This window comes from Castanea sativa, chromosome 9 (genome assembly GCF_040712315.1).
Source record: "Castanea sativa cultivar Marrone di Chiusa Pesio chromosome 9, ASM4071231v1".
In the NCBI taxonomy this organism is placed as follows: Eukaryota; Viridiplantae; Streptophyta; class Magnoliopsida; order Fagales; family Fagaceae; genus Castanea; species Castanea sativa.
Genome location: NC_134021.1, coordinates 39,261,287 through 39,333,375, shown reverse-complemented (window position 1 = coordinate 39,333,375; position 72,089 = coordinate 39,261,287). Strand labels below are relative to the sequence as shown.

General features: G+C 35.7%; 2 protein-coding genes across 5 annotated transcripts; one reads left to right on the top strand and one right to left on the bottom strand.

The window, feature by feature from the left end:
• Positions 1-35,713: 35,713 nt before the first annotated feature.
• Positions 35,714-49,032, top strand: LOC142609660 (cystathionine beta-lyase, chloroplastic-like). Of its 3 annotated transcripts, XM_075781314.1 has the most exons (14): positions 36,317-36,371; positions 36,493-36,561; positions 36,750-36,867; positions 36,983-37,095; positions 41,638-41,708; positions 41,827-41,918; positions 42,228-42,315; positions 42,393-42,504; positions 44,945-45,041; positions 45,139-45,220; positions 46,787-46,904; positions 47,194-47,301; positions 47,390-47,492; positions 48,296-49,032. In XM_075781314.1, the coding sequence occupies exons 3-14, from the start codon at positions 36,819-36,821 to the stop codon at positions 48,469-48,471; spliced, it is 1,209 nt and encodes a 402-aa protein (XP_075637429.1). In that variant the 5' UTR covers positions 36,317-36,371; positions 36,493-36,561; positions 36,750-36,818; the 3' UTR covers positions 48,472-49,032. The 3 variants fall into 3 exon arrangements, with proteins under 3 accessions (XP_075637430.1, XP_075637429.1, XP_075637431.1); XM_075781315.1 differs by lacking the exon at positions 36,493-36,561 and having other exon boundaries at positions 35,714-36,371; XM_075781316.1 differs by lacking the exon at positions 36,317-36,371 and having other exon boundaries at positions 36,520-36,575.
• Positions 49,033-57,191: 8,159 nt separating this feature from the next.
• On the bottom strand, positions 57,192-64,363 carry LOC142609337 (uncharacterized). Of its 2 annotated transcripts, XM_075780908.1 has the most exons (8): positions 64,242-64,363; positions 63,824-63,988; positions 62,746-62,851; positions 61,602-61,784; positions 58,854-59,369; positions 57,970-58,053; positions 57,797-57,892; positions 57,192-57,626 (listed from the first exon to the last, which is right to left on the bottom strand). In XM_075780908.1, exons 2-7 carry the CDS (start codon positions 63,869-63,871, stop codon positions 57,831-57,833), a joined length of 999 nt encoding a protein of 332 aa, XP_075637023.1. In that variant the 5' UTR covers positions 63,872-63,988; positions 64,242-64,363; the 3' UTR covers positions 57,192-57,626; positions 57,797-57,830. The 2 variants fall into 2 exon arrangements, with proteins under 2 accessions (XP_075637023.1, XP_075637024.1); XM_075780909.1 differs by lacking the exon at positions 57,797-57,892.
• Positions 64,364-72,089: the final 7,726 nt, after the last annotated feature.

Below are 72,089 nucleotides of genomic sequence, written 5' to 3'. Positions count from 1 at the left end.
TCCAATTGTGGCGTACCTTAAGGACGGCAAGCTGCCAGACAGTAAGGTAGACGCAAGGACATTGAAGGTTAGGGCTGCCCAATTCATACTGATTAAAGTCATCCTCTACAAAAGAGGATTCTCCCGACCATATCTAAGATGCCTGGGCCGTGATGAAGCAGACTACGTGATGAGGGAAGTTCATGAAGGAATTTGTGGAAACCACTCGGGATCAAGGTCTCTGGTACACAAGCTACTCCGAGCAGGGTATTACTGGCCGACAATGCAGAAGGATGCCCATATGTACGTTAGAGCCTGCGATAAGTGTCAACGGTTTGGCAATCTTATTAGACAACCAACGGAGGAACTCACACCCATGACGGCCCCATGGCCGTTCGCGCAATGGGGGTTAGACATCATGGGTCCATTTCCAATAGCGGCAAGACAACTGAAGTTCTTGGTAGTTGGTATCGACTACTTCACCAAGTGGGTGGAAGCAGAAGCTCTTGCTACTATCACGGAGAAAAACATTCGCAACTTTGTATGGAGAAGTTTTATTTGCCGATATGGGATCCCGAGAGTGCTCGTTTCGAATAATGGGAAGCAATTCGACAACGATGCGTTCCGAGACTTTTGTTCTCAGCTGGGAATCAAGAATCACTACTCGTCGCCCGCTCATCCACAAGCCAATGGATAAGTTGAAGTCACGAACCGGTCCTTGTTAAAGATCATCAAGACCCGGCTCGAGGGGGCAAAAGGCATATGGCTAGACGAACTACCAAGTGTGCTATGGGCGTACAGAACAATGGCAAGAACACCAACAAGAGAGACACCTTTTCGATTGGCGTTCGGTACTGAGGCCCTCATACCGGCAGAAATAGGATTGACGAGCTACCGCGTGGAAAACTATGACGAGAGCAAGAATGTTGAAGCATTACGTCTAGAGCTTGACCTTGTAGATGAAGTCAGGGCAACAGCAGCCCAGAGACTGGCGCGGTACCAAGACATGATGGCAAAACATTACAACTCCAAGGTTCGGCACCGGGACTTTAAGGTTGGAGATCTAGTGTTACGAAAAGTGCTTGGCGCTACGAAGGATGCATCCTTGGGAAAGCTGGGTCCTAACTGGGAAGGCCCGTACAGAATCATCTCATGGCGCAGGAAAGGAACGTACTACTTGGAGACATTAGACGGAAGGAAGTTGGGCCATCCCTGGAACACGGAGCACCTGAAAAAGTACTACCAGTAGTGCAGCAGTCACAAGACGATACTGCCTTATTTTCAGTTTAAATTTAGACAGTCATAGCTTTTACTTTTTAGAACTCAAGTTTTCTTTTACATTGACAATTTGGTTTGTTGAGCTTATGAGAGGAATTTTTATTTAGAAAATACGAAATGCATGCTGTTGAAAAACCTACTAATCCACAAAGTGGACGGATCATCCCAAAGGGATGACAAACCTACAAGTCCACAAAGTGGACGGATCATCCAAATGATGAGAATCTACAGGTCCACAAAGTGGACGGATCACCCAAAAGGTGAAGAGTCTACGAAGTCCACAAAGTGGACGGATCATCCAAAGGATGAAAAACCTACAAGTCCACAAAGTGGACGGATCATCCAAAGGATGAGAATCTACAAGTCCACAAAGTGGACGGATCACCCAAATGGTGAAAAATCTACAAGTCCACAAAGTGGACGGATCACCTAAATGGTGAAAAATCTACAAGTCCACAAAGTGGACGGATCATCCCAGAGATGAAAACCTAAGTCCACAAAGTGGACGGATCATCCCAAGGATGAAATTCTACTAGTCCACATGGTAGACGGATCATCTGAAGGATGAAAATTTTACAACTCCATAAAGTAGACGGACCGTACAAAAGATTAGAAAACCTATTTCACAAAGTGGACGGGTAGCAAAAATACATCTGAAAGTCCAAACAAAGGACGGACGTCTAAAACTTTTCACTGGAGACAGGTTACCAAAATAAGATAAACATGCGACGGATAATAATCAAAGCAAACAAGCGATAAAAGATTCCATAAGTTAAAATGTAAAATTACAAACGACGGTTCAACAAGTTTGTTTACAACGGCAAGAATTTTTTATAAAAATTTTTACAAGTACTATGCATTCTTTTGCGAGTTATCAATTTGACCGTCGTCTGGCTGACTTGGAGGATGGGCTTGACCTTCATCAACTGGAGCCGTGACGGCAAACACTTCATCGGTACTCTCTGACCTGACGAATTGTGCAAGTGTTTGCCCTTGAGCATCGATTGAAATATGGGAAACGTCCAAATCAGGATACGACGACTTCACCTGACGGATGGCGTCGTCGAATCCGTTAGCGAAAGAACACCCAAGCTCTGACAGGAGGAGGTCGGAGTCACGATACTCCTGGACGGCTATCTCTTTCGCGTTATTGAATTTAGACTTTGTCTCCGTCAACTCCTTCTCTTTGTCCTTCAAAATCTCGCGCAAGTGTTCATTCTCCTTTTCCACCTCCCCTCTGACTTGCTCCGAGTATTTGAGCTTTCTGTCCACATTGATCTTGTAGGTCTTCAGCTCTTGCAGCTCATCCTCCACTGTCTGGTTCTTCTTTCTCAGACGGTCCATGGTTGTCTCATGATTGAGACAACGGCCAAATAAGCCTTTCATCATCAACATGGCCTGGAAGCAAAATACAACGTTATGGTTATAACGGGTGAAAAAGAACTTAGCAAAACTAGTAGACGGATTCAAAGTTACCTGTGCAAGGGTGAAAAGGCCCGTCTCACCCATCGCCTCCATTGTGTGGTTGCCAAGGTCCGCGTAATCGTCAGCTGTCCACATGGACGATATCTTTTCAAGGGCATAGCTGGAGTCTTCCCGAAAGAGAATGAGTGGTTTCTCCACAGTAGGGACGGGACCCTTCATCAAGCCTTTGCCCTTTCCATGCTTGACGGGTGTTTTCTCGGCTCCCAGTGCCACGACGGGCTCTGGTGTGGTCTTTTGCTTCTTTGGAGGACGGTCTGTTTTTTCATGTTGAGTTCTTTTTGACGGTACAGGTGGGACCGTCCCCTTTGTTTGACCTCCCTCCTGTTTCTTCTTCGCTGCCTGTTGTTTAATGAAGGCTCTCCTCTTAGCGGCGTCCATCTCTGCAAATCAAAGACGGATGAGGAAGGCCAGGTAAAAAAAAAAGAAGAAGAAAGACGGATAGAGTTTCAACGAACTTACGTTTTCTAACTCTTGTATCGTAACGACGGGCGGAAGGTGAAGGATCAGGACCGTCACAATACCAGTGTAGAGTATCAAGTGTGACGAGTTGAGCCCAAGTCCTCTCTTGCAGTTTTGTCTTGTTAAAATTTTTTTCCAGAAAACTCCACTGCTCCAAGTTAACTTGTGGACGGTCCCGAGCTGCAATCAAAGACGGTTAGACCTTAAAAAAGGAATCAACTTCGAAGGTTGACTGGACGAAAACAAAAGGGATACATACTCGACGGAGGCATTATGCCCCATGTTGTGTCGACGGGCATGTAAGTTTTATCTCCTGGACGACACATCCATTCGTCCCCTTCCAAAAAGAAATAACGACTCTTCCAGTCTCTGTTTGAGTCTGGAGTATCACTGCCAAGCCTCAATAATGGGCTTCTAGCCGCAAAACTATACATCCCCTTGGACTTGACAATCTCTGTTGGATGATAGCAATGGAAGAATTCTTCCACCGTCAACCTTCGGGCACCGTCAGACATTGCCCCATACAAAACTTCAACCCCAATGAACACCCTCCAGGCGTTTGGGGAGATTTGGGTGACGGACAGGCCGAGGTACTGAAGAAGGTGACGGTGAAGAGAACTTAATGAAAATCTGAGCCCCGCCTTTAAAGCTTGCTCGTAGATCCCAACACCGTCTACCCCCCTATAGTAACATTTTTCGGATTTTTCGGGAAGACGTAGACGGATGTTTTCTGGTATTTGGTACTTGGTCCTAAGTGTGTTGAGTTGAGATTCAGTCATAGATGACCTAAAATCATTTACCGTCCAAAGAGGCAGCATGACAAACTCTCTAAGGCCATCTGGGCCGATTATTGACTGGACGGGGGGATCCACACCGTCCAAGCTACTACTGGACGACTCTGAACTCTCCGTCTCCAAACCACCATCAAGGGAAGAAGAGGTACTAGACGGATTCCTCTCTTCACTTGAAGTGTCAGGATCTCTTGGACCTGACGAAAACTTTTCATCGTAGCCCGCCCCCTCGCGGACAAACAACTGGTTACTTGACGCACTAGACATTACCTACATTTATGACGGTATAACCTAAGACACCGACGGATCTAAAGAAAGCGCATATATGTGAAACAATGAAATTAAAAGAAAGACGGAGAAAGATTTGGAATACATACCGGATCGAGATGGTTTTTGACGAGGAACGACGGACGGATCTGCTGAACGACTGGAAGGCACGATAGCTGTGACGGTTGCGCTCTGCTCACAAATTTTTGATAAGAAAAGAAAATGAAGGGAGAAATGTCTGGCTTTTTATAGAACAAAGGGCACGGGATACGAAGCGACGCCTCGATTTGGGGAAATAGCCAATCCACAAGGACCACGTGTTCTTCGTCAGAAATGCAGGCCACGTGTCATCCGTTATGGTATACTAAGACCGTCCCCTCTCAATACATTGATTTTAATCATTCCATGAATCCGTCAGGTTTCAAAGACGGATCCAAGGACTGAAGGGGGCAACTGAAGGGGATAAAAATAGAAGACGGGTATTCCCATAGAATTCGAAGGGACGGAGAGCATGTAGACGGATAGACACCATAGGTGACGCCACTATGACGGTTAAGTTTAACTGAGTATCCGTCATGTACGAATTAATTGAAGATTCTAGGTTGTGTGTCATTTGATATGTTTTAAATCAACCTTTGCTTTATCCACACAAGCGTGCATATTTGGACTTCTTGCGACATACGTTTGAGAAGACTCCTATATGGAAAGGATCTTGAGGGGGAAGTTGTATCCTAAAAGAAATACAATTCTACCCAATATAAATACCCCAGAAACCTTAGATATGAAGGTACGCACAATATTCTTAACTCTGGCATTCTAGGGTTAAAGAAACAAGATTCTAACTTGACCTTCAGAGGGTTTTTGGCCGGCACCACACCGGTGCTCTCTTTTGGGTCCTTTATTTTCTTTTTGCAGGTATTGCTTTAGTTTGAGGAGTGCTTGCAACTCTTTGGTGGTATTTTCGGCATCATCAAGGGATAAGTGGACAAAGCGCCTATTGGCCGACACTGAGAACAGTATACCTTTCATCCCTTCATTATCACACCATAATATGGGGTCCCGCGCATCAATGTTGATATTCGCAATAATAAAGGCGTGGCTAATCTATTGTTCATCTGCAAAATGTTACTAAAAGGCATGGATGTTTTAGTCTTAGACCATGTGCATTAGTCAGGATTGAGATCCGTGCAATACTTAGGGTCTAATATCAGCGTTTGATTTAATCTAATGGTTGTAAAGGGTTTCCACATCATCGATCCGTGTCTCACTAATTTTTTTTCTCCACTTTCTCCCACTTCACTTCCTTTCTCTTTTAGATTCACCAAATTTCAAAAAATTTCTCTCTTTGTTGTACGTGGGACACCAACATCGAATCTCCATGATCATGGCTACAAATGGAAGCTTCTGAGGCCCATATGACCACCACCAGCGGTGTTTGCCGGCTTGACTTCCTCTGTTAACGTATCTTTGTTTTCTCGTTCTCTCAAGTCCAAATGTGGCCAAGCTTCTGCTTGCCCCTTCTCTGGCGGTGCTTCTCAGTAGCGTCATCAGCGCTAGTGGCCGTCAGAAAAAGACCAATAGAAGATAATAGAACTCTATAAAAGAAAATAAACAAGTATGCACATATCCAACAGAAATATGAATATCTAATAAACAAATGAAGTAATATCTAATAAACAAACGAAGCCACATTATTAGAATAGTAAATCTCATCCCTTTTACCCCAAATCGGTAAGCAAACAAGAGGAAAAAAAATCCACATACCAAAACAATAGAAATTGACAAAAACCCCCAATTATTTTTATCATCAATGAGCTTAACATTACTTCAAAGTTTCTAATAGACATTTTCACAAACATCTTTTGTGCATTTCCAAGATCAACATTTAAATAAAATATAACATTGAGGTACTGCCAATTGAACATTCTGCCATACCCAAAAAATCCAATATCAAACTAATAAAAAAAAAAAAAAAACCGTGAGTTTCAATCATGTCTTAAAAGCAAACATAAAGAGAAAAAAAATAGAAGAGGAAATAAATTAAGGAGAAAGAGAAGATCTGACGACCACTAATCAAAACTTAACATGCATCAAGAAAACCTAATATCAAACTAATCAAAACTATAAATAAATAAAAAAAAGGTGTCAATCATATCTTAAAAGCAAACATAAAGAGGAAAAAAAAAATAGAAGAGAAAATAAATTAAGCAGAAAGTGAGGACCTGATGGCCACCAACGCTGGTGATGCCGCTGAGAAGCACTGCCAGAGAAAGGGCAAGCAGAAACTTGGCCACAGCTGGACTTGAGAGAACGAGAAAACAGAGAGACATTGCAAAAGGAGAAGGTTAGGCCGGCAAGCACCGCTGGTGGTGGTTGTTTCCATTTGTAGCCATGATCATGGCGATTCAATGCTTGTGTCCCACGTATGGCAAAGTTTGGTGAAAGAGAGAAATTTTTTGAAACTTGGTGAATGTGAAAGAGAAAGGGAAGTGAAGTGGAGAAAGTGAAGAAAAAAAATTAGTGAGATATGGATCGATGATGTGGCAACCTTTTACAACCATTGGATTAAATAAATGGCTGATATTAGAACTATTGCACCCCGTGCAATACCCTAGGTATTGCACGGGATCTCAATCCCATTAGCCACTCCATAAAGCTGCTCAAGTGGGTTGTGTGGGAGCTAGGCCAGACCAATTATTGTTTCAAAAAAAATCTTATTACACACTTCTTATTATATATAGCACATTCTGTACATACTTCATTTTAAAATTGTGTTCTTTTTAATAAGTATTTTCAGTTAAAATTATAAAATTGTGTGAAGTATTGTTTTAAAAACACGATTTCATGAGTAACGTGGTAGTGTGTGTATAGTGAATGACTTATCATCATCAACTTATTGTTTTACATCTCTATGTTGATCAACAGTCTTCCTTTTAATGATTCCTATGATCTTATATACTTTCAACTTTAATAATCAGTGCGCTTATCATATTTCTACTATCTACAGTAACAATTGGTGAGCAAATCTCACCGTTGTCTTTTTTTTTTTTTTCAGCCATGCCTTTCGGTTTGCCTTTTTTTTTTTTTTTATAATATTTATGAGTTGTCATATATATTGTTATATTGACACAACAAATTTCATAATATTTTCATAATTATTTAGGTGTCAATTTCTTATAAGTTGAAATCTATATATAAAAAGTCCCAATGTGCAAACAGTGCCGCTTTGTTTTGTTCAAGTGGCACTGTAGCTACATTTTTTTTTTCCTTCTAGTCATGGGTTCTGTTTGTGTTTTATTTATTTATAATATTTATATCAACTTACATATATATTGTTATACTGATACAACAACTTTTATAATATTTTCACAATTATTGAGGTGTCAACTTCTTATAGGTCAAAATAAAATAATAACATATGAGACTATGACCAGCCACAATTGAAAATAAATGTTTTGTGAAAATATTGTAAAACTTGTTGTTAACACAATATTTTCACAATTGTTGAGATCTCAGTTTCTTATAGATCAAATAAAAAAAAAGTCAAATTCACGACATTTTCACATTAATTTCACAACAAATCATAATTAAGCTACTATTGATGGATAAAACAACAACGTCAATCGTGGGTCCATTTTGAAATCAGTAATAACTTGCCATTGAACGACACTGCCACTGTATATACATAAACAATAAAAGGCAAAAACAATGGGGAAAGTGTTTCCCTGAGTTATATGATAGTTGTGTTGTATGTGAAAGCAATGGCCCTTGTTTTGACAGTTGTATATGAAAGCAACTGTATATGAAAGTTCCAGTTCTCTTTCATCAGTCTTCTTTTTTTTTTTTTTTTTTCAAAAGATGCAAACATTTCTCTCCTCAACCTAACACTGAAAATTGAGTGGTTCAGACATGCCAGAATTCTACAGATGACAGATCTTTATGTCAAAAACTTGGAGCTATCAGAAGCTTCCCCTCTCACATGGGTCTTATTTACTTATGCAACCCGCGTTGGGGGACCATCACCTGAAGGAGAGAAGTCTATCTAGCAAACAAACCTAATAATTTTGTTGTGTTTGTAAACTTTGTCAGTTTTCCATGTTGGAGTGGTCTCTTACACTATGTTCGAGGTGGAACGGAGGAAAGAGAAAAGAAAGGCGAAACACAACAACGATAGGAGCCAACAGCCAAGGGGTGACAAATTGGGTAATAACTCCTGCACACACTCTTATCACACACATTATACACACACATTGTTTTTTTTATATACTAAAATCTTGATTTCAAGTCATGATTTCAACACCACAGTCCTTTCAGGCGAGTTTGTACCTGGAATCCTAAGTGATCTGTTGCTCGGGGTTCAATCCCCCGCACTTACCTAGCCAAAAAAAAAGAAAAAAAGTCATGATTTCACCCCAAAAAAAGAGAGTATATAATTGGACTTGAATACTTAATTTGACTAACCAAAAACCCCGAATTTTACACTGGTAATCAATAACAACTTGACCCCAACAATCACTATGAATTCGATCATTCAATTGTAAAACAAACGAGTTCATCTTTTGACTTTTTAAATTCCGTCCTGCCCATAAAAGAAAGATTAAAAACAAAAATAAAAACACTTAGGTGAGAGATGAGTACTTTCTTTTGTTATTTTCAGAGAACTTTTACATAGAGAAAAATAATAAAGTTGAGAAATTGATATAACAAAATTAGATTTAAATCCATAAACTTTTAAATTAAATAGTGTCCAAATATGTTATATTAAGGCCCCAAGATGTCATCCAACACATCCATGATCGAGATATTTGCAATAGTTTATACTTTATATAAGCAAGGCCATAGCATTTTAAAAACATATGGTTGTACAAATTACAAGTGCCATTATTTTGGGTAAAAATTGAGAAATATATTGTTGTAATAATATATTTTATCATATATTATTTTTTAATAATAATTATTTATATTGGCATTGTTTTGAAACTATATAAGAATATAAATCTCATTTAAAACATGATTTTTTTTAGAACAATTTAAAACATGATTTTTAGTGTTGAAATCATGTTCCTAAAAGAAGATTAAAAAGAAAAAGAAGAACTATTGGTTAGATCCCCAAATAACTTTTAAAAATGTCAATTTAAATAATTGAATTAGAAAGATATTGTTTTCCAAATCTTGCCCTGTATTCAGGATACATGATTAAGTAAACTTGTTGGCTTGTGCATTTCTCTTTTCGACAAATGCCTGTATATAAATATGTAACCTGCTTGTTTTATATAAATATATGGATAAAATTTAGTTACAAAATTAGTAGGCTACAACCTTACCCAATAAAAAATTATTACATAATTTGAAAATTTAACTGTTGAACTGCATGTTCTTTACGCCCTCGATACACATGTCAAATTTTGTATCAATTGGATATTATTTATTATATGTTGTTCCTTAGAACAATATTTGGTAAATAAATAATATTCAAATTATCATTAAATAATCACATATCACATAAATTATAATTTACTATAAAATTAGAGAACAATAGAGAGATATTACCTCGATGATGCTTCAAAATTGAACTCATAACATTAGAAGCAAATTACCATAAATTCATATATGTTTTTAGATGGAGGGGTTGAGGTGTGGACCATATCATTGTCTTAAGATGATACACGCGTTTACAGAGTTTTTAGTGTAGGAGACTAAACATTACGCGTTTCGCCCCTGGGATACAACAACCTAGTCACTTTCGTTGATTATCTTTCAAGCTTACACCGTTTGTAGGATAAGAAACTCTCAATAATACATTCTTTTACCCAGAAATAGTGTAACAGGGATATATATTTTTTTCGAGGGAAGAAAACAGACAAATAAAATTCTATCATAGTTTTTTCTATTACATGAAAAATATATCTTAGGATAAAAAGCTGTTCTCATATATATATATATATATGTATATATATATACATATATATATATATATATATATATATATATATATATATATATATATATGAGAACAACTTTTTATCCTAAGATATATAGTACGCATTTATGGTACTCCGGGAGTACCTAATAATTTTCTCTTTTCTGTATATACAACCCTCTATATATATAAAGGGTGGTATATACAAAAAATAGAAAATTATAATGTACTCTCGGAGTACCATAAATGCGTACTATATATATATAGAGTTGTATATACAGAAAAGAGAAAATTATTAGGTACTCCCAGAGAATCATAAATGCGTACTCCCTCGTCTCACATGAATGATGGGTTCCATCATAAATTTAATTAGTAGGACCCACTATTCATATGAGAGAGGGAGTATGTATTTATGGTACTTCAGGAGTACACAATAATTTCCCACAGAAAAGAAAAGTGCCATTAGTTGTTACAAACCATGTTTAATGGCGTTAACATTAGACATAACTTCTTTCCTTATATTATTTGACTCATCAAATCAATGATATAATACTAACGTTGATGTGCTTTGACCATCCTATAAATGGATAGTAAACGGCAATTAAATTGAATTAAATACACATAATATATATCAACGGTAACAAAATAGCTGTTCACCTTACAAAAACGTTTGACATTAACAAGCCAATTAAGGCAATGGTTAAAACCAATTAATTAAAATGAATAAATATTAAATCACATAATAAAAATACTGTAATTTTTAAAAGTATTCCAACGCTATATAATCTACAAGCTTATATTTTATCCATAATTTTAAACTACAAACATTTGCAATATAAATAATTTATTGATGACATAAATATTGATATTTAATTTTCTAGAAATTTTGTAAGCATGAAGAATATAAGAAGAAAATGTAATCCAATCGTAAATTTGTCAAAATTCATCTCCAATAAAAAAATATTGAGTAAGGTTGTAACCATAGACTATAACTAATTTTGTAGCTAAACTAAACTTTGTCCTCTATATATATAGTGCGATAAATTTTAGCTACGAAATTGATTGTAGCCTAAAACTATGATCTTACTCAATATCTTTTTATTGAAGGTGAATTTTGAAAAAACCACCATTAGATTATATCTTCTTCTTATATCTTCTATGCTTGCAAAATTTCTAAAAAAATTAAATATCAATAGCTATGTTATTAATAAATTGTTTAAATTGCAAGTTTTTGTAGTTTAAAATTATGAATAAAATATAAGCTTATAAATGATATAGTAAATAATATCCGATTGATACAAAATTTTACATGTGTATTAAGAGCATAAAGAACATACAATTCAATAGTTAGATTTTCAAAATATATAGTAATATTTATTTTATTGAGTAAGGTTGTAGTCTTAAGTTACAATTAATTTTGTAGTTAAATTTTGTCTTATACAGTATTGTATCTCCACACATGTGTAAGCTAATTGTCACGTTTATTGTGCGTAATAAAGTCATCCGTGCGGGTACTCATTCCAACTACTCGGAACAGTGTTTTAATTTACATTTAATTTGTAGGTGGTTCTAAAAAAGAAAACATTTAATTTGTAGGTGACCTGTGACCATCATTCATTTACTTGTAAGAGTTGATCTGCCCAATGGCCCCAAGCCATGTGATCCGCACAGTATGCATTTTGTATTGAAAATGACAAAATTTGGCACTTTCATTATCTTGATTTGTAAAGAAGAATCCTATCAAAGTTAGTGTTTTTAAGAGCACTTTCATTACATTGATTTTTAAAATAAAAAATAATTGTGAGAATAGTATGGATAACTTCAAACTATAAAAGAAGAGGAAAATATGTACATTTTATTCGTGTATTTGTTAATTTTATTTTCTAATGAAGATAAATTTCAGAAGAGTTCTTCTAGAACCAAAATTGTTCCTACAATTCAGATGTGGCAAATTATAACTAGTTATTTATCACTTTTATATGAATTCCTCACTTTTTCTCTACTATTTAGAGAATCAACCCTACCAGGTTTATGAAAAAGGTTGTGGTATAAGAGTTGTGTCTACAAATAACTCTAGGAATACATTCAATCACACACTTGATTTCATAACAGTAGATATGTACGATTGTAAATGGACACTTTCAACCCACTCTTGTTTACATGAATTCACTATTTTTAATTGGGACAAAACTTAGGTACAGTACTTAGGTGCTGTTCTTTAGGTTCTCTTTTAAAGATTTTGCAATGTGGATTTTTCCTCATGGGATGGAATTGTATTTTTTAATTAAATAGTCATATGACTAAATCTCAAGAAGAGAACTTAAGGGACAACATCTAAGGTATTGTACCTAAATTTTGTCATTTTAGTTGATCACTCACAATCGAACAAATCAATAAATTGTAAAAGCATTAGTACCCAGTCTAAAAATAAATAATTTTTTAACACAAAAAATTCATTTTTGCTATTTTAGCACATCATTTAATAATACACCATACATTACATATGTTATTTTAGCATAGCACCCGTTAGAACAATTAAATAATTTAAACTGTTTTCACACTCAAAATTATAAACCTTAAACAAACTCACAACCTAGAACCACCGCCACAACCCAAAGTAGACCATAATAAAACTCACCAATAAAAAAAACTCATAGCTAGAAAACCACAACAATTTGATGTGGATTGGGCAGAAACCTGAGCAAATTGATGAGGTTTCAACAACCCAAATCTGCGTGCAATGGCCTAAGAGAAGAGAGAGACTGTGAAAGAGTAAGAGAGTAAGAGAGAGGAGAGTGTTTTCTATGACTTCTATCATGAGAGAGAGAGAGAGAGAGTTCAAAAAAAAGTAGTATTTTTGTAATTATTTTTAAATACAACACTTTAATAATATTCTATGATGGTGAACTAGGAATTAACATTTTTCCAAGCTTGTCCATGAAAGTCGTCCATGATAAGAAGAGCTCGTCCATGAGAGTTGTCCATGTAAGAAAGCCCGAACGAATTTCCTTTTATAAATCCGGTCATCCATGCACCTAGGGCTCATCCATTAGGAAAATGTTTGGACAACCCCAGACACTTAGGAAATTCCAAGTCTCTTCATGAGAGTTGATGAGTTGGATCACACGTTACCATGCCCAAGTGTGAGTAAAAATCGAGGTTCATTGCCACAACTTCTTACCAAGTACTTAACTTCCAAGTAACGGTTTTGGAAGATAAGATCAAATAGTCTAACTTCCATAGCGGTTGAGGAAGTTAACTTAGAACCTTTGGGCTTCCTCAAAAACAGGGGAAGTTACTAGACAAGTAACCACCTCAATTGTACACTATATAAATGCTCATTTACATCAAATGAAGGTAAGTACAAAGCCCCTCCTGAAAAGTTGGAATTTTAGAATAAAAGAAAGAAACTAACTTTGGTATCAGAGGATTCTGGGCCGGTCCACCCCCGGTCACCTTTGATCGTGTGTTCTTTTTTCAGGCCTTCCAAGCAGTCACTAGTCCTTTGAAGCCCGAAACATCCAGCCTACTGATTTTTTTTGCATCATCATTCTATATCTTTCTGAAAGATAAAATCTATGTACACAACAAAAATATTATGGACATCCATTTTTCACATCTAATTTTAGAGCATTAGTATTGAGTGTTCTAAAACTCTTAAAATGCTATTTTAGCACACCCTCCATCTTGTGTGCGAGCTACTTTTTTTAATTGAATGCTATAAAAGAAGTGTGTTGACTGTATTGTTAAATGGTATATTAGAATAACAAAAATAATTTTTTTGAGTGCTAAAATATTTTTTTAACACATAATATGCTAATGGGTTTACTCTTGCCAATTTTTTTTTAATTTTCAATAATAATTAAAAAAATGCACACTGAGCATTGCCCCATTATTTTCAATTGTCAATTGTCAATTGTCAAATCACATAGTTTTGGGCCTCTGGAAAATGATAAAATTAAAAAATATTATGTTTCTTGTGCATACGTACACTCAGCTTCTCACAATACATAGAATCCACAAACTTGGGAGCTACTTGTGTGTGTGAGAGACCGCGCCTCTAGTCCGTTCTATAGAGTGTTGGGCCAAACCCACGTGAATGGGTAGAGTTGTGTTATTGCCTCTTAAAATGGAGGTTCGATTAGTTATATTTTCCTCTTTAGATTAAGGGTTTTACAATAGAGTCTCCACTTATTTAATTATTGAAAAAATAAGAAAACCAAAATTGAAAAATTCCTCATTTTATTAATTTTCAATTGAATTTACATTGATCATAGGAAAATTACACGGCTTTGGTCCTAGATACAATCTAAGATAAAGTACATGACTTTGTTTCCTAGTTACAATCTAAAAATCGAAAATTACATGGATAAGCATTTGATCTGCTAACCATTGATCTAAGTTCGAAGGCTATGTTACAAGGTGAGAATGCTATGTTCGGAGACTATGGTGGCCAACATTAATATCACATCATCCAATATGTTATCAAACATTCATATTAAGAATTTGAAAGAATTATGAAAAAAACATGTTTTTCATATTTTTTATGTGGATTTAAGATCAAAACTAGTTTTATGCATGAGCATGTGATGAACAACCAAGAACATGTGAAGAACATATAAGAACAATTAAGAACATTCAAACATATTCAAAGGAATTTAAATGATTATTATCATACTTTAATCTTAAACTCTCATCATGGCAACACAAAAAAACAATTAGGGAAAGGGATTATACATTCATGCAAGATCCATATGGTGGATGAGGAGACTCTTGAGGGAGGTCCTAAGGGTGGAGCAAAAGAAGAGTTAGGAGAGGAAGAGTGAGTCTCACTCAACACCTTGAGTTTCAAGAAGACCAAGATATGACAAGACTACTCAATTTCCTAGAACTTAAGAGAGGAGAAGAGAGGGGGTTTCTGTGTCTTGGAATGAAGGAGAGGAGTGGGGGTTTATATAGTAGTGGTGGAGGAAATATGAATAGAAGGCCATTAATGAGGGTTGACAACGAATTATAAACCTAGACCTTATTTTAGCCTTGGGGGAAATCTAGAGTATTAAATAAAGAAATTTGTAGGAGTGAGGAGCAAGCTAAAATTCGATTTTCCCGTAGCTGCTGTAACAGTCTGTAGAGTCAATTTCAAAAAATCATATTTGACTCAATTCTGATTGGAATTGTCTCGTTCTTTTGCTCAAATTGAAGCCCCGGATGTCTAGGTTCTGGTAAAATTAACCTCATTCACAAATTCAAAATATTCTGAGAGATATTGATGAAATAGTGAGCAGAGGTCATTTGTTAGAAAATGGTTTCAGCACAATTAACATTAATAGGTCCCAAATTAGCTCCCAATTAACATTAAATGGCTCTAATCACTCCCATCTCAGACTTAATTGATTCAAAATTTACTCTATTTAAAATATAATTGCACAAATTACTCATTGAATAATTAATGTTTAATTATCTAGTTAATTAGGTGTGTGCAACCCTACCATAAATGTAGTCCTAACCAAACAAATTATGACACATCATTGATCTCAAATTGATTATACATATAACCAATTGAAATCAATTGTTCATAATCACATATGGTCGGATTCAATTTGTGATAGTGTATCTCAGTCATTAAAACTTGATTTGATGAGAACTTTCAATCTGGCGATTCGATTAGGGTTTATGACCAGTTAATTTAATCGTTACAACATCAAAATTATTTTGGTGAAATGAGATTAAGGATTTAATAACTAGAATCAAGATGCATATTTTCAAGGAAAAATTACCCTTTTACTTTTTAGGTGAGGTTATGCGGGTCGCAAAATGAGGTGTCAACAGAATGCCCCTCATTGGCAAAGCTTGAAAAGCGAATGTCAATGTATGAAAGAGACACCTAACTTTGCAATCGGTATTTAACCATGGTGAATGTATGAGGCATGTAGATAAAAATGCAGACGGTCATGTTGTGGATCAAAATGCAGATTGAATCTCGAAGGAGATTGCCTACGTACCTCTTAGTGGGAGGATCAGGTCTAAACGTAGTTCATGCAATCATTTTTTTTTTTTTTTTATAAGTAGAAGACATGCTTACCTAAGGTCAAGAAAATATGGAGATTCTAGTCATGTGTTTCAAAGGACCAAAAGTTTTGGATCCTGGCTCATATTTTCAGAGGAGCTAGGATTTTTTGGGCTTTAGGCTCATGTTTTCAGAGGACCAAAGGTTATGGATCCTGGCTTATGTTTCAGAGGACCTAGGATTCTTGGATCTTGGCTCATGTTTTCAGAGGACCAAGGTATTTTTGGGCTTTGGGCTCATGTTTTCAGAGGACCAAAGGTTGTGGATCCTGACTTTTGTTTTCAGAGGACCTAGGATTCTTGGATCTTGGCTCATGTTTTCAGAGGACCAAGGGTTTTTTAGGCTTTGGGCTCATCTTTTCAGAGGACCAAAGTTTGTGGATCCTGGCTCATGTTTTCAGAGGAGCTAAGATTCTTGGATCTTGGCTCATGTTTTCAGAGGACCAAGGGTTTTTTGGGCTTTGAGCTCATGTTTGCAGAGGACCAAAGGTTGTGGATCCTGGCTCATGTTTTTAGAGGACCTAGGATTCTTGGATCTTGGCTCATGTTTTCAAAGAACCAAGGGTTTTTTGGACTTTGGCTCATGTTTTCAAAGGACCAAAGGTTGTGAATCCTGGCTCATGTTTTTAGAGGACTTAGGATTCTTGGATCTTGGCTCAGATTTTCAGAGGACCAAGGGTTTTTTGGGCTTTGGGCTCATGTTTTTAGAGGACCAAAGGTTGTGGATCTTGACTCATGTTTTTAGAGGACCTAAGATTCTTGGATCTTGGCTTATGTTTTCAGAGGACCAAGGGTTTTTTGGGCTCTGGGCCTATGTTTTCAAAGGACCAAAGGTTGTGGATCCTGGCTCATGTTTTCAGAGGACCTAGGATTCTTGGATCTTGGCTCATGTTTTCAGAGGACCAAGGGTTTCTGTGGCTTTGACTCATGTTTTCAGAGGATTTAGGATTCTTGGATCTTGGCTCATGTTTTCAGAGGTCTAAGGGTTTTTTGGGCTTTGGGCTCATGTTTTCAGAAGACCAAAGGTTGTAGATCTTGGCTCATGTTTTCAAAGGACCTAGGATTCTTAGATCTTGACTCATGTTTTCAGAGGACCAAGGGTTTTTTGGGCTTTGGGCTCATGTTTTTAGAGAACCAAGGGTTGTGGATCCTGGCTCATGTTTTCAAAGGACATAGGATTCTTGGATCTTGGCTCATGTTTTTAGTGGACCAAAGATTGTGGATCCTAGCTCATGTTTTTAGAGGACCAAGGGTTTTTTGGGCTTTGGGCTTATGTTTTCAGAGGACTAAAGGTTGTGGATTCTGGCTCATGTTTTCAGACGACCTAGGATTCTTGGATCTAGGATTCTTGGATATTGGCTCATGTTTTCAGAGGTCCAAGGGTTTTTTGGGCTTTGGGCTCATGTTTTCAGAGGACCAAATGTTGTAGATCTTGACTCATGTTTTTAGAGGACTTAGGATTCTTGGATCTTGGCTCATGTGTGTGGGCCTTTTACCTAAGTACCTGCAAAATAGATATTTCCAATTGGTAACAAAGTTATTCATTGAAAAGAATTCGACATACCTGGCGAATGCCTTTAGTTTGGGACATATTCCATGCTTCGATGAATGTTGAGGATGGACAGTTGACTTGATGTTGCACCATTGGAGAATATGGAAGAGGATCATAGTTTTCTGTTCCTGAAGAAGAATATAATGAAGTTCTCTTCTGGGACTTTTGATTTTTTTTTTTTTTGAAAAATTTTGAAGTCTTGAATTTTTTGATGGAATTAGAAAATTTCTTTTTTTTCGAAAGATTTGGAAATCTTGAAATTTTTTTTGAAGGAATTGAAAATTTTGATTGATTTATTTATTGTTATTATTATTATTTTCCGAAAAATTCCTCTTTTTTTTTTTGAAAAATTTGGGAATCTTGATTTTTTTTTTTTTAAGGAATTGAAAATTTTGATTGATGAATCCTTTTTTTTTTTTTGGAAAGCAACCTGAAAAGTATGAGCCCAATGCCTCTAGTCCCAAGGCTTTTTTTTTGTTGAAAATTTCTTCTTTTTGTTTTTTGAAAAATTTAGAAAGAATTGAATTTTTTTTTTGAAAATTTTGTCTTTTGTCTTTTTTTTTGAAATATTTAGAAAGAATTGATTATTATTATTATTTTTTTTGAAAATTGTCTTTTGTCTTTTTTTTTTTTTTTGAAATATGAAGATTTGCTTATTATCAAAAATTGAAGAAGATGAAGATGGAGTAAAAGTGATGAAGATTTATTCATAATGATTTTTTTTTGGTTGAAAAACCTATCCTTTGAATGATAATAATTTTGGCTGGAAGTTGATGCGGATTGTTGGATAAGTCCTTGCTTAATTCCTGCAAAAAGATAATTTCAATTAACAATGGATTTATTCATTGAAATGAATTAGAAGTACTTAGCCAATGCCCCTAGCTTGGGGCATATTCCATGCTTAGATCGAAATTGAGTTCATTTGATGTTACGACCATTGGGGAACATGAAAGAAGATCACGGTCTACCATCATTGGTTCCTACAAAATGACTTTCTTTCTCTAACTTGTTAGAAACCAGTTATCATGAAAATTTTTTGGCCAATGCCCCTAATATGGACATGCTTACAAAAAAAATGGATTGATGCCTCAAATGAAAACATGCTTTCATGCAAGAAGGACATATCCGCATACAACCCAAGTTTGAGCATGCTTGATGCAACATAAATGGGCTTAGCCTAACTTGCACCCAAACAATTTTGTCACATTGTTTTGACTTTTCTCCCTAAGGTTGTTTGGATGATTAGGACCGGGCCTTTGAAAGGCTACCTACATACCTCTTTGTAGAGGATCAAGACAAGACGTAGTTCAAGAGAACTGGATTTTGAAAAAGAATGATTTTTTTTTTTTGGTGTGGAAATGAGATTTCTCTTTCTTCTTCTCTCTTTTTTATTTTATTTTTTTTATTTTTTTTTATGAACAGGAGGTGATCCTTTGAACAACCATTTTAGCAAATCAAAATGTTTAAGGATCAAACGAATCTCTTTGATTAGGAAGGATCAAGATCATTAAACTCATGTAATAAAATTTGCTCCATCCTTTTGAACATCGTTAGATTAAGTCTCAAAAGGAAATCAAGAAATGAAGTGTGATAATATTTAGGAGTCACATTATTGGGTGCAAACAAGAAGAGTGCACCAAGTTTGAAAGTTCTTTTGAGCCATTTGGGGATTTGAGAAGTTTTGTCCTTCAACATATCATCCAGTGGGGTTTGACAATTTTAAGTATTTTTCCTTTTTAATTCAAGAGAAAAATATTATTAAAGTTTAAGACGTGCCTACAATTAGCAAAACTTCAAGGAGGTCGTTACTCATAGGTTGTAATGTAGGCCGGGTTGGGATTATGAAATGAAAGATATAAAAGGCTCAAAATTCCCTATGATGTTTCCCCCAAGTATGCATTACTCAAAAGCAAGTATTGGAGGAGTTTCTACATTCCTTCTTTGTCATCTTCTCACTTGTCTTCATTGGTCACTTGTATCAACATTTGTTTTTATACTCATTCCTCTTGAATCATAACTCTAGACTTTCATCTTGTAAAAATCTTCCCTTTTTAGGTTGCATCCTCAAATTTTCAACTTGGTAGGATTTTCCAATTTTTTCTTTTCTTCTTCTTCTTCTTCTTCTTTTCTTTGGTCCTAACTTTTGCCTAGACCGTCCTTTTAGGTTTTCAGCCTAAAGGGCTCTTTTTTTTTTTTTTTTTTTTTTGTCTTTCATCTCTTGATTGAATGAACTTTTGGGGACCTTTTGCCTTCTTTTTCTCAATTCATTGATTTTTGGTCATTTTGATGCCCTTTCTAGACTTCTTTCTTCCTCAATACACTTGCACTTTTTTTGTGCTTGATGAATTTTTTTCTTTTTTTGATGAACTCTCTTTTGGATGAACCTTGTATTCCTCTTGGCATAATGAATTCTAGGCTTCTCATTTTTCTTTGGTGATCTCTTGTCTTTAGTTTAATGAATCCTCTACTTGTCTTTCATGTCTTCTAGGAGAGCCTTATCAATTAGCTTCAAAACTACCAGGTTGAGTCCTTTTCAACACGAGATTTAAGTATGCATATCTTGATTTTTTCCACCCCAAGTTTAGATTTTAGTGGGTTCATGCAAAAAAAAAGGTTAAATGTTTGAAGGCTCAAATGGACTAGCAATGGATAATGAACATTCTAGGTAAGAGGAAATAATTTGGTTTAAACCAAAGATGGCCTCCTATCCCTAGTAATGCTTGCTTGTAAGCACAGTGACTTAAGCTTCTTTTAATAAATTCATCTTAAAAGAAAAAGTATGAATGCTCTAATGTTGTGAAACAAAAGACCTTTGAAAATTGGATCGAGTACATGGATTCTTGGAATTTTCTGATGGATGGATTCTTTTTGATTGCCTTTTAAGACCATTTCTTCTTATATTCTAAGTCAAGTAGCAAAAGTCTTTACATGGATCAAATGAAATAATCATTCCTTTTTACAAGTTGATTGCTCAAACCTTTAAACAACAAGATTTAGAAAATGTTTTGTCCAAGGGATCCTCATGTACCATTTTGAAAATGGGACTTTTATTTATTTTTTTAATCTTGAAATCCTTGAAAGAAAAAAGGCCTTTTTGAAAAAGTCACTAAGAAGTTCAATGCCCCTAGTTCAAAGTTTTTTTTTTTTATATATATATTTTTTATTTTTATAAATGACTTAAGGGCTCAATGCCCCTAGTTCAAAGACTTTTTTCATTTGAAAATTTTTCTCTTTTTTTTTTTGGGAAAGATTTGGAAATCTTGAAAAAAAAAAATTTTTGATTTTTTTTTGTTTAAAAAAAAAATATATATTTACGAACAAAGCTCATTAAATTCTACATGAAAATTTTGAATTCAAAGAAACATAGAAACATGGAATAAACAAAAATTTTTTAAGTTTAACCATGATGTTGCAAACCAAATGTGGAATGAGGCAAAGTTTGGCCACTTGCTTCTTCTCAGTCCATTTAGGATGCTTGTGGCTTGGTGTGCTTGAACCTTGATTATGATGAAATAGCTTGACCTTCACTTGGAAGACATGAATGTGTGTGTATGGTGATATCCTAGATTTTCAAGAATTTGAAAGAATTATGAAAAAAAACATGTTTTTCATATTTTTTATGTGGATTTAAGATCAAAACTAGTGTTTATGCATAAGCATGTGATGAACAACCAAGAACATGTGAAGAATATATAAGAACAATTAAGAACATTCAAACATATTCAAAGGAATTTAAATGATTATTATCGTGCTTTAATCTTAAACTCTCATCATGGCAACACAAAAAAACAATTAGGGAAATGGATTATACCTTCATGCAAGATCCATATGGTGGATGAGTAGACTCTTGAAGGAGGTCCTAAGGGTGGAGGAAAAGAAGAGTTAGGAGGGGAAGAGTGAGTCTCACTCAATACCTTGAGTCTCAAGAAGACCAAGATATAACAAGACTACTCAACTTCCTAGAACTCAAGAGAGGAGAAGAGAGGGGGTTTTTGTGTCTTGGAATGAAGGAGAGGGGGGGTTTATATAGTAGTGGTGGAGGAAATATGAATAGAATGCCATTAATGAGGGTTGACAAAGAATCATGAACCTAGACCTTATTTTAGCCTTGGGGGAAATCTGGAGTATTAAATGTAGAGATTTGTAGGAGTGAGGAGCAAGCCAAAATTCGGTGTTCCCGTAGCTGCTGTAACAGTCTGTAGAGCTAATTTCAAAAAATCATATCTAACTCAATTCTAATCGTAATTATCTCGTTCTTGTGCTCAAATTGAAGCCCCAGAAGTCTAGTTTCTGAGAAAATTAACCTCATTTACAGATTCAAAATATTCTGAGAGATATAAATGAAATAGTGAGCAAAGGTCATTTGTTAGAAAATGGTTTTAGCACAATTAACATTAATAGGTCCCAAATTAGCTCTCAATTAACATTAAATGGCTCCAATCACTCCCATTTCAGAATTAATTGATTCCAAATTTACTCTAATTAAAAGATAATTGCACAAATTACTCATTGAATAATTAATGTTTAATTATCTAGTTAATTAGGTGTGTGCAACGCTACCATAAAATGTAGTCCTAACTAATCAAATTATGATACATCATTGATCTCAAATTGATTATACATATAACCAATTGACATCAATTTTTCATAATCACATATGGTTGGACTCAATTTGTGATAGTGCATCTCAGTCATTAAAACTTGATTTGATGATAACTTTCAATTTGACGATCTAATTAGGGCTTATGACCAGTCGATTTGATTGTTACAATATCAAGATCATTTTGGTGAAATGAGATTAAGGATCTAATGACTAGAATCAAAATGCATATTTCCAAGGCAAAATTACCCTTTTACCTTCCAAGTGAGGTTAAATGCGGGTTGCAAAATGAGATGTCAATAGTGTGCGAGCTACTTTTTTTTTTAAAAAAATTGAATGCTATAAAAGAAGTGTGTTGACTGTATTGTTAAATGGTATATTAAAATAACAAAAATAATTTTTTTGAGTGCTAAAATATTTTTTTAACACATAATATGCTAATGGGTTTACTCTTGCCAAATGTTTTCATTTTCAATAATAACAAAAAAAAAATGCACACTGTGCGTTGCCCCATTATTTTCAATTGTCAGTTAGAAAATCAAATCGACATAGAAAATAGAAAATATTATGTTTCTTGTGCATACGTAATACATAGTGATGATGCCGAAAAAATCACCAGTAAGCTGCAAGCACTCCCAAATCGAAATAACACCTGCAAAAAGAAAAGAGAAGACCTAATAGAGAGCACCGATGTGGTGCCGGCCAAAAACCCTCCGAAGGTCAAGTTAGAGTCTTTCTACAACCCTAGAGTGCCAGAGTCGAGTTAATTATGCGTACCTTGATGCGAGGGTTTTTGGGGTATTTATATTGGTGTAGGGTTATCACTCATGCCTTGGCCAGGAAACCCTTTCCTTTTAGGATAACACTTCTTTCGATTCTACATTCCTTATAGAGTTTTTTTCCATATAGGAGTCTTTTTATTATAGTCAAAGGTGTAACGCAAGAACTCCCTGTATTCACGCTTGTGTGGAGATCAAGCAAAGCCATATCAAACATATTGAGTGATGTAGGTTGATTCCCATTAGGAATCTATGACGCCTAATCAGTACCCGACGAAGACTCAATGTTACCACCGTCCACTACGTGTCCTTGTAGAATTGATCCATCGACCCACCTCATGTCAACACCACTCCATCGTGCTTTACGAGAAGAGATCCGTCTCATACTTTTATCCTCTTCAATTGCCCCTTCACTCCTTGAGTCCGTTGCTATGAACTAGACGGACTCATGGAGTGACAGTCTTTATGGCAACCTATTGAGACTTGACAGACTAGGCTTATTTATGACGAAGGACACGTGGCCTTCATTGATTCGCTGTTCCCCCTAAGCGAGGTGTCCCTTCATATTCTGTGCCCTTCGTTCTATAAAAGCTTGCCTTTTCTTCCTTCATTCTCACCTTCTTATAAAAAATTTGCAATCAGAGTGCCACCGTCGTTTATATTGCGTATTTGTATCGTCCTGCTAATATATCTGTTATATCGTATTGCTTAACCTTGATCCGGTATGTGGTTTGAACTTCTTTTTTTTATTTTTTAATTTTAATTTTTAATTTTATTCACTTTCTATAGATCAGTTAGTGTCTTAGGTTTTACCGTCATATGTAGGTAATGTCTAGTGCGTCGAGTAATCAATCGTTTGTCCGCTACGAGGTGGGCTACGATGAGGGATTCTCTTCAAGTCAAAGAGATCCTGACACTTCAAGTGAAGAAAGGAATCCGTCCGCTACCTCTCCTTCCCTAGACGACAAAGGTTTGGAGTCGGATAGTTCAGAGGAGTCTTCAAGCGATAGCTTAGACGGCGTCGATCACTCTGTTCAATTTGTGATCGGTTCGGACGGTCTTAGGGAGTTCGTCATGCTACCCTTATGGACGGCCAATGATTTTAGGTCCACAGTCACAGAATCCCATTTCAAAACAATTAGGGCCAAGTACCAAATTCCTGACAACGTCTGTCTCTGTCTTCCCCACAAGTCCGAGAAATGTTACTACAGGGGGGTCGACGGTGTTGGGATCTATGAGCAAGCACTGAAGGCAGGGCTCAGATTTCCTTTAAGCTCTCTCCACTGTCGACTACTTCAGTACCTTGGTCTATCCGTCACACAAATCTCCCCAAACGCCTGGAGGGTTTTCATAGGCGTGGAGGTCTTGTACGGGGCCATGTCAGACGGTTCGCGAAGGCTGATAGTGGAAGAATTTTTCCATTGTTACCGTCCCACTGAGATCATAAAATCCAAGGGTATGTATAGTTCTGTGGCTAGGAGCCCGTTGTTGAGGCTCGTCTATGAAACACCCGACTCAAATAGGGATTGGAAGAGTAGGTATTTTTTCATGGAAGGGGACGAGTGGATGTGTCGTCCCGGGGATAACAAATATATGCCCGTCAACACAACATGGGGCGTAATGCCTCCGTTGGGTATGCAATTACTTTTAGTTCCCGTGTGTTCAAACCCTTTATTTTCTGTAAGTTACTCTAATCGTCTTCTTTTGCAGCTCGAGACCGTTCGCAAGTTACTTTGGAGCAGTAGAGCTTCTTGTAGAGGATTTTCAATAAGAAGAAGCTCGAAGAGAGGACGTGGACACAATTAGTCACCCTTGACACACTCCACTGGTATTGTGAAGGCCCTGAACCAACTTCTGCCGCCCGTTGTTACGATAGTAGAGTTCGTAAATGTAAGCCCGTCATTAAACACTTATTATATTTTTTTTACTCATTCTTTTCCAATGCTGCATATCCATCTTTTTCTTTGCAGAAATGGACGCTGCCAAAAGAAGAGCCTTCATTAAGCAACAAGCAACAAAGAAGAAACAAGAGGCCAATCAACAAGCTAAGGGGACGGGTTCATCAGCTCCGTCCAAATGGAAGCAACCAGAGAAAATGGACCGTCAACCAAAGAAGCAGAAGACCACCCCTGAGCCCGTCGTAGCGTTGGAGGCCGAGACCAAGAGGACGGTCACTCCCGTAGGGCATGAAAAAGGTAAGGGTTTAATGAAGGGTCCAGCTCCTACTGGTGAGAAACCACCCGTACTCCTTCGAGAAGACTCAGAATATGCCTTGGAAAAACTCTCATCTATCATTACCACTGATGATTATGAGGACCTTGGCAACCACGCTACGGAGGCGATGGGAGAGACGGGCCTCTTCACTATTGCTCAGGTATTTTAAACCCGTCCTTAAACTTGATGATGAAGGGGTTGATGGGTCGTTGTCTGAATCATGAGACAACTTTGGACCGTCTTAGGAAGAAGAATAAGATGATAGAGGACGAGCTTCATGATCTAAAGACTTGGAAGATCAACATGGAGAGAAAACTCAACTGCTCGGAGTAGGTTAGAGTAGAGCTGGAGAAGCAGACGGAGCAGCTGACACAAATTCTAAAGGACAAGGAAAAGGAGGTGATGGATGCTAGGAATCAGCTTCGTGATGCCAAAGAAGAGGCGATCTGGGAGTATCGTGACTCCGACCTTCTTTTGACAGAGCTTGGGAGCTCCTTTGCTGACGGATTTAATGATGCCCTCCATCAGGTCAAGGCATCATATCCTGATTTGGACGTATCCCATGTCTCTATAGACGCCCAAGGGCAAACACTGGCTCACTCTGTCCATTTAGAGAGCACAGAAGATGTGTTTGCCGTCACTGCTCCTCTTGTGGACGAAGGCCAGACTCTTGATCAACCAGACGACAACCAGAAACTTGAAAGTACTCCCCCCAAGCATCAGCAGTAGTAGTAGTTTTTTTATGTCAAGGACAAAATTTTAACTGTTGTAATTTATTTTGTTGAACCGTCACAATTTATTTGTGGACATCTCTTGTAAAATTTAACTAGCTTATTCGCTTGCTTTTATCCGTCGTGCATTTTTAATTTCTTGCTCGTACAATAGATAATCTAATCATGTCGCATAGGTCCGTCCACTGTATATTTTATCCTTATTGGATTATCTGTCCACTATGTGGATTACATATATTCTCATTGGATTATCCGTCCACCATGTGGACTATTTTTCATCCTTGTAGGATGATTCGTCCACTTGTGCGGACACGTCTTCATCCTTTTTGGATGATCCGTCCACTGTAAGGACTTTCATCCGTTTTGGATGAACCGTCCTCTATGTAGACAACATATTTTCATCCTTTTTGGATGATTCGTCCACTATGTGGACATATTTTCATTCTTTTTGGATAATCCGTCCATTGTGTGGACTTAACATATTTTCATTTTTTGAATGATCCGTCCACTATGTGGACAACATATTTTCATCCTTTTGGATGATCCGTCCACTATGTGGACATATTTTCATCCTTTTGGAGGATCCGTCCATCGTGTGGGCTTAACATATTTTCATCATTTTTGGATAATCCGTCTACTATGTGGACATATTTTCATCCCTTTTGGATGATCCGCCCATCATGTGGACTTAACATATTTTCATTTTTAAATGATCCATCCACTATGTGGACAACATATTTTCATCCTTTTTGGATGATCCGTCCATTGAGTGGACTTTATATATTTTCATCCTTTTTGGATGATCCGTCCACTATGTGGACATATTTTCGTCATTTTGGAGGATCCGTCCATCGTGTGGACTTAGTAGATTTTCGTCCATTTTGGTTGATCCGTCCACTATGTGGACTTGGTAGATTTTGAGCAAAACACATTCCATACATTTTAAATAAAACTCCTCTTATTATGACAGACTGGTAGACTATATTGTTCATGGAAAATAAAAAAAATTTGGCTGTAATAAGTAAAAATTATGAATGTTTTAAAAATAAACTGGAAATGAGGAGGTAGATGTTGCTGTTGTCTTTGCCCTTTGTCTATTGGTAGTATTTCTTCAGGTGTTCTGCGTTCCATGGATGGCTTAGCTTTCTTCCGTCTAGTGTTTCTAATAGTATGTTCCTTTCCTATACCATGAAATGATTCTGTATGGTCCTTCCCAGTTGGGACCCAGTTTTCCTTGGGAGGCATCCTTTGTAGCGTCGAGTACTTTTCGTAAGACCAGATCTCCCACTTGGAAATCCCTGTGCCTAACCTTGGAGTTGTAATGCTTTGCCATCATGTCTTGGTATTGCGCTAGTCTCTGTGCAGCTGCTGCCCTGACTTCGTCTACAAGGTCGAGTTGTAAACGCAAAGCTTCTTCATTCTTGCTCTCATCGTAGCTTTCCACACGGTAGCTTGTTAATCCTATCTCTGCCGGTATGAGGGCCTCACTACCATATGCTAATCGAAACGGTGTTTCCCCTGTCGGTGTTCTCGCCGTTGTCCTGTATGCCCATAAAACACTTGGTAATTCGTCCGGCCATATGCTCTTTGCCCCCTCGAGTTGGGTCTTGATAATCTTTAGCAAGGACCGGTTCGCGACTTTAACTTGTCCGTTGGCCTGTGGGTGGGCGGGCGATGAGTAGTGATTTTTGATCCCAAGTTGAGAACAAAAGTCTCTGAATATGTTGTTGTCAAATTGTTTCCCGTTGTCTGAAACGAGCACCCTCGAAATTCCATACCTGCAAATAATACTTCTCCACACAAAACTACGGATGTTCTTCTCCGTGATAGTAGCTAGAGCCTCTACTTCCACCCATTTAGTGAAGTAGTCAATACCAACCACCAAGAACTTCAGCTATCTCACCGCTGTTGGGAATGGACCTATGATGTCTAACCCCCATTGTGCAAACGGCCATGAGGTCGTCATAGGTGTAAGTTCTTCCATTGGTTGTCTTATGAAATTGCCAAATCGTTGACACTTGTCACAAGCTCTAACATATATGTGGGCATCCTTCTGCAATGTTGGCTAGTAGTATCCTGCTCGGAGTAGCTTGTGCACTAGAGACCTTGATCCAGAATGGTTTCCGCAAACTCCTTCATGGACCTCCCTCATCACGTAGTCCGCTTCCTCACGGCCAAGACACCTTAGATATGGTCGAGAGAATCCTCTTTTGTATAGGACGTTTTTAATCAAAACGAATCGGGCAGCTTTAACCTTTAACTTCCTTGCACCTTCTTTGTCATCGGGTACCTTGCCTTCCTTGAGATATGCCACTATTGGAGCTGTCCAACAACTCTCATTGCTTACCTCCTGCATGTTAACGTCGTCTAATAATGATGAGAGCTAGACGAAGGACAATACCTGTTTAGAGATGATCATGGGTTCGGTCGAAGCTGCCCTTGCGAGACGGTCGGCTTCTTGATTCTTCTCCCTTGGGATTTGAATCACCTTGATTTGGAGGTTATTCATTCGACCCTTCACTTCCTCAAGATACCTTTTCATCCTTTCATTCTTGCAGTAATAGCTCCTGTTAACCTGACTGGTCACGACTTGAGAATCGGAGTAGACGACCACATTCTTAGCTCCTGCCGCTATTGCAAGGTCCAGTCCTGCTACCAAGGCCTCTTATTCCGCCTCGTTATTGGTAGTAGGGAAGTCCAGACAAATCATGCATTTGATTTTGTCTCCTTCTGGGGTGTGGAGCACAATTTCAACACCTCCAGCATGCTTATTGGAAGATCCGTCTGTATGAACTCTCCATATGGGCGTCTCCTTTGCCCTTTGATCCTTTGTGGCAGTGAATTCAACGACGAAGTCTGACAATATCTGTCCTTTCACTACTGCCCGTGGTTGATATCGGATATCGAACTCACTCAGCTCGATTGCCCATAGCGCCATCCGTCTAGCAGCTTTGGGATTACTCATTGCTTTCTGTAAGGGTCTATCTGTTAGTACGTTTATGGTATGCACTTGAAAGTATGGTTTGAGCTTCCGAGCTGCGGTCACGAGAGCAAATGTGAGTTTTTCCATCTGAGGGTACCTCTCTTCTGCTCTTCTTAGTGCCCGACTTATAAAGTACACAGGCTTTTGTACCTTTCCTTCTTCTCTAATGAGAGCTGCACTGACAGCGACTGAGGAGACTGCAAGATACATGAACAATTCTTCCCCCGGCATAGATGGGCTGAGCAATGGCAAAGTGAAGAGATACATCTTTAACTCTTCAAATGCCTTTTGGCACTCGTCTGTCCATTTGAATGCTTTCTTCAGTGTGTGGAAGAACGGGAGGCATTTTTCCGTCACTCTTGATACAAACCTGTTCAAAGCTGCTATCTTCTTGGTCAAGCTTTGTACTTCCTTTACCGTCCTTGGAGGAGATAGTTCCATGATCGCCTTTACCTTTTCTGGGTTGACTTCAATGCCCCTCTATGATACCATAAATCCTAGGAATTTTCCTGCGGTTACTCCGAACGCAAATTTGTTCGAATTTAGCTTCATTTTGTATGACTGAAGAGTATTGAAGGTCTCTTGGAGGTCCTTCAAGTGATTAGATACTCGCACGCTTTTTACCAACATATCATCTACATAAACCTGCACGTTTCTGCCAAGTTGGTGCGCGAACATCTTGTTCATCAGTCTCTGACATGTGGCTCCTACATTTTTAAGCCCGAAGGGCATTACCTTGTAGCAAAAAATCCCCTGACTCGTGACGAATGAGGTTTTCTCTTGATCAGCCTTATCCAATTTGATTTGGTTGTAGCCGGAGAAGGCATCCATGAAGCTCAAAAGTTCATGCCTTGCGGTGGAGTCTACCAAGGTGTCAATACACGGGAATGGGTAACTATCCTTAGGGCGGGAATGGGTAACTATCCTTAGGGCAGGCCCTATTCAGATCTGTGAAGTCGACACACATTCTCCACTTCTTGTTGGCCTTCTTGACCATTACTACATTTGCCAACCAATCAGGGTAGTATACTTCGCGTATGAAGTCTGCTTCTTGTAGCTTCCGTACTTCCTCTGCTATGGCTCGGTCTCGTTCGGGGGCGAACACTCGTTTCTTTTGTCGGATAGGAGAGAAAGAGGGTGACACGTTCAAACTGTGAACTATGACCATTGGGTCTATCCCCGGCATATCCTCGTGACTCCATGCAAAAACATCTTGGTTTTCTTTGAGGAATAATGCGAGCGCTTGTTGGACTGTGTGGTTGGCTAAGGTGCCGATTCTCATGGTTCGGTCGGGCCTGGAATCATCCAATTGTACTTCTTCTAATTCTTCCACCGGTTCTGCCACCGCCCTCTGTTCCTCGATGCTCATTGCTTGTAGGTGGTCATCCATTTCCATCATGGCGATGTAACATTCCCGTGCAGCCACCTGATTTCCACGCAGCTCTCCAACTCTGTGTTCGGTGGGGAATTTGACCATTAGATGGTAGGTAGAGGTAACAGCCTTCCATGCATTAAGAGTTGGCCGTCCTAGGATGGCGTTATAAGTAGAAGAGCAATCGACCACAAGAAAAGCTACATCCTTGGTTATTTGCTGTGGGTAATCCCCCACCGTCACATACAATGTGATGACACCCAAAGGGTAGACTCTTGTCCCCCCGAAGCCAACAAGGGGTGCATTTGCTGGGACTAGTCGTTCTCTACCAATTCCCATTTGCTGGAACGCGGGGTAGTAGAGGATATCCGCTGAACTTCCATTGTCCACCAAGACTCGATGCATGTTGTAGTCCCCTGCCCATATGCTGACGACGAGCGCGTCGTCATGTGGGTGGTGAAGGCGTTGTGCATCTTCTTCCGAAAACCCGATGCTGGGGTTATCTCGTTGCGACACTTTCAGTGAGGAAGCTGTCGACTAGACGCTTTGAACCATCCACAAGTATGTCTTTCTGGCCTTTTTGGACGACTTTGCAGAAGTAGTGCCCCTACAATCATCCGTATATCCCCTACAGGTGGTCTGGGACGCTCATTCCCCCGTCAGGGATTTTGTTCCTGGAGTTAATCTGTTCTCTCCTTCCTCACAAACCTTTGCAACCTTCTTTGCCTAATGAGGGCTTCAATTTGTTGTTTTAAGTCATAACAGTCCATCGTATCGTGGCCATGATCGCCATGAAAACGGCAGTATCTGTCTGTTGGCCTTTTGTTCGGATCTCCCTTCAGCTTGCTAGGAAACGTCAGGGTTCCTTCATCTTTGATTTGCATTAACACTTGGTCGATTGGGGCTGTGAGGGGGTGAAGTTCGTGAAACTTCCCGTAGGCGGTTTGGGTCGTCGATCTTCCCGTCGTTCTCTGGTTCTAGCCATTTTTCGTCCTTTGTCTGGTTGTGTATCTTCCTACCTTTCCCTTTTTTTAGGTTTTTCCTCTCGAGCCAGCAAGGCATCCTCCGCGTTCATATACTTCGTTGCTCTGTAAAACACTTCGGACATGGTCTTTGGATCATTCTTGTACAAAGAAAACAGGAACTTACCCTTTCGCAGCCCGTTCGTGAACGCTGCTACTAGTATCTTGTCATCTGCCTCGTCTATCGAGAGGGCTTCCTTGTTAAAGCGGGCTATGTATGATCTTAAAGTCTAGTCTTCTCGTTGCCTAATGTTCATCAGACACGAAGTAGACTTCTTATGCTGGTGACTCTCGATAAAGTGTGATACGAATTGTGCGCCTAATTCCTTAAAAGTGCTAATGGAATTAGGTGTCAGCCTACTATACCAGTCCCTTGCAGGCTCTTTCAACGTGGTGGGAAAAGCCCTACACATGATCTCATCTGGTACGCCCTGTAGATGCATTAAGGTCTTGAAGGACTCCAAGTGATCCAATGAGTCCTTGGATCCGTCGTAATTCTCCACCTGAGGCATGCGAAACTTTGGAGGAAGGGGACATGAACTCACAAGCACTGTGAAAGGTGAGTCTGTTCTATGGACTAGGTTGTCCAGGTCGCTAGAGATTCGTCCTTTGAGGGCATTCATCATCACATCCATATGTTCCCTCATCTCCTGCATCTCAGCTACTATGTGAGTTGGTAATGTGTCTGATATGGACGGCCGGTTGGTCCCCTGCCGCTCCGGTCTAGTCGGAGCGTTGCTACCCTTAGGCCCTTTCGCGTTCCTCCCCTCCGGACTAGCACCTTCCTGGTCTTCCTGTGGTGCGCTTGGGTGTGCATTCCTTTGCCGCAGTTGCTCTTCCAAATCATGATTCTGCTTGGTTAGGCGCTTAACCGCCGCCGTGAGTGTTTGGACTTGCCTTTCTAAAGCTGTGGCGTGCAGTTCGTCACCTTAATTGTTGGTTGTTGCCATCGATCGAGTGAGTACCATGCAACTTTTTGTCTCAGGAATAGAGCAAAGGCTAAATAATCTATTTCCCATAGATGGCGCCAATTGATGATGCCGAAAAAATAACCAGTAAGTTGCAAGCACTCCCAAATCGAAATAACACCTCCAAAATGAAAAGAGAAGACCTAACAAAGAGACCAGTGTGGTGCCGGCCAAAAACCCTCCGAAAGTCAAGTTAGAGTCTTTTTACAACCCTAGAGTGCTAGAGTTGAGTTAATTATGCGTACCTTGATGCGAGAGTTTTTGGGGTATTTATATTGGTGTAGGGTTATCACTCATGCCTTGGCCAGGAAACCCTTTCCTTTTAGGATAACACTTCTTTCGATTCTACATTCCTTATAGAGTTCTTTTCTATATAGGAGTCTTTTTATTATGATCAAACGTGTAACGCAAGAACTCCATATATTCACGCTTGTGTGGAGATCAAGCAAAGCCATATCAAACATATCGCGTGATGTAGGTTGATTCCCATTAGGAATCTATGACGCCTAATCAGTACCCGACGGAGACCCAATGTTGCCACCGTCCACTACGTGTCCTTGTAGAATTGATTCGTCGACCCACCTCATGTCAACACCACTCCGTCGTGCTTTACGAGGAGAGATCTGTCTCATACTTTTATCCTCTTCACATAGAATCCACAAACTTGGGAGATCAACTTTCTTCTCATCCTCATCCACTTGTGGAATCTGAACTTTTCCATATTAATAACTTGTTGCTTACAATTCCAAGAGGTTAGTTAAATGGTTTATAAGGTCTCGTGAGATTTTGCGTTTGAAATCACTTGCTAGTATTATGGAGTCACCTTTAAAAAATTCCTTATTGTAATAACCTAGTGTGTGTGAGAGAGACTTGGGACAACATATTCCCAATGAAATAATCAGATATTCGAATAGGTCTGAATACACTTATTTATAATAAAAAAAAATTATTGCTTACCAAATGACTAAAATAATATAATACTACCACTTTTCCTTTTGAGTGGCTTGTAATTTAATATGAGAAAAGTTAATTGATGTCTTAAGAGTATTGGTTTAAAAAATATTTTAAAAAATTTTGATGAAGAAAAAAGTAACTAATTTTTTGCATAACTTTTTATATTTTGTATAAAAGTAGTTTAAAAACTTTCTTAAAGTAGCCATCAAATGTCCTAAGAGTGCTTGTTAACTGGATTAAATATTAATAGCTATGAAGTATGACTATTAGGTACAAGTTTTTTTTTTTGTGGAGAGGAGGTACAAGTAAATTGAGTGATGGTCATAGGTCACCTACAAGAATCTGGCTTTTGTTCAATAGACAGTGCCACTAAACACGTGTCTATATCCTGATGGGTCTAATGACCACTAGCCACTGAACAGAAACTAAACCCTACCTACAAATTAAATGTAAATTAAAATACTGTCCTGAGTTGCTGGATCCCGGAACTGCAAATTTAAGAATGTAAATTAAAAGTTATCTGTGCGGGTCCAACAACTCCGGACAGTGTTTTAATTTACATTTAATTTGTAGGACCATCACTCATTTACTTGAACCTGATACCATAATTAAAACCCACTCAAAAGGACAAGTTATTAATGTGGTGAATTTCAGATTGTAAAGGGATGAGGCCCAAAGGCCCCAAACCCAATGTGATCTGCACAGTATGCGTTTTGTATTGAAAATGAAAAAAAAAATGGCAGTGGGAAAACCCACTACGCTTTACGGGATATCTTGTAATTGTTTTAATTAATACCAACACTTAATAATATTTTATCACTTTTTTTTAAAAAGAAAATCTATGTACACAACAACAATATTATGGATATCTATTTTTTTCACACCAATTTGTTGATTTGCATGGCTGTAAGTGATTAATTAAAAGTGGTGAATTCATGTAAATAAAAATGAGCTGAGAATGTCCACTACTTATTACTTACAGTTGCACACGTCATATTATAAAATTGGTTATAAAACTAAATGTGTTCCTAGAATTATTTGTTAACACAATTCTTGTGCCATTACTTCTTTCATAACTTGGATATATAAACTTTGGATTTTTATATATCATTTACCCAAAAAAAAAGTATGTATATATTCGGACATGCACTAATATCCTAGTATTAATTTAAATATACCAATATACCCCATTCCCTTTAGGTACAAGTATAATTAACAACAATAACAATAAGTTTTAAAATTTAGAATCAGATATAAATTCTGAAGGGATACTATATTTTCTTAAAGCATACTGGTCAATATTTAAATTTTACATTAAATTAATTTAGTTCTTTCCCTTCTCTCTAGGCTTGGAAGCCTAACAATTCATTCGGGTGGAAAATAAATGAAATAATTACAAATCTCATCTGTAAATTATTTTACGCACATACATACACACAAATATTGTCAGAGGTGGCACTGGTTTACAATGATCAGATGCAGGATCCACTTGAATAATGTCAAGAAATTAAATAAATTATAAAAGTTCTGGGTTCAATATGTAACTCTCTACAAAACTATAAGATTTAATTTGAAACCTCCAATAAGCTATAAGGTTTTTAATTTTTTTTTGATAAAAAAAATAATTTTCATGGTCCCATCCAACACCTTATCCCGGCCAATTATTATGCATTATTTAAAGCTAACGACTATTGAACATAAGAATCACATACCATTAAAAAAAAAAAAAACATAAAGAATCACATGCATAGTAAGATATGCATGTGTCCACTTAGTCGAATATATCAAAGAGCATCAGTATTGATTTATTTCAATTCTATCATATTTTACCATCTAAAAACTCACTTTACCAATTACACAACACCATTTTTCAATACACCCAACATCCCAACTTTTATTTTTCTATTCTACTCATTAAAATAATATATCTTCACAATAAAATATATTTTTTCATTTTTTGTTTTTTCTCAATTTTATCCTCCACGTGTGTACCTTCCAGAATCCACCATTCCTTTACTTTTGACCTTCTTCCAAACTACTCCTCCTCCATCATCCAAATCAACCTAACTCCTCCATCATCCATATCAACCTAGATTGACGAAACTAAAAAAAAAAAAACCATCATGCCGTCCCAACAAACCCATTTGAACAAATCAAAATAAAAAATCCAAATCCAAATCCAAAAAAAAAAAAAAACCATCATGCCGACCCAGCAAACCCATTGGAACAAATCAAAATCAAAAATCAAAATCCAAATAAATAAATAAAAACCATCATGTGACCCAGCAAACCCATTCAGCCAAATCAAAATCCATCATCAAACCTAGCAAACCCATCGGAACAAATCCCCCAAACACCAACCCAAATGCCAAACGTCAACCCAAATCCGATCCAAACGCCAACCCCAACGCCACCAAAACATCACCTAAATCCGACCCAAACGTTGGAAACCCATGAACAAACCCACGCCGAAAACCCATGAACAAACTCATGACCTCCACGCCTCCACCACAGAAACTGATCGAGCCTCCATGCCGTTGAAGAAGAGACAGCAGGAAGAAGAGAGAGTAGAAAGAAAGATAATGTGATTTAATTGCAAAGAAAGGAGAGAGAAGACTAAACGATTAAAAAAATATTTTTTTGTTTTTACCATTGAGCTACAGTGCGATTCTAAGAATCGCACTGTAGCTCAGTTGTATTTTTTTTTGCAATAGTTGTATTTTACAACTTTTAATGGAGATCTGTTTTGGGCCTAAATTGTAAACTAAAATGGGATTTGGCCTACATTTGAGATTTGGCCCATTCAATGCTGATGCTCAGGCACTAACTGCACCTGCTGATAAAATCCACTTGTTGAAATTATATTATATATATGTGATGCTTTACCATCAAACGTAAGACTTCTGAAAGAACTCTCGATTTCCTTCTTCCAGCATCTGTCAATCTGAAAGGCAAGCAAGCGACCAATTCTCTATGCTTACAGTATTTTATCCTTTGGCTGCATGATAGACTCAATACTATATGGCTGCATGCATGGAACCCATTTCTCATATTTGATTCATGAATGAACAGTTAACAATATCGAAGCCTTGTCTTGCTTGGTCTTAATTTTGAAGAAATTTGCTTGAGCGGCTGCAAGTGGTGGAGAAAACTTTGTATTTTTATTTTAAGCGCGTGTGTGTGTGTGTGTGTGTGTGTGTGTGTGTGTTTGTTGAAAAAACTACACAATATAGAAAAAGGACTTTAAAGTTGTTGTTGCTGTTTTCTTTTCAAGTTGTTTTCCCTGATATTGTAAGCCATTAACCAGAGGTTTTGATTGTTGTGTTTAGGGGTTAACGGCTAGGAACTTCTGAATAAGTTTTGGATTCATTAAGTTGAATTGCTAGCTTGACAGAGAAATGGGCAGCAACTCCGATTTGCTTGATGGTGTTGAAGAGCGCTTAAATAGTATGTGTGGTTGTCACATTGATGATATACTAATGGTTTTGGTTTCGTTGATTCTATTGGAATAGTTGGTTTTTCATCAATTTTGTGGTTGGTAACTGTCGGGTTTTGGTTGCAGAAATAGAAGTAAAGGACCCAAGTATTTCAACCATGATTCAACATTTTGAGAACAAGTTTGATCCTTGCAATGCAACAAGTACACCACTTTACCAAACGGCTACCTTTAAGCAGGTAATACTAGACATCTCAGATCAGAAGTGATGTTTTTGTCTGAAGGACTGGACTATAATATTGGATCAACTTACATAATTTAATAACTTTTTGATTGAATGCATTTTTAGGCAAATCCATTGTTAGATTGCATTCTCTCCCTTGTGTGTGTGTGCATGTTTGTTTCTCCAAAAAAGTTTACATGCAATATCTCCTTATATGCAGGGCCGGCCCTAGGCCTAGGCCACTTAGGCCACCGCCTAGGGCCCCTACCAAAGGAAGGCCCTAAATTTTGGGGAAAAAATTGATATATATTTTTTAAACAAATAGAGATATAGGGAAAAAAAAAAGTTTTATAATTTTTCTCTACTTTTAAAAGGTCCTAAAGTATTGAGTAATGCTAGAGACAACTTTAAATATATGAATCTTACAAATAGAGTAATGCTATAGTTTTACAAACTATTTTACAACATTTTTGCAAATTGTTACCGTGACCAACTTCTTACTGGTTCTCATCCTGGGCCCAATGATAACATCATTTTATTTATTTATCTCTAATCTTTCACCACATCATCAGTTTGTAAAATTTTTTGTAAAAAAATTTATATCTCTAGCATTTTTCCTTACGAATATATGTGTCACTAATCGCAAGAAATAATTTAGATAGATGCTAGAAATATTATTAATTTTACTTGAAAACTTTACAAATTGATGTAACAATTAATATGATATGTGGACGTTAATAAATTATTTAATGCATTTTTGAATTATTTGTTGTGATTAATGATACATCTTTGTAAGCTTTATGTTCTAAAATTTATAATATCCCTAACACTATTCATTCAAATACTTGTTTATTATCTTCTTGAAGTGTCACTAATCGTATTCATTTCTACATTGTTAAAAAGTTTTTTTTACTAAAATTTGTTATATCTTTAACATTTTTCCAAAAAAAAAGCATATTACAAAATAAAAGGAATAGATTTTTGTTATAAAGAAATTATGATATTAAATACTAGTTAAATATTATTTAAATATTATTTAAGTGATAACAAAAATGCCCTATTTAAATATATTGCCTTAGGCCTCCAAATTTGTTGGGCCGCCTCTGCTTATATGTACCCTAGGGCCTACATGCACATACAGATGCAAGATCAAAAAACAATAATTATTTCGTCTATAAAATGTTCAAATCTCAAGTTTTTTGAACTTTAAAATTGTAAACAAAACATAAGTTTATAAATAAAAATAAATAAATTATATTTGATTGATATGAAATTTGGTGTTTGTGTTAAGAAGATATAATTTAATGTTGGAATTTTCAAACCATTACTCTTATAAAAAGTTATGGAGTGGTAAAATATTAAGCTGCAGTTTTACAAAATAGAAAATGATTCTAAACCCCCCACCACACACGCTTATATGTATATGTAGACATGTATTTGCTTGAAAAGAATAAGAAACGGTTATTTATTCAATTCACTTCTGGCTTGTTAATGGCATAGCTTTTAATTAAAGAATTTTCTTATATCTCATATTAGTCGGTAACTTATGCATGCATGCGAAAGTTTAACAAAATATGATTTTTTCCTCTCTATTATTTTTATGTCTAAATTAAAAATTAAAAATTATGGTAGTTATTATTACTTTTTATTTTTATTTTTTATATAGGATAGAAATTCTACTCTAACCTAATCTAAGCGTATATATGTGTGAAACTTGCTCCTGTAGACTTGAATTTCAGCTCTTGCACCTATACCTTATAGGCACTTAAACTTATGAAGTGACCTTGATGCCAAGGGTGCGCGGTGGGATCATTACTTATTAATAAGCATGTATTATGATTGTATTTGCATATGAAACTATATATTCTATGATTTTAAGAAAATATGATATGCCTAGCTTCTAACCCATGTTTGGTTGGAGTCCCTTACCAAACAAGCCCTCAAGGTTAGGTGTTCAAAATTTAATTTTAGAGGTAAAAAAATAAAAACATTTTATGAATTTTTTTGGGCCAGGTCTGGTCTAAATGTAAAGCCGCCCCTGCTCCTTCTGATTCCTTTGCTTAACTATGTTTCTGAAGGCCATTGTCCATTGGGTTAGGAACAATAAAATTTGCAAATCCATTTCAAGAGTCCAGCCACAAGCACATTTTGGGTGAAATGTCAGGTCCTGAGCAGTTGGATTTTTGGAGTTTGAAGCTGACCCAGATCATGCTGGATCTGGGTAAGGGAACTTTTTGAATATGAAGCTGACCCAGATCAATTTATTCTCCAAAAAACTCAAGAGAGGGTATTAGGATCTTCTAGAGTTTTTAACTCTACATTGAGTTTTAAAATCCTATGCATTTATTTTAAAATGAATGGATTTGCTCATGAAAGATTTGATCTTATGACTTCCGTTTCATGATGATAATCTTTTACTATCAAATTAAAATACTAATGACTTTATTTTAATTTTTATTTGTGCGTGTAGGTGGGATTTTATTTTAGAGCATTAACATTGGCTAGGGGTGTGCATGGGTCGGGTTAAGGAGATTTTTTGACCCAACCCACCATGGTGAGTTAAAAAAATTCAACCAAATCCAATCTATCACATAAGTCCAACTCAACCCAACTCGGGTTGGGTCGGGTTGAGCCCATGGGTTAGACATTTTTTTTATTACTATGACTATTAAATTGAGAAAAAAAATATCATACCTGCCACTTGAGTTGATAAACAAAATATGCATTAATATATAAACTAATATTCCAACTCAGTTATACATTAATATATGAACTAATATACATTAATATTGGCTTTTAAATAGGATAGGGGGAAGAGCTAGTTATTTTAAAATTTTATTAATTATATAATATATTTTAAATATATATTAAATATATGGGTGGGTCGGGTCGGATTTGATGGGTTTGAAATTTTATGACTCGAACCCAACTTGACCAGTTATCAAAAAAAATTTTGTAACCCAACTCAACCCACCAAGCCCTAAAAATAGACCAAACCCGGCAGGTTGGGTTGGGTCGGTTTTGGCAGGTTGGTTGCACAACCTCAAATTTAGCATCAAAGCATTGAAAGTGGGCATTAGCCGGAAATGTAGTTGTAAAAATATTTACAATCAAGCTACATTACCATCCTATATCTAAGACAGTACTGTAACAAGATTGTATAATAAAAAATTGTTTTTTCCCTTGGACATAAATGAGTGTGATGTAATTAGAGAGAGAAGAGAGGTGTTTTATATTATTTTATTTTATAATTTATATTATTTTAATGTGTTGTATGTTAAAATAAAAGTTAAGATATTGGGTGTATTATAAAATAGTATAGTATAATATATTAAGTAGTTCTTAAGATGGTAAGATGAGATTTTTTTTAGAAGTCTAGATGCTGATGCTCTTAGGTTAGTTGAGTTAATTGAGACACACGAACCAAATTAAGAATTGATAGAAACTGATTTGCATGTCAGCTAATATTTCTTGGGCAATAGAGAGCATTTAACCTGGATTAATATGGGCTTGGGGTTATTATGAAGGACAATGAATGTTTCTAATATGAGCATTATTCAAGCCGTTGCAATTTTTTTTTTGGTAGCTGTTAGGGAAAATGAGTGCTTTATTGAAGGGTTTGAACTTTGAAGGAATCAAAAGGAAGCTGGTATCTACTTCAATTAGTTAAAAAGGAAACTGTTGATTTCATTAATTGGATTAACTAATTACCTTGCATTTGCAACCTCTCTAATCTGTGATGGGTGTATTTATTGTCCATTTTGATTCTTGGAGGAGGTTTTTTTTCCCTTCTTATGCAGTTTCTTTTCTTCTTTTAGTTAGAGCTTCATTTTATAGGAGGAGGGGGGGGGGGGGTGGGGAAAGATTGATGTATTTAAGGTTCTAAAAAGTACGAATTTTTAACCCTTTTTTTTTAATATCTATATCACATTTTCATTACTTATTTGTCAACACCTTTTAATTTTAGAAGATTAAGGATTTTATTAATTGGACATAATTCAATTGCTGTTTAATTTTTTTTTTCAAATTTTATAGATCTCTTTTTCCCACCCTTTATACTAGAGAGTAGAGAGTTGAAAGTTAAAGCCCGTTTGGTACGTGTGTTTAAACAACAATTTTCAATTTTTTTGAAAATATATGTGGATGAAAAAGTGTGTGTAAAAATACGTGTAATATTGTTTAAAAATTGAAAACATGTGTTTAAACACATGTACCAAACATGCCCAAAATCACTAAAACATCTGTTTACTTTTGTTAGATGGACTGAACAAAGACTGGTGTGATAATCACCAAGTTCACTAGTGTTGGCAGGCAGTAACCACAACCACAACAAACTCACACACACACACACACAAGTACACAAGGATTGTGCCTGTAAAAGGGTATTAAGCATAAATTTTGATTTTGAATTTAATTGGACTTTGGATGTTTGTACTCTATATGTCACATGAGAAATGTGCTTTTTTTTTTTTTTTCTTTTAATAAATAATATCTTGCTCTCCCTATATTCTAAATTTTTTGTTCCGACTTAAACTGTGTCTTTAACACTGTTATGCAGCCTTGTGCAATGGGAAACGGCCCTTATGATTATACAAGAAGGGAGAATCCTACGCGGGATACACTAGAACAGTGAGTCTTTTCGCTTGTTTTACATGTGCAGATGCAGTTAAATCAGTTTTTTCTCAATATATTTTTTTCTTTTTCTGTTTTATTTTTGATAATTCTTAAACTCACTCTGCCTTCTCAGCCTTCTAGCCAAGCTTGATAAAGCAGATAGAGCATTTTGCTTCACTAGTGGAACAGCTGCTTTGGTTGCTGTTTCTCATCTTGTTGGACCTGGTGCTTCTCAATATCATTAATTTCAAGTATTTAAGTTTCATGTAGTTATCACAAATAACATTTCATATGCATTTATTGGATTCTCAAAGGAATATGCAGTCATATAAGCTGGATTGGAGTCCATTGGGGTTGTAAAACCCTTATTGCATGCAGATTTTTTTATTGTTTGTGAGACTCTTTTATGCATTAACTCAATAAAGAAAGAATGAAAAAAACTCTTGATTTGAATTTTCTGTTGGTTGCTGATTGAAAATTGTTGAAGTAATCTAAAAATTTTCACTTTATTAATTACTAAAAGTGCCATTTTAGGTATGGAAATTGTTGCCGGAAATGACCTGTATGGAGGTTCTTATCAGTTGCTGACAAAAGTATTTCCAGAAAGAGGAATAGTGGTGACGTTAGTATTACCTTCTCTTTCCTTCATATTAATTAACTCCAATTGGTATTTAACATTATAATGCTTACAATGTGCAGGCAAGTGAATACAAGTGATTTGGAAGAAGTTGCGTCTGCCATCCGATCCCAGACAAAGCTTGTGTGGCTGGAGAGTTCAACCAACCCTCTACAGAAAATATCTGATATTAGGGTATGATCTCTTGGTTCTAAATTTAAGAAATTAGGTTATTTACTACCTTTTTTGGTAATTTATTTTTGAGTCAAAGATCATAAGCAATGAAGAGAATTATATTATATAGCTATTAATCCACCAAGATTCTATGTATAATAGCTTATATCTTATGTTGGAGTAAGTCCTTTTCTGGTAATGCTGCTTGAGAAGGTGGTGAAGGTACTGAGGGACGTTGTCATGGGTGGAAATTGTCTTTGGATGGGGCCTTTATTAGAAATTTAAGGCCGCTTGACTGGTTGTGAATCTTGTGATAACACTAAGTATGCTGGATTCCTCCATTCTATTTTTTTCTTTTGATCGTTTACCAAGTTCGTTCTGTAAATCAATTTTATCATTTAATATTAAGTTCAGAAACAAAAACTTATATGTCATATAAGCAACAAGCTTGTTTGAAGCCCCTATCAAACCCCAGCATATTTTGATTCAGAAGTATGTATTTTGAATTTTAGACCCATATGATATGAGGCTTAAGTTCTCCGCTAGCTTCTTTGCATTTTTTGAGAGCAAAACATAAAAACTGCACTCCAACTGAGCCAACAAAACCTTTTAAACTCAAATGAGTTGAACTCTTTGTTCTGAGTAATATTAGAAAAAATTAACAGAAATTCAATGAGCTATTCTATTTTCCTGTCCTCCATTTTCGTGACCAATAAACATGGCTTAGCAGTATACAGTTAGGTTATGATTTTCATTTAAAATTAATTGTGCTATTCTAATTCCCTGCCCTATACTAAATTTTATGCTAAGGAATAAAGTAACAATATAAGGGTAGCATAGTCACATTCATACTGTTGATCAAAATCTACTTGTAGTCATTATGCGGTGACTTTTCTTATTCTAAGGAGTAATCATAAGCTAGTTTGTTAATGATCATTTCATTTTAATGAAAAATGTTTTGCATTCAAAAGCTCATAAAACTACCATCGTGCACGCTTGGTGTGGTGGTCACTCCAAAAATATAAATGCTTGTAGAGTGTGGGAGGCAAGGGTCAGGGTTCAAGTCTCCAAGATGGAGTTTCACACACATTTACACTTAGATTAAACTAGAGTAGAAATTATATCTTGTATATAAAAAATAAAAATAAAAACTCATAAAACTGGAATATCAGTTGTGAATTTAGTAGTTTACTTCATGATTTTGCTCTAGCTGCTAATTGACTAACCTTGACTGTTTGAAGTGCCAATAACATCACTAATGCCTGTTAGAGCATTCTCATCAAGGATCTCAAAAATTTTAGTATTTAGCATTTCAAAAACCCACTTTATTTATTTTAACAACTCACTTTATAATACATCCAACATCAAAGATTTTATATTTTTTACTTCATTATTTAAAGATAGTGAGACGTACAGAAATCCGGTGAGCTACAGTGGACTGTCATAGATAGCAGTCCACTGTAGCTCAGATGCTAAAAATTTTAACACTAACACTTGTTGTAGTGTGCTTTTTTGGAATGAGATGCTAAAAAATAGCATTTCTAGTTTTTGAGAGCTTTAATGCGAATGCTCTTAGGAATTTCAAGTTTGATGATTGGATTGTGTCTTCATCATTTGACAGATGTGGAAATGGCTGAGGGAAATCAAGGCGTGAGTTCCTAAATGATTTTAATTATAAGAATAAATATATATAATGTGTGAAATATTTCAATGGTCAAGGACAAAACATCAGTGATACTTTTTTCTTTTTCTCTATAAATTTGCCTTTTATCAGTTTATGTTCATTTTTTAATACAAAAAAGATTTAAAATATAAACTTCCTCAGGGCGAGACCAAGGTTTCCCTCAAAATTATTTATGGCAAATGTTAACAAGTACCGTGTGGTGCTTGTTAATGTTGGACTAATGTAGGTCACACTAAATAAAAAAATTGAATAAATAAAAGAAAAAACATAAAATTAGCCCCACAACTTATATTAATATCTTTTTTCTGTCTATAAAACTAGCCCCACATTTTATAAAGCTGCAAAAAAATGACATAAAACTATAAAAGAAATGACAAAAAGCTGCTGTTAATGGGCACCTTATGGTGCCCGTTAACACCGCCCATTATTTATTATTAGTTGTTCCTGGCTGAATATTCATTAGATTTTATTAATGTTTACTATATTAGGCTCTGGTATTGCATTTCACATTGAACATTGTTGCTGATAATGTGAAGAAATGTGTCTGTAGCGAGATAATCTGTTACAATTTACAACACCTCTTTTTTTGGTGACCGTGAAAAGTGTCAATCGTTGTCCCTGATTGGTATAATTGGATTTCCTCATGTTTATATGATAAGAACTTTCAGTATCGTATTATCTGTTAGTTTTTTTTTTTTTTTGTGTGTGGATAAAAATCATATAGGATGGTTCTACTTTCTAATGGAAAAAATTCTTTTTGTGTTGATCCCATTTCAGAAAATAGCAGAGATGGCTCATGCACATGGTGCTCTTCTGTTGGTGGATAATAGTATAATGTCACCTGTATTGTCACAACCGCTGACACTTGGAGCAGGTTATGAACATTCTGCTTGAAAAGTAAAGTTGGGTTTTACCAATTCTAAAATTCTGCCTTAAAATCTAGTGTTTTAACAGTCCCTTCTCTCTTTTAGACATTGTTATGCACTCAGCTACAAAATTTATTGCTGGACATAGTGATGTCCTGGCGGGCGTGCTTGCTGTAAGAGGGGAAAGGTAATACCTCTTTCTTTCTTTTTTCCTGAATGTAATTTGTTTCGACTGTACCATTTTAACTTCCATTTCATTTCGCCTTCTCCCAAAAAAAAAAAAAAAAAAAAACCATGTAGTCTTTGGAAAATTATGAACCCAATTGGAAGTTAATAACCTTGCTGCTGACCAAAATGGCATGCATGTATTGAAAGGATTGAAAACCTTGAAAAGATAGTTTGGTTGTTCAAGCTAGTAGAAGGTCTTCAAGATGGTGGTTGTTCCACCTGGTCAGCTAGTACTAAACTCCATGATAAAAAATAGCTTAAGAATTCTTTGCTATTTTTTTAAAAAAAATTTTAATTTTGAGTTTTCTATGAATAATATTGTCTATCATGGCCTTTTCCTGTTCCTCTGGTGGGAGTTATTGTGTCTACATCTATGGCTATTGCATAATTCTGGTTTAATTAGTCCTTGAGACTTAAGTTTGGGATAAAATTAAAGTAGTGGCTATTGATTGATAACTTATTTCTTTTTCTTGTAATTGTTTTCCTAAAAATTGTCTGGTTGGCATTTTACCCTGCCTTGGTTGTTAGTGTAAGTTATCAATTGCCGATTTGTGGTCCTATTTATGCATGTTCTTATGTTTTCATTTTTTTTTTTGGTTGATAGGATTGACTTTAGACATATTTAAGTGATGATAAATGAAAATCCTAGTTATGTGTGTGTGTATTGATGATTTAAATGGCAACGAGTTTGAGATCTATATTTTTTAATAAATTCCCATTTAGAATATACTCTCAGCTCAAACATGTCTTTTCTCATTCGTAAGTGCATCAAAATGGATCGAAATAAACCGAAGTGGATCGAAATGAATCGAAGTGGACCGAATAGATTGAAGTGGACTGAAGAGGACCTAAGTGAACCGAATGGACGACATTGGACGGAAAGGACCAACATGGACTGAATTGGAGTAAATGGACTGAAGTGGACCAAAATTGACTGGACCAAGTGGACCAGAATGGATCAAACTTGGCCGAATGAACTGAAGTGAACTGAAATTGACCAAAATACTACGTTGACGTGGTCTAACAAAAGTGTAACAATAATAAATAATAACACTTCAACTTTTAAATATTATATTTGGCAAAGTACAAAATGTCATGTAATATGTGGGGATTAGACTTTTTAATTTACAAGCAAATTGGGGTTTAGTGGTAAAATATACACTTTTCTCCCAGCAGGGCTTGATCCCAATTGCATTTCTTATTATAGTATTACACACCTAGAATTATTAACAATCATTACGCTTGCTACTTAAGTTGTTAGGAACCATGTTTTGTATGTAAGCAAACTTGCGTCCTAAAGGAAAAATTATCTCATGCAATAGGTGTATACAACACTACTCTCTCACATGTATGTGGGATTCACACATGTGCACCCCATATGCATATGAGAGTAATGTTGCATCTATTTATAGTATCTTGTGTAATATTACACAAGATACTACCTTGTTCTAGAGAGACTGTTCACCTTAGGTTCATGTTATTGCGTTTCTTTATATAACCTCACCACTGTTCTCATATTATCCAGCTTGGCAAAAGATTTGTATTTCCTACAAAATGCAGAAGGCTCTGGTTTAGCTCCATTTGACTGTTGGATCTGTTTACGAGGAATTAAGACAATGGCCTTACGAGTTGAGAAGCAGCAGGTGTTATTTCAAACCTTCTTTCAGAGCCTAGAATTAGTAAATTTTATCTTATAGATGGCAATAGAGATAGCTTTGTTGAGACTTCTTGATTATAAAGAGTAGACAGGGGTCCTACTGACTCCTTTGCTTCTTGTCTATGGTATGATGTCTAATCTGGAATCATTCTCGAAAAGCAGATAATATATTTCAATTCTGTCTTTGTTATTCTTCTGCCTCTTGTTCTATTATAATGATAAAATATGCTCGTGGATTCTCCTATTGAGAACGGATGTTTTCAAATCGTTGGCAGGAGAATGCCCAGAAGATTGCTGAGTTTCTTGTGTGCCATCCACGAGTGAAGAAAGTTAACTATGCTGGTCTTCCTGATCATCCTGGCCATGACTTGCATTATTCTCAGGTACTGTCATAGGATAGTTCTCTGAGATTGATACTGCAGTGGTAATGCCCACCGCTTCTACAAATATTTATCGGTTTAACTCTTGCAGGCAAAAGGAGCGGGGTCTTTGCTTAGCTTTTTGACGGGCTCAATGGCACTCGCAAAGCATGTTGTGGAGACTACTAAGTACTTCAGCATAACTGTTAGTTTTGGTAATTTTCTCCCACCTAAAGTTCATTCAATTTAAAAAAAAAAATTCAGTGATGACTTTGTCCACGTTATCACATGGCTGAGAAATTGACACATAAAAATGTTTCCATCCATCTTGATTATTATATTATGCAAGAACCCATTTTTGTCTACCCTTATCGATTTTTTTGGAAAATAACCATGCAGGCTCCAATTTGAAATCTACCCATGTACCCTCTCTCTCAACTGTTGCTTGGTGTAGAGTCCTATGTGCTTTGCATTGCACTTGTCTTATGTCTAGTATGTTCTCTTTCATGGGACAGTCATATTACAAAAGTTCATTAACATGTATCTCCTTTTAAATTTGAAATTTTGTTACATAATGTTATCTGTAGCAGTGAAAAAACTTAATAAATTCAAAGTCAAGGAGTTTGTCAATGCCTCACTCTGAATTAAAAAAAAAAATCATGTGCTTCTTCGCCTTTCTAGTTGAACACTAATTTCTTTTTATCTTGAAGTACACAGCTAAAAGAGTAGTAGGTGATTCCCTATAAAACTGACTTAAAAAGTCAATTTATGCACATTTTGATGCGCAGTAGTGTTGTATCATGTTGAGTAAATTCTGATACGATCAAATTCTGATTTACATCCTTTCTAAGATCTCTGGTAGTGAATCCTTCGTGTCAACGTTCTCTTTGGTGGAAATCAATTTTAAATTAGCATTTTCGATAAGACTAATGTTGTTTGACAAGTCATGAAGTCTGGTATAGATTTTCAGAAAAATTCTTTGTTTTTGTAATTGTTTTTATCTTTTTATGATTCATAGGGAGTGTGAAGTCCCTCATAAGCATGCCCTGCTTTATGTCACATGCAAGCATACCAGCCGCATTGCGCGAGGCCAGAGGCTTAACTGAAGATCTTGTTCGTATATCAGTGGGGATTGAGGATGTGAACGATTTAATTGCTGATTTAGACAATGCTCTTAGAACTGGGCCTCTATAGGTGCTTTTAGATATCCAACCTTAAGCACTTGATAGGGATAATGAACTGAATCTGTTTCAAATTGTTGACACAATGATACAAATCAAATGATTCGTGCTTAATATTTATGTGGTGTTAGATTTGGGTGCAGCATTCTCTATCTTTCTGTCAAAAAAGATTTGGGTGCAGCATTATTCTGAGGTACTTTCAATGTATTCGGATTTGAAAGAGACATCCATTTTTGCCAAATCAGCCCTTTTGTTTGTAAAGGCTGTAAATGGGCATTTTTATATGTTGGTAATAGCAATCTTTGAAGTAGACTATAACTAGCCGACGTCCGATGTGGATACTACAGGCTCAGGCTCATGAAGAAATATTTTGTAAAAAATTATCGTTATGCCACATATATAATGCTTACTACGTGGAACGATATTTGAGGAATTAGCTTCAATTATACTCGTCTCTTAGCACATGCATTATGTGCAGAGAGACTCGTCTGTTTTTTTCATTCATCATAATTATAGGTTGATGCAATTTTCTTAGCTCAATTGGTATTTCTAAATGAAACATCTGGCATTCTAATCTCCTCTCCCATTAATTGTAACTAGTAAGTTTCCCGTGCGATGCACGGATACTGTTGTAATATTTTATGTAAATTTATTTTTGAAAAATATTAGACATGTATTATAGCATATTTATTATAAAATTTTGTTGGTAATGAGTTCATTATAAAAAGTAACAATTATAAATTGCTTACATATATCTATTATAATTATTTTGTTCAAGTAATGAGCAATAATTAAAACCATTTTTTTTAGAGAGTTTCAACTTATGGCGTCCGCTCTTGATGATAGCTTTTTTATCATCAGACTAAGATACCAATCAGTTTTTGGTGTAGGCAAGGATTGAACCACAGATCTCTAATACAACCATCAAAGATTTTACCAGTTGAGCTAACTGAAACCCACTATAATTAAAACCACTTGGAGTAATATTATATAATAAAAGTTGATAAAAGTATATTAATTCATTCTATATTATTGATTTTTATTATATGATGTAATAAAAAGCTTCATTACAAAATATTTTTTTTTGTTTTTGTTTCTTCAATCTTTGTTATTAAGGTATGGTGATGCTTGTTATCATCATCAGTTTTTCTATCTTCAATGTTTGAAGTTTAGTCCATCCATATTTGTTCAATTTTTGAGCTTTCATCATTTTTTTTCCTTTTGTTGCATCATTTGTGTTAATCACTAATGAATTGGCATCGAGAGATTCTTAATTGGATCTTATAAAGTTTGGACTTTGTCGCTAAGATTTTTCATAGTATTTGCATTTATATTAAATTTCAATGATGTTACAGTTTTTTGTAAATATTTTTATTTTTTATTTTTGTTAATTTTGAAATAGTGCAGCAAAAAGAATTAATATAGCATATTGAATTGTGTATTTTTTTTCTTCCATACCTTTTTATCATTTGAAGGTGTATCAAAAATCTTAGCAACTATGTAATTTTCAAAGCCACCCTTTAGATTGAATTTACGTAAATGAAGTAGAGAAATCTATTTTTTTCCTAATTTTTTTTTTCAAATCATGTGGAATTCGTTCTCCAATATCAATATTTTTACAATAATTTAAATTAGTTGTACCTCAATTTATTTTTCAGCATAATATCTTGTAGATTCAATTAGGATTTTCTCGACATCTCAATCAAATATCACAAAATTTGTTTTGATAGTTATATCAAAAACTTCAATTTGAAGTAGTTTGCAATTGTATATATATAGGAGTTATAGTGAGATAAATATATTATAAATATTTGAAGAGTATGTAGTTAATGTGAGTGCCTCTAACTTTGGGATAGAAAGATTTATTTTTTGTTTCACATTTTGCACACCAAATGATTTTGCTTATGATTTGACATTACTTTCATAAAGTACGCACAAAATGTAATACCAACCTATTGTTGTATCAATGTTACTTATTATTGCAATACCCTAGCAGTTTACATCTTGCAATGAACTTTGAAATTAATATGTATTAATATGATGTATGATTATTGTTTTACGTAAATGATGAGTATAAATTGAAATGATTAACAAACCTATTTCGTAGGATCTCATTCAATGCATTTTATCTTTACTATTGTCTTCATAATATTTAAAGATAAATCCTTCTATGAAAATTTTTTTGCATGTATTTTTGGTATTTCTTATATAGGATCATGTTTTTTACCATTCCTATCATTGAATTTTTTTAAAGAAAATATTAAGTTAATGGCATTTTGTGAGATAGTATATGATATTTATTAGACTTTTTTGTTATTATAAATTTTAAAAATATGCACTTGTCAATTATTTTAGCAACCTCAAGGATCTTAAGATTTATATATATTTTTGTTGCACTGGTTGATGACAGAGAATTTGTTTGCATAAATTGCATAGAACATTATTAATAGACAAACGCATATTGAGTTGAAATTGGGGAAAAATGAAGACATGATTTCATGAAGATGAGATTTTCTAGAAGTATCACCTATACGTGGGGAGAAATAAGAGAGTTTGTAAGAGAGTAAGAGTTTTCGCTTTGATTTACACGTGGGAATGGTCAAACTTGGGTCATAATATGTAAGGTAAGAACTGACTTGAGTTTTTTATAAGGTTTGGTCTACTTTTAAAAGGTAGTTTATTTTATAGTGAATTAATTTTGGTCTAATGGGTCTAATTGTCAAGAATAGCCCATATTTTATATAATGGTTGATGAGGAATGAAGAAAAATAAAGTACTCCAGACTGTCCATGGTTATCCACACCAGCAGTCGTCCAAAAGAAAGCACCAGGACGAGGCTAACGTCCATGGTCGTCCATAGACGAAAACATACCTGCAGTCAAATTAGGCACAACCGCATCTACTCGTCCTAGGAAAGCTATCAACCCCGTCTTGAAGGGGTTCGTCCATAAGAGGAAAAACCTCCTTTAGAAGCAAGGTATATACAACAAGAGGACCCTTGGACAAGCCCTTTACACTTCGGAATCCTTGAGTACATGTCACCACTCTGTAACATGCGCATAACTTCCGGTGACCGTTATATGAGAAAATATAACTCCTAAACGGTTGTGGAAGTTATCATTGAACCCTCACACCTCCTCAAATCCAGGGGAGGTTACAAGCCCAATAACTGTTCCTTGGACACTATATAAACACCCATTCAGACCAGAAAAAGATACGCTTTATATTTCCCAAAAAGTTGGAACTCCGAAAATATAGAGAGAAAACTAACTTTGCCATCGGGGGGTTTTTAGCCGACAACCCCGGTCACCTTTGATCGATTTTCTTTCTTTTCCAAGTCATCGAAAGAGCAAGTAGTCTTTTTAAGTCCGAAGCATCCAGCCTACTGATTTTTTTCGCATCATCAATAGTAAAAAAAAGTTATTATAATCTATTGGGTAACAATTAAAAAAACTTAATAAAAAGAGGTAAAAAATGCTAAATTTATATAATAGTAAAAATAAGTTACTATGATCTATTGGGTAATGGTTAAAAAAACTTAATGAAAAAAATGTAAAAAATGTTAAATACAATATTAGAATGCCATGTGGTAGGACAATAAAAAGAAGTTACTATGATCTATTAGGTAACAGTAAAAAAAACATAGTAAAAAGAGGTAAAAAAAGCTTATATAATAGTAAAAATGAGTTACTATGATCTATTGGGTAACGGTTAAAAAAACTAAATGAAAAAAGGAAAAAATGTTAAATGTAATATTAGAGTGCTACGTGGTAGGACCTTATGCACTTTCACATGAGGTCTCTGCTTTTATATATATATATATATATATATATATATATATATATATATATATATATATATATATATATATATATATATATATATATATTAATATTGATGATTGACTATTAAATTTTTTAAAAAAATGAAGTCATTATTTTGTGTGATTGGTCTATTTATTTTTTTATGTTAGGTTGCATCACAAATCAATGAGTAACAAAGCATAAATGTAATCAGATAAATACATAAATATCAAATTGGGGGGAATGAAAACTTTGACATTTAAAAAAAGGCCTATTGACATTTAATCTATCATTTCAACTCGTAAAGAAATCAAAAAATGGGTCAGTTAACACTGATTGATTATTGATTTAAATAATAATTATTCCTGAAACTATTTACCCGAACTATTTCAATTTTTCCATATATTTTTCATGATTCTCAGGAACCATGAATTGCATAAAAAAAAAGTGAATGAACAAAAGTGAATATGAAATTATGAAGAAAAAATGGTAAAGCAATGAGGTCAGCAATTGAACAAAAGTTAAATGCTAGGATAAAAAATGAAATGTAAAAAGTGGGGGGAAAATGACCATACCTTTATCTGGTGCGTGTTTGAATCAAATTTTGTTTTGGATTTTTTTCCTACTTCAAATTGTAGATCCAATATGAAATAAATTTTTGGTCTAGAACTCCCGAAACTTCAACAAAAAGGGTAAAGGAAAGAGATAAACAAGAGAAATGATATGTCCACAACATTTTTACAACAAATCTTAAGTGGCAGGTTGTTACTGGTTGTTATTGTTGGGGCAAAAAAGTAATCTTAGTGTTAAGTTCAAATTTGAACCAATAATAACTAACCACCTATGATTTGTTGTAAAAATATTGTAAAAATGTTGTGGACATAGCACCTCTCGACAAGCAATATTCAAAATTAAATGATAGAATGACAATAATTAAAAAAGGTAAAATATGCTCATTATTTTTTTCAAATAAAAAAAATCGAATACTTATGCACTTTCAAAAGGTAAATATGAATGAAAATTAATTTGGGCTGATAAAAGACATCTAATCAAGTAAGAAACCATTATCAATCAACATGAAAAATATAGAAAAACCCACCTAGCATCAGGATCATAGGCACAAAATGAAGGAATTGGAGATATAGTGCAATGAAGAGGGAAAATATTGTGTGCTGGGTGTGGTAGTTTTCTTATTTTAAAAATGACCATATCTTATCCAATTTTGAAAGAACGTGGAGTTTTTTTAAAATAAAGTTTTATACGTGATTTTAACTTTTGAATTTGGCATGAGAAAAAAAAAAAAAAAAGTGAGAGGGATGGAGATTAGTGATAATTGTTAAATAGATGAGAAACTGAATTAAAATTCAAATATATGCGAAGTTTCAAACCGTTTTTGAAGTAAATATCCCCAAAAATTTAGTTGTGATAAACTAAAGAGATTTGAATTTTTGTAATGGGAGATTAGAAGTTTATCTAAACTGAAGGATTTTAAAAATTTGTAATATGACTTTTTTTCCCTTAATAATCACAATTTGTTAACTTTTTAACTCTTACGTTTGTTTGTAAGGGTAATTTAGTTTGTAAGTAGTATAGATTAGTGGTATAGATTTGTTTGAGATTAAAATTAAAAAAAAAAAAAAGGAATAAAAAACGTGCTTGATTTTTTTTTTTTGGATAGAACCATTCTTCTTCTTTTTTTTTTTTGCTGCTGTTGTTGATAGGAATTGGATAGAACCATTCTTGATAAGAGAGTTTGCATATTTTTTTCTTTAAAGCAACCAAGAGTTTTTTTTTTTTTTAAGGATAACTCAGAGTAATTGAATTCAAATAGGAAACAAACTTATCAAATAGAGAACAGATGGATTTGAATTCTAACATGTAGTGAGATGAATGTGATTCTAGAGTCTTGGATGGTTTGAATAATGTCAAATTACGCTTTTAACCTTTTGTTGTCTTTTATAGCAAATAAAATTAAACTAAAGGCTATATTATTTTTTAGAATTTGTATGAGGATATTTTGATACGCCGGACGAAACAGAAGAATCCTCTTATTAGTAGTATAGATTATATGCTGTTAGAAAAATGAGGAAATGTAAATTTTTAGTATTAATAATATAATTAAGAATATGAAAATATTTCTTGAATGTGTTGAAAAATATTTGATTATTTCCACTATATTACTCTCACAATTATTTTTATATATTCTTAATTGCTTCTTAAGGGGTAAATTTGCTTTTGTATTTTGTTGAATTTTGTTTAACAGTTGCTTAGCAACTGAATTTGAGTAAAAAGACCTTATTTCAAACCAACTGTTTCTAATATAAATTTTAGGAAAAAACACCATAAAAATACCTTTTTTTATAAATAATTGAGAAATTTTATTTCTACAACACTTTCACAAAAAATCCTAAATAGCAAGCTATTACTAGTTGTTATTGGTATATTCAAATTAGAACTAGTAACATCTTTACCATCTAAAATTTGTTTGTGAAAGTATTGTGAAAATATTACAGATATAACACTTTAAATGAAAATTTTAAGTATGAATCTTGTCTACATCATAAATCGATTGGTATCTTAGAACAGTGATAAAGAACAATTATTATGGATTAGACATTGTAAATTGAAATTCTATTATATCAATCAAAAAAGAAAAAAAGAAAAGAAAAGGAAAAGTTGGAATTTTTGTTTTTCTTTCTATTTTTTTATGGAAGATAAGCTAGGATTTCTAAATAAAAACAATAAGACAATTTGAGAATATCCAAAAAAAGGATGAACCTGATATTTTACTTAAAAAAAAAAAAAAAAGATTTCCATCTTTTAATAATTATATATATATACAAAAGATAACTCAGAATCTTAAAAAAAAAAAAAGTTATAGTGAGAGATAAAAAACATTAAAAAAAAAAAAAGGCGAGAAGATAAAAAAAATAGTGATAATTGTTTCAAGTTTATCTCAAAGAAGTTGTATTATTTCAATATTTGATTTTTTTTTCTTTTTTAATTTGAATTTGACTATATAAAAATGGAGGATACGCTGTTTAAAAATTTGATGGGTTTTTTCCTTTCAAAAAAATAAAATAAAATTTGGGGTTTAAAATTTTTTATTTAGCTTATTTATTCGTTAAGTTAACTGATTGCTGGTACTACAGGAAATTCAAAAAATTGAGTTCAAAACAGAGAATCATTTATGGTATATGGTGTAAGGATTATGTTAACGGATGTTCTTAAAACAAATTTTAATAAATCATAATAAAAAAGTTTTGATATTACTTTCATGAAAATATAGAAAGTTTCTAACAACATTTATTATTTTATTATTCTCCCAATAAAATGGTTCTAAAAATAGCTCATAAACTAATGCCCTTAGCGCATTGGGTAACATTTTTTATGATGTAATAGATAGGGGTTGAATGCCAGATTAGTGGTTTCCACTCCTATATAAGAGGTTGACTACATAATCCAAATAATACACTATAATACAATAGCTAGCTCTCTCTCATCTCACTGGCAGATCATAGTATCATATACAGCGTGAAAATCGAGTCGAGATCAGAGCAACACAACTGCATTGAACTTTTACAGCGAAAATTGATTAGGATTGAATTGCACTAAAAATACAAATTTGTGAATGGTTAGAGCCATGTTCAGAACAGTCCAAACTAGCTCGAGTCGATGTTAGATTCCGATTGTCCCAATCTGTGTACAAACTAGAGACCATATCAGCTATAGCTCTAAAGTGACAATTGAATGAAAGAGTTACTGTTTTGAGTTTGAAGGGTGTGGAAAGTGAGCTAGTGAGAAGATGAAGAGAGTGGTTTTGCCAATGGAAGTCTCGGTTAATTTTTACTTGTATTATTGGAAAAGTATCAATTTCCTACCATTCAAATTTGTCAACCTAATTCTATAAACAAATATTCATTGATAAAACTGTTACCATCAATTTTTTTTTTGGCTATGGAAATAGGAAAACTACTATTTGCCAGAGAGACAGAAGACCCCATGTTCCCACGGATTGAGATCAGGTGTAATATTTAGGATATTGCACTTGATGCAATAGCATTGAAAGGTGGAGATTAAGAGTTACAAAAAGTAACTTTCAATCTTAACCATTAAATAAAAAAATATTAAAAAGATGTAAAAAGTTAAAGTTAAAGTTAAAAGTTAAAAATGTAAAAAGATTTGTGAAAGAAGTAATATAATTGCTAAAGCAATTGCACCTGATGTCAATCCATGATACCACTCAGCTTCTTGTCCATATTGACAGCTTAAAAGCGTGATGTATGACTGGAATCCCACAAACTGGGAAGAGTAAGCACAAAAAAACAATTTATTTAATTGTTTTCATTTCATTAATGTTTCTACATTTTAGTCCAACTTCTCGTCCTACCTTTCCCCATGGCACAAATCTGCAAAACAACTGACTGATGCCATAAGGTTTTATTTTCTTATTCCAGAAAACCTAGCAGCACAAAATCACAGAAAAATTCACTGAAAATTACCCAATGGTACTAAAGAGTGAAATTTTCCATGATTTTTTCTAGAGTAAGTTTATTGACCCACCAAAATTGATAACAAATTTCATACTTGTACGAAGTGGCAAGTTGTTAATAGTGGATAATAAAGTAGCGTCACTAGTGTGCAATCAATAATAACCTGCCAACTCAACGGGTGTAAAATTTATTGTGAAAATTGTTGTCTACAGCATTGCTCATTTTTTTTTTTTTTTGTGTGCTTGTGGCAAGGGTCTCACTTTTTCAGGGATTCTAAAACTGTAAATAATTTTATATCCAAATTTTCTAAGGATTTCATGTTAGCATGATAACTCGAGACCAAATGGCACAGAGAATTAAACTTTACCAAAGAATTTTTATGAGACACATACACAAATCAACGAATAAAAAGCCTTTTCAAATGCATGAAGCACATGTTATCCAATTCACATTCTTATTGCACTGCGTATAAGAGACATTATCAAAACTTTAAAATGCACATGGAAGATTTTGATCCTTAGACGCATCTATACGTCCTTGACAACTGTCAACCTCTAATTCTAATGAAAGGATAGTAAAGATTATCCACAAATCTATCATCATCATACCAAAGTACCAATATTTGTTTCTGAGACACAGACTGTGCAGTAAGATCAGCTTCTCATGGTCACTGAAAACCTATTTTCAACATCAGTTTTAACTTCCCCCCAAATGCTTTTCCTACAGAAGCATTCCTAATGTAGATTCTTACCAATACATAACGTCAATGAGCTTCTACACACCAATTAATACCTTCAAGGAATTTAAAATCCAGTCTCTCCAATTCTACAATGCTATGTACAGACACTTCTATCCTTGGGTTCCTGTTAGACCTGTAGCAATAAAACACAGGATGATCAGTTAATTGTGCTATAAGACTCACAAAATTACTAAGGAGTGTCAGGATTGCATTTTCGAGGACTAAGGGCTTTTAACTACAGCTGGCAATTTGCGTTGTGAAGAGATAGTGACGGCATATAAGTGAAAGCAGCCCAGCAACTACCTCAAATAGCAGACCGGTAGATATAGCTTATTCACTATTCACTCCCAAAGTCTTCACAACTCAAGCCCTCTGATATAGATTCCAACCTTTTATTGTCTAGTGTAAGGCCAACACACCAATATCAGTTTCAACCTTTGAAACATGAAACATGAAAAATATGGCAAAAATCTAACCTTGATGTTCTCTGTCACGAGAATCGAGAAAGCTTTCTGAATCTGTTGCTAGGAAAGGTGATCGAGGGTAAGTCTCCAGTATATCTGAAATTTCCAGATGTATTACATTAATACTAAACGTACATACAAGGTTCTTGGAATGATTAAAGCTACGCATACACCTAGATACATACATGTTCTAATACAAAGTAAGATCCTGTTCATAAATTTAGTTAGTTAAAACTACACAAAAACTCATGCACACAGTTAATGGCCAACTTTTGAGTTGATGTCATCAACTGAACTCATAGCCCAATCAGCAATTCAGCATTCCACCTAACAGTCTATAATTTTGTGTATTACATTTTTTTTTTTTTTTTTGGTTGAGAGGGTTTTCATTCTTTCTCAGATGAATTTTACAAACAAAACAGTTGTTCCACTCAAACTGGCTGAGTTCCAGCTGCCTCACTGACTAGAAGAGTAATCTTGAGCAAAAATAGAGGAGCATATAAAAACTGATGCAAAAGCACAACCATAAATTATTTCAATATTTTATTTAGGATTTTCATTGGATAATTTTATATTTTAAGTTTTTGCTTGTTTTGAAATGTGATAGGGATTAAATTTCATGTTCTTAGATAGGGATTAGTTTAGTATTTGGATTAGTAATTGAGTTCAGCTTAGGATTAGTCATTTATCTTTATCTCTTATTTCTTGGAAGCTCTATAAAGCTCCAGATAATTTATTTTGTATTCAAACTATTTTGATTAAGAGTATTCATTCGTGCAAATTGCGTTTGTATTTGGTGGTGATTCCAAACAACTGTGGGACTGTTCTAAGGTGGTGAAGCCTAGGCTGTCCCGCATCATTCATTCATTCATGAGAGAGAGAGAGAGAGCACATACCAGAACTCTGAGAAAAGTCTGCTGCCAGGTCCGAGAGACTGAAATTTCGAGGAATCTGGCCTAAAAATCCAAAAGAAGAAGATTCCATATCCAAAATTTGTTCATTCAGGGGTTGTGAGTTGGACTCTACACTGGGGAAAGATGCAACAGATGCATCCCCAATTGTTGGACGCATTTCCAGGACATTTCCATCAGAGCCAAACATGTAAGAGGAACTGCCAGAGTATCCAGTTTCTGATTTGATCATCCCGCCATTTATTCCTTGAATCATACCCAAGTTTGAGCTCTGAGCAGATAGCATATTTGGTGGGGCATCAATCCTACTAGAATGAGCAGGCATTTGAACAGCAGCATGCATATTTGGGTGCAACAATGATCCACCATTAGTATATGCATTAGGCACACCATTATTAGTAAATGCATTAGGCAAACCGGAACCAATAGGGTGGTGGATATTTTCTGCCTTCACAGCTGGTCCTGTATGCTCTGGGCCATAGCAAGCTGAGTTCTGGTGCACTGTCAAATAAAGTAACTATCAGTTGCCAATTTAATGAAAGTATGACATGCCATAACAAGTATGTGCTGGAAATGAGTGATCAAGGAAAACATTAATTGAAGTGCCTTAACAGTCCTCAGGCCATCCAATAAATCTGTAACAGACTAAAATATGGCATTTTGAGCAAAATTAGCCCAGCATTACAAAGGAAAGACCAAATTATGTCCACCTCCCCTCCTTTGCCCCCACCCAGCCCACCAAAAAATGCCAAATTCCCCATCATATGAAGTTGGCTACGTGCCTGTAATTATATCACATGCTATGCTTGCTTTTGTCACCAACTTGATCAACACTTATTCACAAAGCATTATCAACCGAAATAAAGTTGTTCACATGGTGTACGTATGCATCTGTATCATTTTAAAGAAAAAATATTTTACAATTCATTGTAAACCCAATGCAGCAATCAGTTTTCAATAAGTTTTTTTTTTTAATAAGTAACATAAGAATATTATTAATAATAGAAAAAGTGCCAAACCGATTGGGGATGTACTATGGGGGCACAAATCAGGAAACACAGTTTTCAATAAGTTCCAATAATTAGCATGTCAATCTTTAGTTTGCATGTGCATATGATGTATTCCATGCATAGTTTTACAATTATTAGACATTCATCCTGTCGAAATATGATGTTATGGCATCTACACAACCAACATGTAATCCTAATTTTATATAAATCACTAGCAACTTCATTAGTTTGGCATCCAGACTTCCTGAGATGTTCTCTTTTAGGGAAAAAAAAATCCATTTAATACATTGAGAATGGAGGCCTACATTTCAACAGAGTGCCAACTTCTAAAAAACTTTTCGCATACAAGTGCAGCATTTTCAGCTATGTAAGCAATCTCTGGATTATTGACCAATGTGGATTTATTAACAATAACAAGCTCCTGTGTTCTATCTCAGAACTTTTGAGGGTTTTGTTATGGTACAAATGCTGGATCCTCTTGAAAAAGGTTGAGAAACTACATAATATTTATCAATATTTAGGGAGAGAGTAAGAGAGAGCTAGAGAGACTAATAAGACTGCTCAGCTATGATTTTTGAAAATTAATCCCTCGTAAACAGCCAACCAACCTAACTAAGCTGCATTACTGCTCATGCTCCACACCAGATTAATGCAACAGTGCCAGACTGATAACAGTAAAACAAGGATGAGCTATAAGTTCATGTGAGCTAAAATTAATGTCACGGTTAGATTAGATAAAAATTGAAGATTATTCCACTCTCTCTATAGAATTTCTTGCATCATTCTACTTCACACAAATATTTTTTGATAAATATTCTACTTCACACAAATTCTCAAGCTTATACAGCAAGAGCCATTTGATAAAGAGGGCTAGCATTGAGTTTTTAGATATTTTGTTAAACCACATTTTAGGGTTTTAAGTATTCCATAAGCCATACCAATCCCTAAGAAATGCAATCAAGAGATATACCATAACTTAAAAATTACTGGTACATAGTTCATAGTAATAATAATAATTAAGGGAGATAAAAAAGCTGGTACAAAATGGTGGGTCAACATGAACCCCTCTTCCTTTTCTCCAGTCCACCTATGCACGCCAAAACTAGAGGCTTTGAAGATTCAAAAGAATAGTCATAAATAAGACATTTAATTTGTCAGAATGTATTGTCTTCTGTGACACTTGCAAGCAATTTAGTAGTGAAGGAAATTTTAGGGGCTGTCCCAGTTCCTCTAGATATTACTAAGAAAATTTAGAGAAGTGAAAATGGGGTGATATTCTAGTAAACAAGTATACAAGATTGACCAAAATAAAGAGAACAACAGAAGAAGCAGGGAAAATGAAATGTGCTAGGGATGAAATACACTCTCTAGGCCAACCATAATATTCATCTCATAAGTGCAGCAAAGTGAAAAGGCTTCTCTATTTTCATGTGACAGAGAAAACTGTATGTTATCCAAAGACAAAGATGCATAACCCACTTACATAGCAGCCATAAATTCCACGCAAATGCTAAACAAATTTACCCCTGGGATTAATTTAATGACTAGTATTATGCAATTCAGGGCTGCTAAGGAACTGAGAGCAGTAAAATGCAACTTAGAACAACTAAACCTACAAGTAAAGCTGTGGGCCAAAATGGACTTCTAGGGATTATAGAAATAACCCTAGTTACTAAACTTTTTTTTTTTGATAAGTAACCCTAGCTACTAGAAAAGGTCTTACTTGATGAGATATGAGATCCATTAGAGGTAGGCAGTGAAGCAACTCCACTTGATTGCATCTGACGCATTAACTGCACCTGTTGATCAAGCAACCTGTTGAATTCATTTATTTGTTGCTTCACCATCAATCTAAGATAATAAGCCCTGAAGAAATCTCGATTTTCTTCTTCTAGCTTCTGCCAAACTGAAAAGCGAACAAGATATTAAGTTTGTGAAAGGGAGAAGGACACAGCAAATGCATAACAACTGTAAATAAAATTGGGTGGGAAAAAAAAGCTTTCAGAAATATAAATTTTCTTTTTTTGAATCCACTAAAAACTGTGGGTGCATGGATGTGATTTCTCATCATTGATTTATAAATCAATAATACAAAAGCCTTATCTTGCTTGCTCTTCTTTTGAAAGAAATTGTTTGAGCAGCTGCAACTGCACTGGGTTTATTTGCTTAAGTTGACTGGCAAGGAGAAGTAAGTATAAAGCTCTGGGGAAAGATAAGATATTGGATTAGGTTGAAGGGCTGAGCAAACCTATATTTCTGAAGAAGTCCTATCTTTATAGATAAAAGGAGTGATAAGTTTGCAGTGGTTCATGACTCCTGATTGAAACAGGTTGGTTGATGACTCAATATCCAAGTAGGACAATGAGCAAAAAATTCTTTTAGATTTCAAAGTTCAAACTTACTTGGTAACCATATAACACAATTACATGAGCATGAGCTATGGTCATCTTGAATATTAGAATTAATAATATAAAAGAAAGCCATAAAAGAAGCATGAATAGCAAGGTTCAAAATGCAAACTAAACAAGTTGTTTGGGCAATAGGCCAATGATACTTGATCAAAATTGGTCTTCAACATGCTATTATTTCTCCTTTTTTCTTCCTTCAAAAAAAAAAAAAAAAAAAAAAAGAAAAAACAAAATTGAAGCTATGCAATTTAAAGAGTTAATTTTCTAACTCTTCTAAAATTAACTTAATTATCAAAAAAATTACACTGTATTAATTTATTATGATGCAGTTTTTTTTAATATTGATTATGCAAGAAATCTCCATATATTGCTTGAACAAATAAAACCTACTAGTATATGTTTCAGAACACATAAATAAATGAAAATAATGACAACTTTTAAAAAAGTATACATAATTACCAAGCTCTGTAAAACCAGGCTCTATTTTTGCTTGATCCAATAGAGTTTCCACAACCTCCTTCTGATTCATGTACAGTTGAAGACATCGCTCTATAAGATTTTGCACCTGAAAAATCAAGGCATGTATGCCCCCGAAAAAGGAAATAAAAGAGATCAGGACAGCCAGATTATTTTTCTTATATACAATACATGGACTAAAAGCATGGTTTACATTTTTCCATGTCATCAACATTCTACAGTAGGGTTCATCCCAAGAGCTCAGGGTTCAAATCGCCCCATCCCCCACTATTGAATTATAAAAAAGGGGGGTCAAACTTTGGTGCGATAGCAAGTGCCTTCCACCCAAAGCTGCATATGTCGTGGGGTGTGCATGTGGTAAGACTACCTACCAATCACCTCTTCTAGACTCCACAGATTTGGGAGTTTTGTTGCACCCGGTACAACCTTTAACATTTTTATCAAGGTTCTATGGTAACTCTAGGGTATGGTACCCATAAAAATCGTTTATTTCGATTGATTTATTCATGAACAAATTGGTAAAATTAAAACACATGCAAATACAGGCTTCGAAAAACACAAGATACAGTACAATTCTCCCATTTAACATCTGTTTAGCTAAGATTTTAATAATTCTATAACAGAGTTACCCTAAGAAATCTAGAAAATCTCAATCCATATCCCCTTATATCATACATACATAGACACACAAAATAAAAAAAATTTAATTAAATTCAAAAAAAAATTAATTAAAAAAAATGAAAATTATAATTAAGCTAATATTCCGATTTCTCTAAACCTAAGCAATAATAGTACCACAAACACACATCACAATACAAATTTAAAAAAAAAAAAATTAATGAAATCACAATACAAAAGATGAGGAAAAACAATCATTATTCAGAACTAAACAAGTCAATTACTCAAAGAATTTTAAAAACAAATAATCAAAATACACAAAAAGGAGCAATTAGAAGAAGTATAAACCTATATAATTACTTTTTACTAATTAAAATCACTATTTTTTTAAACGGAAAAAAAAAAGAAAAAAGAAAAAAGAAATTCAATCTGAAAAGCTTACCACTTGTATATCTTGGCGCGATACTCTTCTAACGGAACCGCTCGACATTTTTTTGGACGCAGAGAACCGAAACGAAAATCACTATAAGAACGAACGCTATGAGGAATATTCGATAAATTTGAAGCTTACTTTTCACGCTGATTCTCCTCCACTTTCAGCTTAAACCTATCAAAATAATCGAATATTAAATCGCTCTGATCAAATCAAAGACAAAATTTCACAGCAACAAGAAAAACGAAGCTAACGATTTTAGCTGATCTCGCTTACAAAAAAATAGAGATATAGAATGAAAAATCCAAGGGTTTGAATTTGATTATTATGTAACCAAAAGCAGAGATTTGTGAGGTAAACCAATAGAGATGTGAGTATATGTAGGGAGAGAAATTTGGAGCAAATTGGTGATTTTAATCAAACTTACCGGAATTGGATTCGAGAGAGAAAGAGAGAAAATTGGAAGGTGACGAAGCAAATGTTCGCTTTTTATGGTGGAATCGGCTTGATATAATTTTTTTTTTTTTTTAATAATAAAAGAAGTCATACTTGGGAGGAGTTTTAATTTGAATCTACTCCTAATAATTTCTTGTAATTATTTTTTATTTAAAAATAATATTTTTTAATTATTTTTTAGTCTAATTTTTTATGTATTTTTTTAAAAATAAATTTTAATTAAAATTTGAAATTACTTTATAGAAAATATAAAAGGCGGTAAAAAATAAATCAACTTTTTTGCTTTGAGTTATAAGAAGTTTCTAAAGATATTTTTTAAATAAATATTTTTAAGGATTCAGCTAATTTAAAATTTTACAATTATAAGGAGCAAATAGATTAATAGTAAATAATAAAGTAGTATTAGTGACAATACACTTAGGTGGGAATAATCAATATTAATGGAATAATTAATATTAACCCGTCAACTTAACAATTGAAAAATTTATTGAGAAAACTGATGTGTCCGCGTTTCTAGGTTAAAAAGATTTTGGACGGGTTGGCAAAAACGAAGTGGATAGTATTGGAGGTTGACACGTAGAAAAAGGTGGGGTCCACAGGCATGGGAGATCAGTTGATTTGGATATTCGGATTTGGACTCTCTCATTATTACCATCTGATCATCGAATTCATTTATTTGGCTGGGGGCGGGTTTTTTCTTGCTGTTTACACGCATACTTGGATCGGATTTAGTCAATTTGTGGTCAAAGACAAAGACCCGAGGATGAGCCTGGCCCTTCAAGAACACTTCCAGAAGACTTTTTTTTTTTTTTTTTGAGAAGAAACATTTCCAAGACTTGATAAGTTGACTGTAGATTGGGTAATTAGGATTTAGGAGTCCTTTTCTAAAATTTTGTTACATATATCTAGTTTTCCATGTCACTAGGCCACAGGAAAATTCATTTGTATCATTGTATGCTTCACAGTTATTTTAAAATAGGATTCTAAAATTGTGTCCCTTGTACATAGTTTTGGCAATGCAAGAATATTAAATTATATACCTTTAAATTTTGGTAAATTGTCTTTTTTGGTCTCTTAAAGTTTACTTTTGTTATTTTAATTAGGTTTCATATTTGACTTTTAAAAAAAAAAAAATAAGGGTATCTAGACCTTAGAATATTCAAACATTCCCTTGTGTGTATGGCGTACACGCCAGGTTATTGCAAGTAAGAATCTCATAGGAGTGGTCTTAAAATGTTGGTAAGAAGTTTCGAAACCTCATGAATATCATTCATGAGACCTTAGGAACTACTTAGTCAATTCCTTGCAATTTGAACGGACCTTTCTAAAATGACATAGTTTTGGCTTTTCTCTCAATTCAAAAATTACTAGGCTGGGTTTAGTAAGTGCAATTTGCATTTTCCAGACTCAATGTTTTTGTTTTTAGTGGGTCTCGTGCACTGTTCACAGGACCCACAAACTACTTTTTTCAACAAAAACAACTTTAAAACTAGGTCTCACAGCACTATTTATATATTTAAAAATTATTTTGTTACAGTATTTGTAGACGACTAAATTTCTTAGTTCGAAATAAATCAAACAAGTAAAATAGTTTCGCAAATACGAATTTGTATTGATAAATGTGTGGTACAATTCTCTGTAATTACAAAGGAGTGATCCTCTGATTCGATCTCCTTGAAAGATTTATTGATTGGAATTGTGGTAATGTGATTTTGATTTGAACATAAGATATTCTTCAATTTGGCTGAGGAATGGATCGAAGATCTTTGAAACGGAATTACAATGAATCTCTAGCTATGAGCTTGTTAGAAATTCTTTGTTCTTCGTGTTCTTCGTGTTCTTCGTGTGTTCTTCGTGTTCTTCGTGTGTTCTTCGTGTGTTCTTCGTGTGTGAAGGTTTGTGGTGGAAGTTCTTCGGGTTGGAGGCTTGAATCCGTAGAGCTTCACCAATTTGTGGTTTGTTGAGGTTTCCTGAGGCTTTTAAGCTTGATTCCAAAGTGAACTTTGAGATTTAGGAATATGATTTGGATGATTCCTCTTTGATTGTTCTTCGTATTTTGAAGGTTTGTGGTGGAAGTTCTTCTGGGCTTTCGAGGCTTGAATCCGTAGAGCTTCACCAATTTGTAGTTTGTCGAGGTTTCGGAGGCTTTCGAGCTTGATTCCTAGTGGACTTTGAGATCCGGACGAGTAGTTTGGATGATTTTGCTTCGAATGTTGTTTGCATTCGAGGTTGAAGTTCTTGAAGTTCTTGGAGGCTTCGTTCGATTCCGCAGTAGCTTCCGGATTTCCGAACTCAAGATATCTTCTTCCTTCCGTCTCGCCCCGTCTCGTCCCCGTTCTGTGTCTCCTCCTAAATGTCTTAGGAAGGCTTCTATTTATAGGAGTTTAGGGGTAGGCGAGTGACACGTGGCGGAGCTTGATTGGTCCGCTTATGTCATCGCTTACACGTGCCGAGTGCTTGTGTCACCGCTTACACGTGCGAGGGCCGCTGCGTGTCATCGCTTACATGTGCCGAGTGCTTCGTGTCACCGCTACACGTGCGAGGCCGCCCGTGTCATCGCTTACATGTGCCGAGTGCTCGTGTCACCGCTTACACGTGCGGAAGCCGCGTGTCATTGCTTACACCCGCCGATGCAGCTTCATGCCTTTATTTCAATGACACTTGGCAAATTTCTATTGGTTTCGAATAGCGATGGCAAAACCTAGCAAGAATACGTGGCGCTTTGTAATTGGTTGTATTTTGTGGACTTGGTAGTATGATGTGTCGCTTGTGATAGGTCGGGAATTTTCCCTCTCTACAAATGCCCCCTCGAGACTCGTTCATGCAATACGCTTTTAGAGTGTGGTGAATGAACGAGTCTTGAAAGAAAGTGGATTCCTTTTTATACTTGACTCTTCTAGTGAAATAGCCGAAGGTGGTGGAGCTTTTAGCAGGATGAAGTAATTGCAAGAGTAGACCCACCCATATGAAAGGTTTTGATGAGACCGAGAAGGGATCCGCCCGTATTTGAATGTACTCGTGTGACCGAGCTTTCGAGCAAAGGTTAAGTCAAAGTAATTTCCGAAGAAAGTATTCAATGGTACTTGAGTGGGTTGGTGGGGCTGGAAAGTTATTTGCAAGAAGTTGGATGTACTTGCAAGATTGAAACATTTCGGTAGATGTTAAGCCGAGGTAATTTCGGAAGAGTATTTTGGATCGTTGGTGGCGATCACAGTGGTGTCAAGATAGAAGAGGTGAGTATGTTGGCATACAGCATGCAGCTCGGAGCTAGCCTCTTATTTTTAAGGACTTCCGGTGAAGTTATATCCAAGGGTATACTGGATTACATGTAAAGAACAGTGGGGAGTGTGGTTGAATGTGCTTGCGTTATCGCATCACTCGTGTTAAGTCAGTAATTTAAAAGTGTTTTGGGTTTGTCGATGTTGATGGTGAAGAAGATAGTGATGAAGCAAAGGATGGGTGAGACATACGACACCATGGCCCCGACCCCGCATGTTGGGGACTCTCTCGGTGTAGATGCCTCTCGGGAAGTACACCTTCGGATGCGGGACCGGCCGCATGCCGAATGATGTCCGTCGCCAGTCGTTGAATGCGCCCCGTGTAATCCGGACCATACCGACGGACATTAAGTTGAAGTAATTTCGAAGTATATTTTCAAATTCTTCAAGCCGATCTTAAGTTGGAGTAATTCCGTAAAGTGTGTTTTCAGTGGTACCAAGCAATGATGACCTTTGGACCCCATGCCGGTGGAAACATGGAATGAGGCTTTGGGGACCCTTCACCGACACCAAAGGCTAATTTCTCGATGAGCCGGTACCTTGGAGGTCATCACAAGTGTTGGATGGGAGACAATTTGTAGGATACCCCAACACTTCTTACCATCTTCACTTGGATGCAACTTTATTGGGAAAGCATAACAAATGAAAGATGGAGCTAACTTGTGATCCTCGGTTTTAGAAACCAGCTAAGTTGCCGTTTGTTCCGAACCACCGCTTCTATCGGGAGACCAAACAAGAAGAGAGACTATGGAAGCTCGGTCTCAAGAACGGGTGTCTTCGCCGGACTTGGATTTCCTAGTGAACCAAATCCAAGAAAGCATGGAACAACGATGCCGACCTTGTTATGAATAACTCTATGAACAAACGTGGTCATTATGCGAGGAAACAAAATTTGTTTGAATCCTAAAACAAAGGATGATGTTGTGAGAAGGGTTACTACCGAACCATGAAGGGGTTGATTTCAAATCGATCATGAAGTGATCTTGGTTGCTCGTATCGAGAATGACGAGACCATAGTGAGAACTGGCCGTGAGCGAGGATTTGAAAATTTGAAAGAAGCAAATCTTCATTTCATGACTCACATGTTTTTTTTTCTTGATGGATTTAACAGTATCCTGCCCTCCTATTTATAGTGAAGAGATGGTAATCGGTAGCGGGTGGTTTAAGAACGCCGGATGAGACTTCTGGGGAATGGTGGACGAGAATGGTAGGCGCCGAATGGGAACGGCGATGAGAATGGTAGGCGCCGAACGGGAACGTTAGGCCAAGACCGGTAGGCACCGACGAAAATAATAGCCGAAGTAGCGACCCAATGTAATTTCAATTTCGAGACATACTGCGAGAGTTCGTCTCGCTTTTGAAAGGGGAGCCTTCGATCAAGTCTGGAGGATAATTTCGAAGGAATCCGTACCAAATGGACGGGTCTCAAATTACGATCTTCGAGAGCTTAAATTTTGGACACCGCGGATTTCTGGAGAAGTGGATGTAGCTTTTGTTCCAAAACAAATACCTAGATTTCAAAATCAAAATCTGCTAAAACCTGATAGGACAAGTTTTGCTTGAACATCTTGATCTTTGGTCAAAGTTTACATCAAAGCCAATAAATTTGGAGAATCACAAGATTTGAGCAATTTTGGATTCTCAAATGAATAAATAGACCCAAAAATTGGAAAGTACACGAAAGAGTGAACAAGATAGGTCAATCTTAAAAATTTTGACTTTTGGTCAAAATTGCGTGTGCAAAAGTCAATTTTTTTAGAAACTAGATCCGTGCAATTTTCGAAGCCTCCCTAAGTTAAACTAATCTCAAAATCGAAAAGTACGTGAAAAAAATCGGAGGACAGGTTTGTTTTGAAAATTTTGACTTTTTGGTCAAAGTCCAAGTTAAATACTTAATTTGCCAAGTTTTTTTTTTTTTTTTTTTTTTTTTTTTTTTTTTTTTTTTTCAGGCGGTCCGGATCCGGGTCGGGTCGAACCGGGTCTAAGCGGGTTGGACCGGGCCGAGGAGGATGACGTCATCCGTGACGTCATCAGCCTGGAGCGCGTGTCACGCGTGGCGCGTGCACGCGCGTGAGAAATCACCGGCGCGTGGGAGCGCGTGGAATCTTCTTGCGGCGCGTGGGAGCGCGTGCACCTGAAGCTGGGATCGCCGGACATTCTGGCGGCGCGTGGCGGAGCGTGGCCCATCGTTTGGGCTTGAAATTTTCACATCTTGTAGCTTTTAGGCCGTAGAAGACTGCTATGTGGTCTGTTTTGTGAAATTGTGCACAGATTTGCACAGTTTTGATGGACTAAACCGGTGGTCATCGCGAGCGCGTGGTGGCGCGTGGTGGCGCATGGCTCATCGTTTGGACCTAAAAATTTCAGGTTTTGTAGATCGAAGGCCGATAGCTCTAATGGTGGTATCAGTTTTGTGAAATAAAGTCTGGATTTTCACAAATTTGGTCGAGAAAGTCGTGGGTCTTTGTTGGACTTATGGCTTTTTCTTTGGTCTAATTTTGCAGTGGCCGCCTGGACATGATGCAGAAATTCTGGTGGCCGCCCTGACAGGATGAAGACATTATGGTGGCTGCCCTGACAGGATGAAGACATTATGGTGGCTGCTCTGACAGGATGAAGACATTATGGTGGCTGCTCTGACAGGAGATTTGAAAATTCTGGAAGGGAAGCTTTGATTGTTGAACTTTGTTACTTCTCCTCCTTTTTTCTTGTCTGTTTATCCCAGAAATTTTCTATATAAAGCCCTACGGGCATGCATACATTTATTCAAAGTGTAATCTTCTGAATAAAAGTGTAGAGATTTTATTTTATTATTATTATTATTATTATTATTTTAAATTCATTTATTTATTTGTTATTATTATTAAAATTTTAAATTTTTTTTTTTTTTTTTTTTTTTTTTTTTTTTTTTTTTTTTCAGGGAATCATGATGCTTTATTTCAAGGATTCGAAGATCGGGCAAGAACCAGCCTTCAGTCTTCTTCTCCAGCTTTTAAGATTTTTTTTTTCTTTTTCTTTTATCCTTTGTTTAGCCATGCAATGAGATTTTCTTCTGACTTCGCTTTTTTTGTTGTTGCTTGTTTTTGTTTTGCAGCTCAGTTTCCTTGATCTTTGGGTTTTGATATCAAACTTCACGCTGACGTTCTCATAGAAGTGTTTGCCTTCATTTGGTGACTTTGTATTTCATTGATAGCAACGTTGCAAGGACGTATGCCTTCATGTTGTTACATTCTTTTCTTGCATCAACAATCTTTTAGTGATATTCGTCTTTGCAACGACGTTTCCATAAGGATATTCAGCTAGACAATAATGCTATCGCCCATAAAGCTACGTCAACACTTCATTTGCACAAAAGCTATGCCAACATTCATCTTTGCCATGAAGCTACGTCAACACTTTATTTGCACAGAAGCCATGCCAACATTCATCTTTGCTATGAAGCTACGTCAACACTTCATTTGCACAAAAGCCATGCCAACATTCATCTTTGCTATGAAGCTACGTCAACACTTCATTTGCACAAAAGCCATGCCAACATTCATCTTTGCCATGAAGCTACGTCAACACTTCATTTGCATCGAAGATGGGCCAATAGTTATATATTTAAGTCGTGCCGACATCCATTTTTGTCATGCGATCGTGTCAACACTCCATTTGCACGAAGCCATGCCAACATTTATTTTTGCTATGAAGCTACGTTAACACTTCATTTGCACAAAAGCCATGCCAACATTCATCTTTGCTATGAAGTCGTGTCAACACTCCATTTGCACGAAGCTATGCCAACATTCATCTTTGCCATGAAGCTACGTCAACACTTCATTTGCACAGAAGCTATGCCAACATTTATCTTTGGCGTGAAGTCGTGTCAACACTCCATTTGCACAGAAGCTATGCCAACATTCATCTTTGCCATGAAGCTACGTCAACACTCCATTTGCACAGAAGCTATGCCAACATTCATCTTTGCTATGAAATCGTGTCAACACTCCATTTGCACAGAAGCTATGCCAACATTCATCTTTGCCATGAAGCTACGTCAACACTTCATTTGCACAGAAGCTGCACTAATATTGGCCTTTATAATGAAGCTTGAAGTTTCAAGAAGCTCCCATCAAGACTTTGAGGATGCAAAGAGATGCCAATAAAACCTTGAAGATGTGAGAAGAATGCCGCCATGATTTTGACATTTGCACGAACATGCCCTTAGAGGAGAGATGATGCAACATCAACTTCAGATGTTGGAGGAAGGTGACATTGTCCAGATTTTAGAGACTTGATGTGAAACAACACCACTCAGAAGGGAGATGATGTGGTTCGAATTTCAGAGTTGTGAAGTGACACATCCTAGAAGAGAGACAATATAGCCTAGACTTGAAAGGTACAAAAAAGATGCCCCCAGGAGATAAGTGATGCAAAGTATACTTCAGAGACGTGAGAATATGTCCACAAAAGATGAGCAATGCCATGCAGACTCCATTCCTTGCAACAGAGGTTGAAGATTTTATTTTACTCCACAACCGAGAATCAAGTTATCATTA

Excerpts from the sequence above, each read along its gene's own strand:
- LOC142609337 (XM_075780908.1), bottom strand. The coding sequence starts at position 63,871 with ATGTCGAGCGGTTCCGTTAGAAGAGTATCGCGCCAAGATATACAAGTG. Across the intron at positions 58,054-58,853 it reads AGACTTTTCTCAGAGTTCTG|ATATACTGGAGACTTACCCT; the intron begins GTATGTGCTCTC and ends TGGAAATTTCAG. Across the intron at positions 57,893-57,969 it reads TCGTGACAGAGAACATCAAG|ACAATAAAAGGTTGGAATCT; the intron begins GTTAGATTTTTG and ends GCCTTACACTAG.
- LOC142609660 (XM_075781315.1), top strand. The coding sequence starts at position 36,819 with ATGGGCAGCAACTCCGATTTGCTTGATGGTGTTGAAGAGCGCTTAAAT. Across the intron at positions 41,919-42,227 it reads TTCTCATCTTGTTGGACCTG|GTATGGAAATTGTTGCCGGA; the intron begins GTGCTTCTCAAT and ends GTGCCATTTTAG. Across the intron at positions 42,316-42,392 it reads GAAAGAGGAATAGTGGTGAC|GCAAGTGAATACAAGTGATT; the intron begins GTTAGTATTACC and ends TACAATGTGCAG.